Genomic DNA, 72089 nt, shown 5'->3' on the forward strand with positions numbered 1-72089 from the left:
ATTAGAATACTCTTCTTTATACATTTATGGTATTGAAATACTTTCCGAGTATATGAATGTCAACTTTACATTATGTTCATGTTATACTGAATATGCTGCTAGCTTATCTGGGAGATGCTTTGATGCGGGTATAATGTTTGCATATGCAATTACTCTGTCATGACGATGATATTAGAGTAGTATCTGGTAGTTTAGACGTGGTGTCTAGATAACGGGATATCATTATTTGGGGTTATATGCTGCGGATGAGACGTGGGCCGCTTATAGTGACAGCTCAGTACGGGTATTCCTCCGCGTGTGTATATAGTCCTAAGTTAATTCCCTGGGGAGGGTACTCCTCCGTATTTAGCCCCGGTTGTATGGTCATGACAGGCTGTCGTAAGGAACTCGGCAGTCAGGGTTAGCTTCTCGAAGTACCAGGAGGGCATGGGATAGAGGGTATTAGCTAGTATATGAGATAACTAGAATGTATGTATACTACGTATACTAGAAGTATAGGAATAGATTATCTTCCTCTTTTTCTTTCCATTTAGCTTAGATAATTTAGTATGAGAATGAGTAGCGTAATGCTTGTGTGTCACTCTACCCTTGGATGATCTTAACCCCTGCTTAGACTATGATTATCACAAGTAATATATAAATTATTAGTCAAGTTCTCTCTACATGATCTTCGAAAGGGTCAATTAGGCCTAGAGGAGGATGAATAGGATAATTTAAAACTTTATGCGGAAGCTAAAACAGAGTTAGGGTCGGAAAGTCTGATCCACAGTCAGACTATCCGAAAATATTAGATAGTCTGATGTTGGATCAGACTGTCTGATCCACTAAAGAGATACACCAAGCAAATCTAGCACACAAACAAGAGTATAGCGCAAACAGCAACTAGATCTATAGCGGCACAATTAAGCAAAGGTAAAGAGTGGATGAAGAGATATCACCAATGATGAAGTTCACGGAGTTGTTCCCGGAGTTCAAATCCTTGAGGGGATTCTACTCTCCGTTGAGGAGCTCACTAAGAGCCGGGTCTTTGCTAACCCTTTCCTCAAGAGGTTGCACTAAGCACTCCTCTTTCCACTAAGGGGTATCTCTTTCCTTGCGGAGGCGAGATCCGGCCTTCACAAACTTCTCCTGGCCAACCACACGTAGATCGGTGGCTCGGGAGCGACACCTAGCCGTCTAGGAGTCCTCAACCTCCAAGAGTAACAAACACCACACAACTCTTGGTCAAACCCTAGTGCTCAAGATCTAGTGAAACACACACTAGGCCCTCAAACACCAAATCCACAACCACCAAGATCCACCACACAAAGAACAAGGACGGATTTGAGAGAGGGAGAAAGAGCTCAAAGATCCAAAGCACCTTAGCACCAAGCTCAACCCAAAGTGAATAAGAATGAAATGAGTTGGGTAACCCTAGAAAAGGGTTAGGTGGGGGGTATTTATAGATGCCCCCAAAATGTGGCCGTTGGGAGAGAATCTTTTCATCCCACCTCGGACTTTCCAAGGTGACATCGGATAGTCCAATGTTTTTGACCCCCAAGCAAGCCAGAGATAGAGAACGAAATTCTGGAGAATTTCGGACAATCCGATCGATCGGATAGTCCGATGTCATATCGGATATTCCGTTATTTTTCAATCAAGAATTTCATCCTCTCACAGAGGCTCAAGTTCCATTGAATTTCGGAGTCTCTGGGTAATCAGATACTCCGATCACATCGGATAGTCTGATTTGAAACTCACTCAAGAGGAATAAAAAGCAATTCAAAACAGAGAGTGAAGTTCTGAGAAATTTCAGATAGTCCGAAGTATCAGATAGTCCGACCTTATATCGGATAGTCCGATATTTTTAGCCAACACTCAGACCAAAGACAGTGAGCAAAGTTCTGTGAAATTTCGGATAGTCTGAGCATCGGATAGTCTGATCAAGATCGGATAGTCCGATAGGAATAAAACAGGAACACTTCAAATAAATGATTTTGAGCACTAGTGTTATACCAATTATATGCATGTATTATCCCTCTTAATAGTACGGCATCCTAATACTCAAGAACACAACATATACATGGATTAGAAGACAATTACCACAAAAGATGCCGCAATACTTATTGTGTTGACATCCACTCCTTTTTCATCCTTGCATACATCTCAACAAAAAACATTAGTTACCCTCTAATTGTGTTGTCATTAACAGCAAAATAAATGAGGGTTCCTAGATGAACTTTCAATCTCCCCCTTTTTGGTGATTGATGACAACACAATTAGAAGTAATAAAAGATTAGGATTTTGGTGGAGCTCCCCCTAAAGATATGCTAGAAATGAATTAGGAGAGCTCCCCCTCAATCTATGCACTAGATTAGAAATGACAATATAACCTCATGCATATGCCAATGACAAGATATTTCACACATTTAAGCATGGATAAGAGATAATTGCACATAACATCATCCAAGCATAAAGGATTCAACAAGACTTAAACATGCATAATAAAGACTTTAAACATGACACAAAAGCCTAAGGTTCGACTAGCCATCACGAAAGGAGATGGATTAGAGATTTTTGATAGGTGGTTCTCTCCCTTTGGCATCAAGGCACCAAAAGGGAAAAGAGGGAGAGAGGATCACTCATCTTCATCAGAATCCTCATCCTCCTCACTTGACTCCTCAGCATAGTCACCTTCCTCCTCCTCTTCTTCCTCCAAAGGAGCCTTGCCACGATCCGCACGAGAGGAGCTTGCCTCAGCTGCAAAAGGGTCCTCAATCACATCCTCCCCACTGTCCTCAACCTCAGAACCATCGGGAGAACATGGCAAATTGGCGTTGTGAAGGAGGTTCTTGATCCGCCGAGTGTCCTTCTTCCTTGCTCTGCGTTCCTTGGCTTGCCAAACTGAGATGGTCTTGCATAAGTTGAAGATAGACTTGAAGAACCTCAAGGAAGAGTTGGAGTCCGACGTGGTGACAGTAGTGGAGGGACCGGCATGAGAAGAAGCACGAGTGGTTCGTCCAGCCGGCACAGCAGCAGCCTTGATGGGACGGACTTGGTAACCGGTGTGAGCCACTTCCTTGTGAAACTTCCTCTTTGACACAATCTCAATCATCTTCATTATGTAGGGCCCATAGCCAAGTCCTCGTTTCGGCATCATGGAGATAAGCCGGATTTCTTCAAAGATGAAGTCAAAGGCGTCAAAGAGCTGTGGGTGAGCCTTCATCTTGTAAAGCAAATTTCTTGTATAGGCAAGGACGTTGCTAGCATCACCTTCCTTGGGATAGAGAGTTTTGTGCAAAAGCTTGTTGAGATAGGCATAGAAGGGACGAAGACCTTTGATGGTTCCTAACTCATAGTCCACATCTTGGTACAAGAAGTGAAGAGAATTTGTGTCCATGGGCTTCTCATCATGAATCTTGACATGATTGGTGCGAGAGCGAGCCGGAAACCCCAAAATGGCAGCAAACTTGGCATATGTCACTGAGTATATGATGCCATCTGTCATCCAATGAATAGTCTTTTCTTTGATTGGCTCAAAGTAAACGGTGGCATAGAATTGTGCGATGATCTCTTTGCACCATGGGTATTGCAAGCCCATGAGTTCCTTCAAGTTTTGCCAAGCACAAGCTTCAATGACTTCATCAATAATTGGATCATGCAACTCCTCATATACTTCCAATCAACCCACTGCATGAGAATAGCCCCCTTCTTAGGTGCAATCACTGTCTCATAGTAATCCTGCTGAAAAAGGTTCCAAAACCGAGGTTCAGTGGACAACTGTTGAAATTTGTAGGGATCTTTCTTACGCTCTTTCTCCACTTCAGTCCACTTGCGGTTCCACCTTGTGACTCTCCGATGATAATTAGGATCTCTAGAGGGAGCAGTGACAAAGAAAGGCCATTCTTCCTAAGCGGCTTGCTGAGCGGCAATGTCCTCTTCTAACTGAATCTCTTCCTCAAAGGATGGTGCATGAGAACCACTACCTTGACCCTGCTCAGAAGAACCCGTAGGATTGCCTCTCCTCACTTTGCTAGCAGGTGCACTTGATCCTTCTCCATTGACTCGGCTGCGGCGAGGAGTAAGGGGAGCACCTCGCTCCACATTAGCCACTTGAGCTGCTTGTTCAGAGGCTTGAGCTTGCGCGTCAATGGCATCTTTGCGGGATTCGGACATACGCCGTATAGCATGACGAGCCTTGGAAGAGGGAGAGCGACCTCGAGAACTCATTGATCCACGGCGAGAGTAAACTTGATTCTTGAACTGACCCTTGATCATGAGGATACACTGATTTAGAATAGAGGATAATGATTAAGAATAAGTGGAAGAAGAATATTTAAGTCTGAAGCAAAAAGTGCTTTGGACTGGGCCAAAAGGAGGTCGGATAGTCTGACTTGACATCGGACTATCCGATGTACATTGGACTATCCGGCAGCATATCAAACAATCCGACGGCCTTTTGCCCTAGACCAACAAATCTCGATTCACACAAAAATATCCAATGGAATCAAAGGATCTTCTAGGTACTAGATCTAGGCACTAAAACAAGATGAATCACCAAAGGAAATCTTGAAATAATACACCATGAAGGAGATCGAAGAAAAACAAGGAAATACCTCAATAACCACCAAGAGAATCACTGGGAGCCAGTGATTTGGAAGGAGTTGAGGGAGGGAAACCACCCTAAAGCGAAGGAATAGCAATCGGAGACTCCGAAATGAAGATTTTTGGTGGCCTAGAACTAGGGTTTGGAGTGGAGAAGAGGGGTGGAGAGAGAAAATGACTGAGACAAATGGTTGAAGGGGTAAAAGGAAGTTACCCCTGGGGAGGTTAAGTCCCCTTGCCCAAATCAGACTATCCGATGTGGTCGGATTGTCTGACACCATGTCAGACAGTCCGACATCCTTTGTGGCAGAGACAATAAAGGATGGCACAAAGAGAATGAACTTGATGGCTAGACTATTACTTGGGCAAATGCAGCATAAGAGAAATAACTAGGCACCCTCGAGAGAGGGAATGTACGAATCTATAGCAAATTGTGTAAGGACCAAGATTCATTAGAGAATGAGATCCCCGTACACATAGATTCAAGTTATCCACATAGATTATCACTAGTGTTCATTCATGAATTGAATGTTCACTTTGTCATGATGTGGCAAGCAAACCTATTTTAGTAAATGAAAAACAAATGCATGCAAAAGATCAAGCCACATTCCGAGAATCCAAGATATTTAGCTCACTTCTCAACTCACAAAACCTAGCTTCACCTAGAGGCTTGGTGAAGATATCCGCCAATTGTTTGTCGGTTCTCACATGTTGGATGTCTATGTCGCCACTTGTGGAATGGTCTCTCAAGAAATGGTGGCGAATATCTATATGCTTGGTTCGGGAATGTTGGACGAGATTATTGGCTATCTTAATGGCGCTCTCATTGTCACATAGGAGTGGGATTTTGGACACATTGAGGCCATAGTCTCTCAAGGTTTGCTTCATCCAAAGAAGTTGAGCACAACTCCCCGCCGAAACGTATTCCGCTTCGGCGGTGGATAGAGCGACGGAGTTTTGCTTCTTGGAAGACCAAAAAACAAGGGACCTACCCAAGAATTGGCAAGTACCCGATGTGCTTTTCCTATCCACTTTGCACCCGGCATAATCCGCATCGGCATAGCCAATGAGATCAAACCTCGCTCCCTTAGGATACCAAAGACCAAGGTTAGGAGTGTGCACTAAGTATCTAAGAATTCTCTTCACGGCCACAAGGTGACACTCCTTCGGAGCGGCTTGAAATCTTGCACACATGCACACACTAAGCATAATATCGGGCCTAGATGCACAAAGTTAAAGGAGTGAGCCAATGATGGAACGGTATACCTTTTGGTCGACGTCTTTACCTTGCTCGTTGAGGTCGAGGTGGCCATTTGATGGCATGGGAGTGTGGATTGGCTTTGCATTCTCCATTCCAAACTTCTTGAGCATGTCCTTCAAATACTTTGTTTGGCAAATGAAAGTTCTTTCCTTGAGTTGCTTGATTTGAAGGCCGAGGAAGAACTTCAATTCACCCATCATGGACATCTCAAAACGCTTGGTCATCATCCTACTAAACTCTTCACTAAAAGACTTGTTAGTAGAACCAAATACAATGTCATCGACATATATTTGGCACACAAAAATATCATTATTATGCCTCTTAGTAAAAAGAGTTGAATCAGCTTTCCCGATCTTGTCACGTCCCAAAACGACTCTAAAATACATCCTCTAAATTATGCCAAGAATAATTAAAATCCGTGTGAAAGCCTCCAACAATTAAAATGTGCAAAGTTAAAAGTCAAATAAGGCTTGGAGGATTTTTGTATATTTCCTAAAAGCCTAAAATGCGTAAATAAATTTTAGTGGAATTTTCAGAGCACAAATAATAATTATTAAGAAATAAACAAAGTTAAAATGATTTTATAAAAAGAAAAACTCTAAAAAGTCCCCTTTCCCTCCCTCTCACTCTTGGGCCGGCTCGGCCCATCTCCCTCCCCCTCCCTATCCTCTCCCCACGGCCCATCCGGCCTCTCTCGCGCGCGCGCCGCTGACGGGCGGGCCCGCCCGCCACCCTCGCTGACGGGTGGGGCCCACCCGTCATCCCCTTCCTCCCACCGCTCCCACCGCCTCCCCTGCGCCCCAGCGCCGCTGCCGCCACGAATCCCGCCGCCTCCCGCCGTCCCCGCGTACAATAAAGTGGGGGGAATTACTCCCCGTGATCCCCTCTCCCTTTCCCCCCATTTTTCCCTCTCTCTCTCGCATTCAAACGGGCGGATTTGCCCCCGCAAATCTCGCCGGCGCCATTGATGGCGGCCGGACCTCCCGCGCCTATTCCTTCTCCGCCGGCCGCTCTCTCCCCCTTCCAACCCTATTTAAACCCTCCCCGCACCTCCTCTGTCCGTTTCCGCCTCTCGCCGCCCTTCCTCCTCGCCGGAATTGAGCTCGCGCCGTCGCTCTCTCTCCGCCGTCGCTGCCGAGCTCCGGTCCGCCGCCGTCGTCGCCCCAGACCACCTCCCACCTCGGCGCCGCCGCCTTCGGCTTCGCCGCATCCTCGCCGACCTCGTCCACCCCTCCGTTTCGCTCGTCGACCGCCGGAGCGCCGCCGTCCCCGTCGACCCGAGCCGCGCCGCCGCCTTCCTCCGCTCCGGCTGCCTTTTCGTCGTCACCGTCGACCTAGGGTGAGCCGTGGACCGCCGCCTCGTTTCCCCCTTTCCCTCCCCTCTCTCGGCCGCCGCTCCGATGTGCCCATGGCCGCCGCCGGTGACCATAGGGGCGCGGGCGTGCCGCCTCCCGCCGGCCACGCCGACGTGGCCGACGTGACTCGGAATTGGACCGTTCAAGTCTCTAATTTTTCCTTAAGAAGTCAAGAAACCTTTTTTGTGCTTTGTTCCTGCTTGTTATATGGACTTTATTAGAGTAAAAGCCTTTTCTTTTCCATTGGTCGTGTAGACGCTGCAGCTTCGGAAGATCCGCTCTTCGTGGAAGTTGAAGCCGACGTTTGGGAAAGCGAGCAAGGCAAGTCACATCATCCTTGAACATATTGAATCCCAGTTTATAAAATTATGTTGATTTAAATTATTGCATTATCGCTTTATTTAAATTCCCGCGTTATCACTGTTTTATCTAGCCATGCCTATTTACCTTTGTTATGACCTTATTATTGTTATTGTTATTATTTCCTTGTTCACCCTAGAATAAACAAAACCCCAACTAGTGGACACTCTACTCATGGTACCACTAGTATGATTTTAGGTAGATGCTTCGCTGGTTAATTAGGCAACATTAGGTGGTTTTACAACTCTAGACTTTGGGATATTCATATCACCTGGACACTATGGAATGGTTTGATTATTGTGGAAATTGGATTCACACCTCCCCCTCTATTCAAAATCCTCAAAATGGTTTTAGGCTGGGCTCGGGGTGCATGGTTTTGATAGTAGCACCTCGGCCATATAAGGACCGGTCTTCGGGCCTCTGTTGCAAAGCACTACCATACTTCCACATGTCTAGTGGGTAAGGCTTAGTTTGTGGCTCAGTCTGGATATAAACAAAAGTACACGGATGGAGATGGACGAAGTCGGGGGTCGATGGACATCTCTAGGACAAATGAAGGCTACACGAGCTGCGGCCCGGTAGTCGATATGTCATGGCAGAGGGCCGGTGTCCTGCTGCTAGGGGCTCAGTCCTGCCTACCTGTCCCGGGGGTTCCGGCCGTAGGTGGGGTTGGGTCGGTACTCTTGTCTATGGCTAGGATGGGTTGGAAACTATGTCACGTCTTCCGTCCGTATACCGTGGTGGTATGTGGCACGTGGTTACACGTGAGGAAGATGTGTCCTGTGGGTAAAGATGTACACCTCTGATCAGAGTATAATCTATTCGAATAGCCGCGCCCTCGGTTATGTACACGTGAGGAAGGCGCTCTTGACATCCATTTGATATAGCTTAAAATTGAGGTTAGTAGCAAAAGCAAGCAATATGCGAATTGACTCAAGTCTAGCTATCGGCGCAAAAGTTTCACCGAAATCTAATCCTTTGATTTGGGTGAACCCTTGCGCCACTAACCTCGCCTTGTTCCTTATCACGACCCCGGCCTCGTCTTGCTTGTTGCGAAAGATCCACTTTGTGCCAATCACATTTTGACGAGATCGCTCCACCAAAGTCCACACTTCATTCCAGGTGAAATTGTTCAACTCCTCTTGCATCGCCATCACCCAATCCGGATCATTAAGAGCTTCTTTTACCCTTAGAGGTTCAAGAGAAGACACAAACGAGTAATGCTCACAAAAATTTACAATACGAGAACGAGTGGATACTCCCTTGTTGATGTCTCCTAAGATGCTGTTGGTAGGGTGATCTCGTTGGATACTTTGGTGGATTCTTGGGTGAGCTAGATTTATCGGAGCGGGTGGCACTTGCTCGCCTTCTTCACCTTGATCCAAGCTTGAAGTAGAGGGATTGTCGGCTTGGGTCGATATACGTGGCTCCACTTGTGTTGAGGAAGAGGCCCCTTGTTGTGGCTCCCTAGGACGTACGTCTCCAAGAGCCAACCTTTTGATTGCTTCGCTAGGGTCCTCCTCTTCACCGGTAAGAAGCTCATAGGCAGTCTTCTTAAGAAGGCGGTGAAGATAGAGGCAGTTGATGGCGTGACATGCGGTGTTGACGGCTTCGGCCCAAAAGCGGTCCGATGTCTTGTATTCGTCCAACATTGTCCTCGCCATCTCGATGAGAGTCCAATTCTTCCTCTCGGCTACTCCATTTTGTTGAGGTGAGTATGGAGCTGAGAACTCATGCTTGATGCCTTCTTCATCAAGGAAACTCTCGATGCAAGTGTTCTTGAACTCCTTGCCGTTGTCGCTCCGAATATTCTTGATCTTGAGGTCGAACTCGTTTTGGGCTCTTCTTTCAAACTTCTTGAAGATGGCTTGTGTCTCACTCTTGTCATGCAAGAAGAACACCCACGTGAAGCGTGAAAAGTCATCAACAATAACAAGACCATATTTGTTACCTCCAATGCTTAGATAAGCAATTGGCCCGAAGAGGTCCATGTGAAGAAGCTCCAACGGTCTTGTAGTAGTCATTACGTTCTTGACCGGGTGATGTGCTCCAATTTGTTTCCCGGCTTGACATGCACTACACATCCTATCTTTCTCAAATTGAACATTTGTTAGTCCAAGGATGTGATCGTGCTTTAGAAGCTTGTGAAGATTCCTCATACCGACATAGGCTAGCCTCCGATGCCAAAGCCACCCCATGTCGGACTTAGCCACTAAGCATGTCTTATGTTTGGCTTTAGTTGAGGAAAAATCCACAAGATAAAAGCTTGTCCTTGAGAACACCCTTAAAGACTACGGAGGAGTCATCCCTTCTAAATACGGTCACATCAACATCGGTAAAAAGACAATTGTAGCCCATGGAACATAATTGAGAAACAGACAACAGATTGTAGTTTAAAGATTTTACCAAGAGGACGTTGGAGATGGAAAGATCATTGGAGATTGTAATCTTACCCAATCCCATTACTTTTCCCTTTCCATCGTCCCCGAAGACTATGTTCTCTTGCGAAGAGCCATTTGGATCAAGGGAAGAAAACATTGATTCTTCTCCGGTCATGTGATTTGTGCATCCACTATCAATCACCCAACTTCTTCCACCGGAGTGATATTCCTACAAGAGATCAATTTCTAAATTTAGGTACCCACACTTGCTTGGGTCCTCTCATGTTAGTGACAAGTGCCTTAGGTACCCAAAGAACTCTCTTGATGGAAACATTTTTGCCCCTAGGTCCAACATATTTAGCAACCACACGACCACTAGCATTCTTCCTAAGAACATAAGATGCATCAAAAAAACAATGTGATGCATGACCATTGGGAAGGATACTTTTGGCCTTAACAAAGTTGCTAAGACCTTGGGGCTTCTTGATCAACACACTCTTGTCCACCTTTCCTTTTGGTGGAGGAACATACCCAAGGCCTTCATGGTTGAAGTGGTCCCTTTGATAGCCTAGGTACTCCTTTAGGGCCTTACTACCCATATGGCACTTAAGCAAGCCATTGTGAAGGAGTCCCATAAGCTTCTCATTTTGCTTTTGCAAGGCACTCAAGGAAGTAGAGTTAGTAGCACATGCATCAATATCAATATCCTTACACCTAGCACATGGTTCATTGCTTGGAACAATTTTGGAACAAGATGCCTCGCTAGGGAGAGAGACACTATTCTTTAAGGTTTCGAACTTCTCTTCAAGAGAGAGATAAGCTTTATCCAAGCCATCCACTCTCTCTTGAAGTTGAGCATTCGTCACCTCAAGATTAGCGTGAGACTCTTTGGTTTGCTTGTAAAGCCGTACCAAAGCCTCATTTTTCTCTCTCTCCTTAGCAAGCTCACCCTTGAGTTCATGAGACCGCTCTTTCTCACGAATGAGTAATGCCTCTTGCCTCTCAAGGGTTGCATATTGATCCTCAATTCTCCCAAGCAACTCACTCAAGTGTGGTAGAGACTCCTTGGTTATGGACTTGAACAATTCCTCATCCATAACCTCATCCTCAACATCATCCTCCTCATCACTAACAAGATCAACATTGAATGACTTGAGGGAGGAAGGTACCTTAGGCTCCTTTGCCATGAGGCAAATGGGAGCATCCTCATCACTTGAGTAGTTGAAGAGCCTCGGTGGTGATGAAGGCTTGACGGCGAACGTGGCAATTCCTTCTTCATCACTTGAGCTTGACTCGGAGTCGGAGCCGAAAATCTTCCCAAGGTGAGCTTGGCCATAACGTTCCCGCTTGCTATGCTTGTGCTTCTCCTTCTTCTCATCCTTCTTCTCGCCCATCTTATCTTCCTTGATGTGGGAACCATCCTTGAGGTAAGGGCAATCCGCAATGAAGTGTCCGGGCTCTTTGCACACGTAGCACACCCTTGCGGAATGTCTTCCACTTAACTTGTTGGAGTGATGCTTGGAAGAACTTCCCTTGAAGAAGCCGCTTCGCCTCATGAACTTGCCAAACTTCTTGACGAAGAGAGTCATTTCTTCATCATCGATCTCCTCCTTGCTCTTGCTCTTGCGGCTCTCTTCTTCTTCTTCCTTTGCCTTCAATGCCAAGTCTTCCTTCTTGATGCTTGTCGTTGAGCTTTGGTTGATGTATTGAATGACCTCCTTGGACTCTTGCACAAGCATGTCATGGGCAAGGATGCGCCCGAGCAAATCATGAGGTGTGAGAGTCTTGTAGTCCGGACGCTCACGAATGATAGTTACCAAGGTAGAGTTCCTTAGAGTGATTGCTCGAACCATCTTCTTGACCACAACCTCATCGGTCATGTCCTTGGAGCCAAGTCCCTTGATCTCATTGACGATCTTGCTCAAATGGTCATACATGTCGCTTGGGCTCTCTCCATCCAACATCACAAACCTCTCAAATTGCCCTTTGAGGATCTCCACCTTGGACTCGCGAACACTATCCGTGCCTTCATGCAAATTCCGAAGCGTGTCCCAAATCACCTTGGCACTCTCAATGTCGTCCACGCGGTTGAACTCACTTCCACTCAAGGCACTAAGTATTACATTAGCGGCTTGAGCGTTCTTGTGTTCGTTCTCGTCATCCTCCTTGGTGGGATCCTCGGGTTTCTGCAAAACATAGCCTTTTTCGACTATTCTCCAAATAGATGGATTAATAGACTTCAAATGCATCTTCATCTTATGTTTCCAAGCGGCATAGTCCGTGCCATTGAAGTATGGAGCTTTGCCGCTATAGGTACTCACATAAGAGGTAGATGTGGATGGATAGTCATAAGGAAACGTAGCTCCCTTATCACCATCTTTGCCATCCCCCGTTTGGCCCGACATGATATCTCCAAGAGGTTAAGCCTAATTAGGAGATTAGGCTCTGATACCAATTGAAAGGGTCAATTAGGCCTAGAGGGGGGGTGAATAGGCTAATTTAAAACTTTATGCGGAAGCTAAAACAGAGTTAGGGTCGGAAAGTCTGATCCACAGTCAGACTATCCGAAAATATCAGATAGTCTGATGTTGGATCAGACTGTTTGATCCACTAAAGAGATACACCAAGCAAATCTAGCACACAAACAAGAGTATAGCGCAAACAGCAACTAGATCTATAGCGGCACAATTAAGCAAAGGTAAAGAGTGGATGAAGAGATATCACCAATGATGAAGTTCACGGAGTTGTTCCCGGAGTTCAAATCCTTGAGGGGATTCTACTTTCCGTTGAGGAGCTCACTAAGAGCCAGGTCTTTGCTAACCCTTTCCTCAAGAGGTTGCACTAAGCACTCCTCCTTCCACTAAGGGGTATCTCTTTCCTTGCGGAGGCGAGGTCCGGCCTTCACAAACTTCTCCCGGCCAACCACACGTAGATCGGTGGCTCGGAAGCGACACCTAGCCGTCTAGGAGTCCTCAACCTCCAAGAGTAACAAACACCACACAACTCTTGGTCAAACCCTAGTGCTCAAGATCGAGTGAAACACACACTAGGCCCTCAAACACCAAATCCACAACCACCAAGATCCACCACACAAAGAACAAGGAGGGATTTGAGAGAGGGAGAAAGAGATCAAAGATCCAAAGCACCTTAGCACCAAGCTCAACCCAAAGTGAATGAGAATGAAATGAGTTGGGTAACCCCAGAAAAGGGTTAGGTGGGGGGTATTTACAGATGCCCCGAAAATGTAGCCGTTGGGAGAGAATCTTTTCATCCGACATCGGATAGTCCGATGTTTTTGACCCCCAAGCAGGCCAGAGACAGAGAACGAAATTCTGGAGAATTTCGGACAATCCGATCGATCGGATAGTCCGATGTCATATCGGATATTCCGTTATTTTTCAATCAAGAATTTCATCCTCTCACAGAGACTCAAGTTCCATTGAATTTCGGAGTCTCTGGGTAATCGGATACTCCGATCACATCGGATAGTCTGATTTGAAACTCACTCAAGAGGAATAAAAAGCAATTCAAAACAGAGAGTGAAGTTCTGAGAAATTTTAGATAGTCCGAAGTATCGGATAGTCCGACCTTATATCGGATAGTCCGATATTTTTAGCCAACACTCAGACCAAAGACAGTGAGCAAAGTTCTGTGAAATTTCGGATATTCTGAGCATCGGATAGTCTGATCAAGATCGGATAGTCCGACAGGAATAAAACAGGAACACTTCAAATAAATGATTTTGAGCACTAGTGTTCTACCAATTATATGCATGTGGTATCCCTCTTAATAGTACGGCATCCTAATACTCAAGAACACAAGATATACATGGATTAGAAGACAATTACCACAAAAGATGCTGCAATACTTATTGTGTTGACATCCACTCCTTTTTCATCCTTGCATACATCTCAACAAAAAAATTAGTTACCCTCTAATTGTGTTGTCATTAACACCAAAATAAATGAGGGGTCCTAGATGCACTTTCAATCTTCCCACGGGATAAAATAAATAGGATACCCTTGGAATACTCTCGGGTGAAATGCTACAATGGTATATTCGTGCGCTTGCGGATAAACTTTGTAACCATAATATACCAGAAGTATTTCTGCGCCATTGCTGGGAATCATATTTCTAGTAATGTCGTTAAGAAATACCAACAATAATCAAGTGTTGCATATCTCTACATCAACTTAATGAAGGTGATGAAGATCTAGAAGAGCAAGGTACTATTAGTGGTAAAAACTAATTTCTTATGGTTTTTATTTAATGGGTTTCGCTACAATTATTTCTGCTATGCTACTCTGGTGTGCCTATTTCTTGGTAAGTTGGTTCTTACTAAGGAATGAGCCGTAGACCGGTATTCTACCTCAAAAGTGGAATACGTGGGTCGCTACAGGTGGTATCAGAGCATTTTAAGTTCTTAGGACCTAAGTACGTAAAATTTAGAGGACTGTAGGAAACTTAGTTATGAATTACTCTTCTTATTCCATCTCATTCTAATTCTTTGCTAGAAATATTATATCTCTTTTGCCTCAATTCCTTTGTCTGTTCTACTTCTTATCCGTCTACTTTCACTAGAACATCCATTTAATTATAGCATTCTTATACTTTTCTTAGTTGGACACCCAACTAACATACATGTAGACTAATCTACTGACTTTAATAGGAAACAACGTAATAATTAGCCTTAGAACGCGGGTGTAGCTTAGAAGGGTATAAAATTACCTATACATTTGAAAACAATATTTTTAAACTTTATACCTTATAATAATAATAAGAGTAAAATACGTTGCAGGTACCACAACTTGTAAGGTGGGTGCAATTTAGTTACCCATCTTGTAATTTTCTTAAATAAGTCACTCAACTTGTTTGGAGGTGCAAATCTAGCAGAAAAGGTGCCACGCGTATTATTTATGCCAAGGTGGACACCACGTCAGCATGACAGGTTGACCTTGTATGCAAGGAACAAAGATGCAAATTAGCCCTTATATTGTTTCAATTTTTCGTTTGAGTACATATGTTTGTTTGATACTCCAAATCTTCAATACGTGATTTGCTGCATGTACTGAATCTTGCCTGATGTACAAGGATATATATTTGTCTTTATATTGGGAAATAAAGCGGTTTGTTCCTTGTGCTAAAACCAATTTTTATATGCACTCTTCAATGTGGTAATTTGACATCATACTCATGTATTAAATAGGACAACAAAAAATACATGCAGCCCTCCAGGTACGGATGGATTAACACAAATAACAAAAAATTCTAGGTACACATGGATTTATCAAGAATAACTGACAATAAATCAGTTCCAAAATTAAAGTTGTTTCAGTCCTAATCTTGAAAATCTAGCCATGTAGGATTTTCCTACTTATTTTTCTTGTCTACTTTGGACCTTCTTAGGGCTGCGTTTTGCTTTCGAATTGTAGCTCTACCCACTCTTGTTGCTATGTTCAGTGGAGGATGCACTCATTCACTCCTATTGGTGGCAATGAAAGATGACTCAGGCAATGTTCCAGGAAATGTCCTAGCTTGTTGTTGACTGATGCCCTGTTGTAGATAAATAAATAAAGAGTATACACAAGTTAGGTTTGGTAAGAATTGTTTACATCGCAAGTGATAATGACTTACCTCTGTCATAAGTGCATCAATTACAGGAGAGCTCCTTTGAGTGCTTGTGCCAAGGAAGCTGTCACGCCCGGAATTTCTATCCAAAATTCCAAACGCTTACATGTGTGTGAACCCTCGTCCAAGAATCAGCCGAGGCACACAATAACAAATTGATAATAGAGTATAATTATTACTCTAATTAATAAGCGAATAAAATATCATTACAGAGGTAGATAGTTCCTCTCAATCAATAAAGATCTAAGCAGTGGAAAATAAGATAAACGGCGCAGACGACTCCACTCCACAGGCAGCTTGACCAGGGCTACACCTAATCCTCCACACCATCAGCATCACTGTAGAACTCTTCCTCTGATGAATGATTGCAAGGTGAGTATATAACATACTCAGCAAGCCACGCAGCAAATATGCAAGTGCTCAGGATAACAAAGGATGGCATAGTAGGGTTTCATTTGCATAAACAGCATTTAATAAACATTTCAGAATTTAATAAAACAGTTAAGTGATAATTAAACAATATTAATCCAACACTATACAACATACCCTGTTGCATAGGCCCAACCATTCTGAACAACCATCCCGGCTGCACAGTTCTATCTCCAAACCAGGAATATACCATTCCAAACCAGGAGCTAATCAAATTACTATCAGTTATAGCATCTTTTATTATGATGAGAAGCGTGAAACTAATCACGAAAGACATTGTTAGACCCGCCCATAACCGCGGGCACGGCTATTCGAATAGTTTTACTCTGGCCAGAGGTGTACCACTGTACCCACAAGACACAGCCCCACATCATGTCACCATGTGCCTCAATACCACCACGGTACCTCGGAAAGGAGCTGTGACAGTACCCCTCGCACAACACAATCCACCACAGCGCACCATTCCTGGATCATAATCACCCCCTTATAAACAAGGCATGGACTCCCCAGCGACCCCCGTGGGCTTATCTCTGCCACTTCTCAGTCTGGTGCTCCGCAATGAACCATGCTATACAAAAGGTAAAGCCGTTGCCCACGCTGGCTTGTGGTTGGCACGGTTAATGTTTCACAACCGAAACTCGTGAACCGGTCCTTAATTGTCATGAGCACGACTCTCAAAACCATGTGCTCACAACCCACCATTATCAAGTTTTAGTTGGCAAATAATTAATTAACCAATCACGATTGACCATCGTGAACTATCATTAAGCCATCATTAAATAATAGTGAATCATAAGTTATCCCAATAGTGTGCTAATGTTTCTAGGCATGGCTAAGCAATCATATCTAATATCTAGCTGAACCAATATATATAGCCCAACTAGTCAAGTTATAATCACCCAAGGTATCAAGGAGTAAAGTAATCAAGAACAAAAAGGGCTATAACAAACAATAGGTTAATTCCACTCAATGACATTCGAAAATAAATGCAATAGTTGAATAGAAACAGTAGCTTTAAACGGGATCAACATGCTCAAAGGGTTGTTTGGGATCTGTGTGACTTGCCTTGCTGGCCTTGGAACTCTTCAAATTCTTCTCCTGCGAAAACGGACTCTCCGGAAACGTCGGAATCTAAACAAAAAGGAGCAAAATCACCAAAACAGCACATAAACAAGCATGAACAGTACATGTGGATATTTTTAACATGTAGATCTCAATTTTAGAAAAATTTAGAGACTTGAACCAACTAAATCCGAGCTAAGATGAATTAGTTATGAATTTTTAAAGATTAAATCGGATTAAAACACTTATATGGATTTTAAATGAATTATGACACAATAATGAATTATTTTTGAAAAGAAAAAAGGAATTATTGCGTCAGCGGCTAGGGTTTGCGGTGGACCTGGTGCACGGCGGCGGCTCACGGAAACGAACGGCTGAGATCGATCCTATCCAAAACGGACGGCCGAGATCGAACGGTCCACAGCCGGACCACGGAAGACGACGACGATGACGTCAGCGGTGACGCAACGGCGAAGGGGCGGACGAGGACGGCGACGCGACGGTGACCACGACGGCGGTCTTCCCGAGCGACGGCGACAACTGGAGCGACAGCGGCGCACGGCTGGAGCAGCGGCGACGACAGCGGCGCGAGGTTACACTGTGCTAGGGCGCTACGGACGACGAGAGACGAAGGCAAGGGTGGCGACGGGTAGCGGCGGACTTGGGGATCCTTTTATAGGGACAAGGAGGCGGCGGCGAAGGCCCACGGCGACCGGCGACGAGAAGGAAAGATTAGGGTTCGGAGGAGAGAGATCGATCCGAATCGAACTCGAATCCACGGATTTTCAAATGAAATTAGCTGACGATTCCATAAGAGAAAAGATAGAGTGGATCGCGAGGATCATTTCCCCTCTATCGATTCGGCCGGAGATGGAAAGGAGCGACGGAATTTGGAAAGAGACGGCGGCACGGCTCGGCTAGGGTTCGGGCGGCGGCCGGCGCGAGGAAGACGACGGGTCCGACAGGTGGGCCCCACCTGTCAGCGGGCGGACGCGCGCGCGCGAGCGGGCGGCTCGGCTGCGGACTGGGCCGACTTGGGCCGGGGAGAGAGAGAAAAAGAGAGAGGTTTTGGGCCGACTTTCGGCCCAAAGCCAAAAGAGACTTTAAAAAACCTTTTTCAATTTAAATTATTCATGAAATGCAATTCCATTTATTAAAAATACTTCCTTAGCTCAAATAAAACCCAGAAAAATCTAGGAATTATAGAATTAAGCAAAGTATTTAATGAAATTTTATTTGGCCCCATTTTATATTGGAATTTATTAATTAAAATTAGATCTTCTCTTCTAGGCTTTTAAAATAAATTCTAATAATTCCAATTAAACAACAATTTATATATTTTGGATTTTTAGGGTGTGACAAACCTTCCCCCCTTAAACAGAATCTCGTCCTCGAGATTCGGAAGAACTGGCGAACAGATGCGGATGAGCTGACTTCAATTCATCTTCTTGTTCCCAAGTTGATTCTTCTTCCGAGTGATTACTCCATTGGACTTTGCAAAAACGGATAACTCGATTTCTGGCTCTTCTCTCATCTATTTCCAAGATACGGATTGGTTTCTCAACATAGGTCAGATCCTCTTGGACTTCTATCTGTTCAAGATTAGTTTCTTCGGTAGGTACCCTTAAACACTTTTTCAATTGCGACACATGGAACACATTATGGACTCCTGCCAAAGATTGAGGTAACTCCAACTGATAAGCAACCTCTCCTCTTCTACTGACAATCTTATAAGGTCCCACAAAACACGGTGCCAATTTTCCTTTGGTGTGAAAACGATGAACTCCTCGAAGAGGCGTGACACAAAGGTACACATAATCTCCTTCGTCAAAACTTAGATCTCTACGACGATTGTCGGCATAACTCTTATGACGAGACTGGGCCACACGCAATCTTTCTTGAATGATTTTCACCTTTTCTTCTGCTTCCCTTAGGATATCCATCCCGAAAACCTGACGTTCTCCCGTTTGATCCCACAAAAGCGGAGTGCGGCACTTCCGACCATACAGTGCTTCGTAAGGAGCCATCTGAAGACTAGCTTGATAACTGTTGTTGTACGAGAATTCTGCATAAGGTAGATTCTTATCCCAACTTCCACCGAAGTCTAAAGCACAAGCTCTCAACATGTCTTCCAAAATCTGATTTACCCTTTCGGTTTGTCCGTCTGTCTGCGGATGATAAGCAGTACTAAAGTTCAGCTTAGAACCCATCTCTTCCTGAAGCTTCTTCCAAAACTTTGAAGTAAACTGACTGCCTCGATCAGACACTATTTTCTTAGGGACACCATGCAAACACACAATCCTTGCCATATACAATTCTTTACTGGGATGAAATGAGCCACTTTGGTAAGTCTGTCGACTATCACCCAAATAAAGTCATGGCCTGATGACGTTCTGGGTAGACCAGTGATGAAATCCATACCGATTTCCTCCCACTTCCATTCAGGAATCTTCAAAGGCTGCAGCAAACCTGCGGGTTTCTGATGTTCTGCCTTGACTCGCTGACAAACATCACATACTGCTACGTACTCTGCGATTTCATGCTTCATACTTGCCCACCAAAATCTTTCCTTGAGATCCTGGTGCATTTTGGTACTACCAGGGTGAATGGAGTATAAAGTATCATGAGCTTCTTTCAGAATTACATCTTTTAAATCTTTGTTGTCGGGGACGCAGATTCTCTCATCCAACCATACAGTTCCTTGCTCATCCTCCAAGAAACCGATAGCTTTTCCTCTTCTCATATTCTTCTTGATTTCTTGAATATCAGGATCATTAATTTGGGCTTCTCTAACTTGATCAATTAGAGTGGGCTTCGCTTCTAAGGCTGCAACAAAACCTCTACTGACAATTCCCAAATTTAATCTTTCAAATTCCTTGCATAATTCCAATGGCAACTGTCGTCCTTCCGTAGCATTGCAATAGCCTTTCCTGCTAAGAGCATCTGCTACAACATTAGCCTTTCCCGGGTGATAATGAATTCCCATGTCATAATCCTTAATTAATTCCAACCATCTCCGTTGTCTCATGTTCAGATCCGGCTGAGTAAAGATATACTTTAAACTCTTGTGATCGGTGTACACCTCTGTACGAGTACCGAAAAGATAATGACGCCAAATTTTCAACGCATGAACTACTGCAGCTAACTCAAGATCATGAGTAGGGTAGTTCTTCTCATGCGGACGTAACTGACGAGATGCATAGGCAACCACCTTCCCATCTTGCATCAGAACACATCCTAACCCAAGTTTGGATGCATCGCAATACACTTGGAAACCCTTCTTTGGATCAGGTAAAATCAAAATAGGAGCTGATATTAAGCGATTCTTCAACTCTTGAAAACTCTGCTCACATTCTTCTGACCACTTATACTTCACATCTTTTTGAAGTAATCGTGTCATGGACTTAGCAATCTTGGAAAAATTCTCTATAAACCTCCGATAATATCCTGCGAGGCCTAGGAAACTGCGAATCTCTGAAACTGTCTTTGATTGTTTCCAGTTGGTTACGGATTCCACATTACTAGGATCAACGGCATCCGGCTGAGATGACGTGACCAAGGAGCCAAAATTCACACTTGCTAAACTTGGCATACAGTTGATGTTCTCGTAGCTTCTCCAATGCAAGGCGAAGGTGTTCTTCATGCTCTTCTTTGGTGTGGGAGTAGATAAGAATGTCATCAATAAAGACCACCACGAACTTGTCTAGGTATTCCATAAACACCTTATTCATCAAGTTCATGAAGAAAGCGGGGGCATTGGTAAGTCCAAAAGACATAACAGTACATTCGAACAATCCATACCTAGTGGTAAAAGCTGTCTTAGGTATATCTTCCTCTTTGATTCTCAACTGGTGATACCCTGATCGAAGATCTATCTTGGAGAAAACGGTAGCACCTTTAAGTTGATCAAACAAATCATCAATTCTGGGCAACGGATACTTATTCTTGATAGTCACATCATTTAGTGCACGATAGTCCACACACATCCTCTGGGTATGATCTTTCTTTTCCACAAAAATAACCGGAGCTCCCCATGGAGATGAACTCGGTCTGATGTATCCTTTCTGAAGCAAATCGTCTACTTGCCTCTTGACTTCTGCCAACTCATTGGCTGCCATTCTATAAGGTCTCTTATGGATCGGAGTTGTTCCTGGAACCAAATCTATTCTGAACTCTATATCCCTTTTAGGCGGCATACCAGGTAAATCGTCTGGGAACACATCGGGATACTCCCGAACTACAGGAATCTCTTCCAAAGTTATTTGGTTCAGACTTGACCTTAAAGACTCAGAAGACAATGCATGAACAGTTACAACTCGACCATCATTGCTGGTGAGAGTTACTTTTCTGTTGGCACAGTCTATCACACCTTTATATCTGGCTAACTAGTCCATCCCTAGGATGACATCAAGGTCTTTGGATTCTAACAGGATAAGATTGGCCAGAAATGGTACTCCTTGAATTTCTATTCTGACAGAGGGGCTACATTGCAAAGAGAGTGCTTGATTACTTGGGGTACTAACCATCAAAAGGACGTCTAAGATCTTCTACTTCCATCCCATGATTTCCCGCAAAACTCATAGATAAGAATGAATGTGTAGCACCAGAATCGAAAAGCACTGTTGCAGGAACTAAGTTAACAAGGAACGTACCCAAAATCACATCTGGAGCACCTTGAGCTTCTGCAGCAGCAACATGATTGACACGGGCCTTTGATGCTGGTGCGGTAGAGTTGCTCTGGGCAGGGACAACCTTCACGCGTCGGGGCTTCGGACACTTGTCAGCGTAATGTCCTGGGTCTCCACAGTTGAAGCACACCCCGGGCTTGATGCCTTGCTCCTTCTTGGCAGGCTGTTGCTGTGTCGAAGCTGCAACAGGGCGTGGAGCTTGATTGCGGATGTTGTTGCCCGCGTTGTTGTTGAAGAACTGACGCTGCGGACGAACAACAGACGAAGAACCTCCCTGTGGCATGGACTGGGGTCCTAAAGTAAGACGCGGCCTCTGACTATTCCCCTGTTGTGCCTTGAAGTGAGCAATCCGGCGTTTCTTCTGCTCCATGCGGTTGTACTTGTCCTCCTGACGAATAGCCTTATCCACTAACTTCTGGAAATCATGATAATCCCCAGTCATGAGTGGATAAGAAAGCTCATCATTAAGTCCTTCCAAGAACCTCTCCTGGCGCTGTTCATCAGTGCGCACATCTTCCGGAGCATAACGAGCCAAACGATTGAACTCGTGCAGATACTCGGTGACAGAGCGAGATCCCTGGGTGAGCGACCTGAATTCCTTCTTCTTGAGAGACACCACTCCCGATGGTATATGCGTCTTCCGGAAAGCAGCGGTGAATTCAAGCCAAGTGATAGGTTCAGCAGTAGTCCTGTTAAGACGGAAGTGATCCCACCATTCAGAGGCAGGGCCATGCAGCTGGTGTGATGCAAATGAGACCTTCTCCTGATCGGTGCACTGAAGCAAATCCAACTTCTTCTCTATGGCATGCAACCAATCACCAGCTTCAACAGGATTAGTGGTGCTAGAGAAAGTGGGCGGCCTCACACGAAGAAATTCTACTAACTTGTTCTGGGGAGGTGCATGGTTATTTCCCTGGTTCTGCTGGTTCTGGAGTTGCTGCATCATCATGTTCATAAGCTGTGCCTGTTGAGCCAGGACTTGGGCAAGTGTGGGATTCTCTCCATTGTTGTTGTTATTGTTGTTGTTGGGGCCATTCCCGTTGCTGCGAGTGAGCACCATCTGGCATGGGCAGGAGCACAAGAAGAGAAACCGGGGAAAACTACTTAGGACAGAGAATTAATTTAACTTTTATTGATCTTAAGTGAGTTTCATTATTACAAAACTGAAGACTCTCACACCACTAAACTCACCAACTACCTAACACTCGAAAGCAAACAAACGCATGCACTTACATCCCACCACTGATGTAAATCACATGCGAGACACACACAACCAAACTTAAAACAAGCAAACTAACACAACGATCTAAGACAACGGTTTGACAAGACATTCTAGGTCTTCCGGGCATCGGAGTTGATTGAAGGCTCGTTCGGCTCGTCTTCATCATCTTGAGTGGCTCCCCACTCGATCTTGGAATGGGTGCGCTTGGATTCTTCTCCTTCATCATCACTTACGTTGACGACCGAAGGATCCGCTAGGGCTGGGGTAACTTCTTCTCCACCACACGGACCTTTGGCGCCAATTGGTAGCGAGGGACAAATAGAGCTCTCTTCCTTGCGGTAAGACGAATCCTGGCCTTCTGCGGTGGTGCTTCTCCCTTCAATGCGGCTAGTTCCTTCTCCAAACGATCCACTTTGTCCTCTAGCTTGCAAATCTTACCACGATTCTGGTCTTCACGATCTTGAGCTGCTAACACAGTCTCCGCACGGGTTTCATCCATAGCCCACAGCATCTCAACCAAATGCCTTGTGGTAGCATCATTCTCAATTCCCTCAGTCTCAAGGTAGCTGCCACGGTCACTTCCCTGTGGTTGACGAGGATGGTAGCGATACTTAGTGTCGGCCAACTGATCACTGTAGCGATCGCGGAGCTCTCCTATGGCGATCCTTGCCACTTCCTGACACGCATGGATGTAGTTTCCTCCTCCAGCTTCGAACATCACTGAGGGGATATCTTCACTATTACTGTTCAAGGTGACTTTGACTCGGCACTTCTCTTCGTGACGATCATGAGGAATCTGGGCATAAAAAGGGGTAGTCCTAAATCCTATGACAAAGGACATCGTACGCAACTCCTGGACAAATCCCTCAACACCAAACAAGTACTCAGGCTTGTAGCGCGGCATCTAAAGACAAGTGAAAGGAGGGAGTTAAGACATTTATCCAATTAATAGCACAAGTTTTTGGATTAATTTGAATAAAGTTAGAAAATCAAAGTAAAAGGTAAGTAAATAAAGTAAACCAAGCTTGAAAGATAAGTTGAAACAGTTGGAAACAAGGTCACAAATTGTGTACTTTTGAACGACAGGTTCCAAAGGAAATAAAAGAAAGTTATAAAATCAACATGCTAAATTTATTTTATTGCAGCAAGATTAAATAAAACAATATTATAAAACTTTTGCTGGTAAACGAGCCATTAGTACAGTAATAGATGTATAGTACTAATAACACTGGAATAAATTTTGAATGAGAACCACTAAAAGAGATTATGAAGTGCATGTGCTATTAGTTTGGTTTAATTAAAAGAGAAGGGGAGGAGAACAGTTCTACTTTTCCAATATTTTTAGAGGGCTTCTATGGGTAACCATTTGCAATAACCTAGGGTCAAGGGGGCTCTGATACCAACTTGTCACGCCCGGAATTTCTATCCAAAATTCCAAACACTTACATGTGTGTGAACCCTCGTCCAAGAATCAGCCGAGGCACACAATAACAAATTGATAATAGAGTATAATTATTACTCTAATTAATAAGCGAATAAAATGTCATTACAGAGGTAGATAGTTCCTCTCAATCAATAAAGATCTAAGCAGCGGAAAATAAGATAAACGGCGCAGACGACTCCACTCCACAGGCAGCTTGACCAGGGCTACACCTAATCCTCCACACCATCAGCATCACTGTAGAACTCTTCCTCTGATGAATGATTGCAAGGTGAGTATATAACATACTCAGCAAGCCACGCAGCAAATATGCAAGTGCTCAGGATAACAAAGGATGGCATAGTAGGGTTTCATTTGCATAAACAGCATTTAATAAACATTTCAGAATTTAATAAAACAGTTAAGTGATAATTAAACAATATTAATCCAACGCTATACAACATACCCTGTTGCATAGACCCAACCATTCTGAACAACCATCCCGGCTGCACAGTTCTATCTCCAAACCAGGAATATACCATTCCAAACCAGGAGCTAATCAAATTACTATCAGTTATAGCATCTTTTATTATGATGAGAAGCGTGAAACTAATCACGAAAGACATTGTTAGACCCGCCCATAACCGCGGGCACGGCTATTCGAATAGTTTTACTCTGGCCAGAGATGTACCGCTGTACCCACAAGACACAGCCCCACATCATGTCACCATGTGCCTCAATACCACCACGGTACCTCGGAAAGGAGCTGTGACAGTACCCCTCGCACAACACAATCCACCACAGCGCACCATTCCTGGATCATAATCACCCCCTTATAAACAAGGCATGGACTCCCCAGCGACCCCCGTGGGCTTATCTCCGCCACTTCTCAGTCTGGTGCTCCGCAATGAACCATGCTATACAAAAGGTAAAGCCGTTGCCCACGCTGGCTTGTGGTTGGCACGGTTAATGTTTCACAACCGAAACTCGTGAACCGGTCCTTAATTGTCATGAGCACGACTCTCAAAACCATGTGCTCACAACCCACCATTATCAAGTTTTAGTTGGCAAATAATTAATTAACCAATCACGATTGACCATCGTGAACTATCATTAAGCCATCATTAAATAATAGTGAATCATAAGTTATCCCAATAGTGTGCTAATGTTTCTAGGCATGGCTAAGCAATCATATCTAATATCTAGCTGAACCAATATATATAGCCCAACTAGTCAAGTTATAATCACCCAAGGTATCAAGGAGTAAAGTAATCAAGAACAAAAAGGGCTATAACAAACAATAGGTTAATTCCACTCAATGACATTCGAAAATAAATGCAATAGTTGAATAGAAACAGTAGCTTTAAACGGGATCAACATACTCAAAGGGTTGTTTGGGATCTGTGTGACTTGCCTTGCTGGCCTTGGAACTCTTCAAATTCTTCTCCTGCGAAAACGGACTCTCCGGAAACGTCGGAATCTAAACAGAAAGGAGCAAAATCACCAAAACAGCACATAAACAAGCATGAACAGTACATGTGGATATTTTTAACATGTAGATCTCAATTTTAAAAAAATTTAGAGACTTGAACCAACTAAATCCGAGCTAAGATGAATTAGTTATGAATTTTTAAAGATTAAATCGGATTAAATCACTTATATGGATTTTAAATGAATTATGACGCAATAATGAATTATTTTTGAAAAGGAAAAAGGAATTATTGCGTCAGCGGCTAGGGTTTGCGGTGGACCGGGTGCACGGCGGCGGCTCACGGAAACGAACGGCTGAGATCGATCCTATCCAAAACGGACGGCCGAGATCGAACGGTCCACAGCCGGACCACGGAAGACGACGACGATGACGTCTTCCCGAGCGACGGCGACAACTGAAGCGACGGCGGCGCACGGCTGGAGCAGCGGCGACAACAGCGGCGCGAGGTTACACGGTGCTAGGGCGCTACGGACGACGAGAGACGAAGGCAAGGGTGGCGACGGGTAGCGGCGGACTTGGGGATCCTTTTATAGGGACAAGGAGGCGGCGGCGAAGGCCCACGGCGACCGGCGACGAGAAGGAAAGATTAGGGTTCGGAGGAGAGAGATCGATCCGAATCGAACTCGAATCCACGGATTTCCAAACGAAATTAGCCGACGATTCCATAAGAGAAAAGATAGAGTGGATCGCGAGGATCATTTCCCCTCTATCGATTCGGCCGGAGATGGAAAGGAGCGACGGAATTTGGAAAGAGACGGCGGCACGGCTCGGCTAGGGTTCGGGCGGCGGCCGGCGCGAGGAAGACGACGGGTCCGACAGGTGGGCCTCACCTGTCAGCGGGCGGACGCGCGCGCGCGAGCGGGCGGCTCGGCTGCGGACTGGGCCGACTTGGGCCGGGGAGAGAGAGAAAAAGAGAGAGGTTTTGGGCCGACTTTCGGCCCAAAGCAAAAAGAGACTTTTAAAAACCTTTTTCAATTTAAATTATTCATGAAATGCAATTCCATTTATTAAAAATACTTCCTTAGCTCAAATAAATCCCAGAAAAATCTAGGAATTATAGAATTAAGCAAAGTATTTAATGAAATTTTATCTGGCCCCATTTTATATTGGAATTTATTAATTAAAATTAGATCTTCTCTTCTAGGCTTTTAAAATAAATTCTAATAAATCCAATTAAACAACAATTTATATATTTTGGATTTTTAGGGTGTGACAGAAGCATATAGGATCAGTCAAAACCTGCAGTATCATTTGCACAAGTTAATTGTTTTGTTACATGTTTAATGTAAAATGATAATCTCTAGTACCTGAGTGATGATAGGTTCATCAACCTCTTCAACTTCTGGTGTGGGTTCTTTGCTAATAATATTTTCTATTTCATTTTTACCATTTTGGGCAGCCTTTCTCTTCTTACAACCTTTCTTATTGTGTCCAACATTCTTGCAATAGCTACAATGGATTTGTACACCATGCTTGGAAATCTTTGTGCCTGCATCAAGTTCTTGTGGTTGTTTTCTCCTTGTTGTCTTAGGCCTACCAACTTTCTTCTCATAAACTGGAGGATTAACTGGGACACCATTCATCTTTTCCCAATGTGTCTTATCTCGCACTGGCATTATATTGAACATATATGCTTGCTTGAAGGACTGAATTGTGTAGCAGAATGATACCTCATCCTCTGGCTTGATTCTCTCATGCCTCAAACAAGAAATTGCATGGTTGCATGGAATCCCAATTAATTGCCAACGCCTGCAGTCACATTGTTTGTTTTTTATGTCCACAACAAATTGCTTATCTCTATCAGTGACTTGAAAGACCCCCATCCTAGAAGGCAATGCATAGCATGTGTTGGACATCTCAATGTTTTTCTCTACCTTTTGCTTTATCTTTGGGCAAATGTCAAAGACCCACTTCTTACATTCCTCCTGCTTTGTGTATATTCGATTCATGAGTTTGCTCCTGATCTTCTCCAACATAGACAAAATGGTCAACTCCCTAGCCTCAAGTATGTACCTAACATGGCACTGAATAATTTTAGATAAATGATGATAATATCTTATATGAAAACTAAAGGGCATAAATAACAAGCACTTGTTAAAAACCTCCAAATTATTATTCAACAGAATATCACATTTTGAGAAGTCCCTGAAAAAAGCTCTACACCATTGGTTGGGAGGGATCTCCTCCAAGTAGCCATATGCATCTTTGTTTACTGCCTTCATTTTCTCCGTGTTAACGTTCCACTCAGGTACAGTGGTTGACCTCGCTATGGCCCATAATTGATTCTTTAGTGCCTCACCTTTGTATAGCACTGCAAAATTTTGGTAAAGATGTCTAACACAAAACCTATGCTCACTATCAGGGAACTCATCCTTGATTGCTGGAATAAGCCCCTACATTTACATGCAAACACCATCATTAAAATATGTGAAATGCAAATTAATACATACAGAATGTAAAACAGGCAACTACCTTTTGCCTATCAGTCATTACTGTCTATGGAGATGTATTCATAATACCAAGGTCTTCTTTGAGAGTACTTAGAAACCACCCCCAACTTTTTCTGTTTTCTACCTCAACAACTGCAATAGCTATAGGGTAGATACAATCATTAGGGTCCATGCCCACTGCTGTGAGAATATGTCCACCAAACTTTGTTTTGATATGGCATCCATCAAAACATATGAGAGGTCTGCATCCACTAAGAAATCCCCTCTTAGAAGCATCCATTGAGACATATAGTGTGTGAAAGCAGCCATTATGAAGGTTCGAAAAAAATTTGCTACCAGGATTTGACCTTCTCAACTCTTGAGCATAGTCCCAAAGTTGGTCGTATTGAGCAATCTCATCTCCGTAAATAGCTTCCCTTGCTATTTGTCTAGCTCTTCCTAATTTATGCCTTGATGGTGTAATGTTCAAGCTTTTCTGTACCTTCTTAGCAAAACTAGCTAGTGTCATCTTGTCATCACCCCTGAATTCCTCAATAAACCTTCCTGCGAGATATCTTGCAGTCACAGCCTTCAACTCCCACTCCTTCCTACAAGTGTGACTTCCCACATATTGCTTAACCATGAAACAATTTGCTCTACTATCAACGCTTGCTACTAACTTCCATGGACAGTTCTCAGCACAATGAGCTTCATATCTCTTCTTGTTATTCCTATCAGGCTTCACGGCAACCCTGTTTGTAATGCTATACTGGGATACCGCTTTCCTAAGTTCCTCAATAGTGCCAAACACCATACCTGGATAGAATTCTGGTGATTGCATATCGACATCAGGTCTAAATGTCTTGAAGTTAAGCTTGATTTCACCTTCATCTTCAGAAGACTCGGGAAGAAATAGTCTTTCATCACTATAGAAAATATCATCGGACGCATCCTGAATATTACCCACGCCTTCCTTAACCACAGCCTTGCCCTTGACAAGAGCTAACTCATCATGAACAGTACCATCTATATATTTATCATACAAGTCATCATCATCCCTGTCAACTTCGTAATCACTGTCTACAAAATCTGGGTCCTCCATAGTATTGTCCTCTTCATCAATGTTGCATTCAGGGTTGGCAGCAACTGAAGGAGGGGCTTGGCTAGTCATTGCAATATCATTTAGATCAATTGCCTCTAAGATGTCCTAGTGATCAATATACAACACCAAGGATCTAACCTTTGGCACCAATGCAATCATGCTATCTGTATCTGCATCACACTTCAAACTCCTCAGACCATCACTAAATGTTTTTCCTGGGAGTAGCCACAACACCTTGGTCTTCTCTGACTTCTCATACCCAAGTTGCTCAATAAAGTCCTCAATCCAAAGGAGAGACCATGAATCAGAATCACAATGGTCAAACCAGCAAATATTATCATCAACGTATCACCGACTAACACCAACTCCACAAAAGAATCCTCCATGGTGCATCTCAGTTGTGAATTCATCACTACCAGTATCTGCAATATGATTGTGTTGAAAAGAGTCAGAAAAAGTCTTCAGTAGAATATATTTTTATGTAGTGAGAAATCGTATGATCGACTAATTCTTATATATAGTTGTTTAGTTTTACGAGTATAACTTAATACTATGTGCTTGGCAATATTTCAGTTCAGTGAGGTATGTCAAGCAACTAGCATCGCTGCAAGCTGCGGCAGCCGGCGGAAACAGAATCATTTTGCAACATAATGAAAGCAAACAACGAACAAATTCTTAATCTAAATGACAACTAATTTAATTGATGTGACTTATGCTTATTGCAAATAAATTAATAATATCTTTAAAAGAAATCTAGATATCTACAGTCACATATACACGCAAGGATGAAAACTATTTCTAACTTGTTTGTTTACGCGTACATATTACTCAGTGCTAACAGATGGGCTAGTTATTTGGCTGCACATGCATATAGCTTCATGGATTTATGTGCTAAGATTTTGCAATACGAGAGAATCCATGTGATGGCAGTAGAACAACTAACCATATGTGGGCTGATGAACACCGGTAAGACGCATCATTGGAGCCATCAAATGGAGCGCTCGTGGCCAGCGTTGATGATTTCGCCGGCGATGGATTCATACGCAGCCACGCAGGCTATCGCCGCAATTCGCTAGATCTGGCACCGTCCTGTCCCGTGCGCACGCTAACAAAAACCTACAATCATGGCTTAGCACACGGGGCATAACATATCTAAATCAGCCAGTTAGATTAGCAAAGAGTAGTATAGTAGAAGGGTTTTTCTATAAAATTGTATTACTTTCGCCAACTCATCATCACGTCTGCCATCGTATCGTCCACCTTGGCAAAAATAATACACGTGGCATGTTTTTTATTATATTTGCACCTCTAAACAAATTGAATGACTTATTTGAGCAAATTACAAGATGGGTGACTAAATTGCACCCACCTTGCAAGTTGTGGTACCTACAACGCATTTTACTCTAATAATAATATATCTCCCGAGTGTATCTCACTTAAGTGACTCAATATACTATGAATCGGGCATAGTATCATTAAGTTCTTGAAATGTAGCATTGGAGTAGAATATTCATGAGGAGTTGGGTATATATGGAGGGGCGTACTCTCAGGAGAAGAGGCAGAGTATGTTAGAAGAATAGTTGATCATAGAGCCTATGCCATTAAGGGTAGAATTCATTTAAGTATTTTTTTTATCAAATAAAGACATGATCATCCTAGTCTGCATTATAAATTGTCATTCATATTTAAAAACACATTCATCATATCCATTACTTTCATCCTCAAGTTAATCTTGGTTTCCTTAAAATCTAGTAGTCATGAACCGTTTCTTTTAATTTAGCAATTTTAGTATTAAAAATCATATGCAAACATAGGGATGCATTACACTTTATATCCAATATACAATTTTCTTTAATTAATCTAGATGTACACCATCCAATTTTACCTGTTCTACCGTCAAGCGATGCATAGATAGGTCTAAACTTACAATTAGTAAAAATAAATAAAAATTAGCATCATCACGGATAGATATTTAATTTATGACTAGTACAGTAGAAAAAAAATGAAGAACTTGATTTATAAAGAAATGTACATCCATTGGAGCATAGTAATAGTTAAAAAAAATCTGAATTTCCAATATAGTACATATTAATTTCTATTCAATTCCCTGGAAATTAGAATTTAGAAATCTTATTTTTCTACTGTATATGTTTAGATATGACAAAAATTAAAGATTAGTTATAGGTTAAAAAAATGGGTCATTGGTAAATAAAGCACCAAGTTATTATATGCTTGCAGAAGTTAAAGTTAGCAAAGAATGTAAGTACACCTTTTAGATCAGTTTATTTACTGTAAAAAAACATATCATTTCAGTATAATTTCATAATTATTAAACTATAAGTGTCATATAAAAGAAATTTAGAGATGAGAAACTCATTTACTCTCTAGATGACAGGTTACAGATTATTTAAACTAGAAGTTAGTTAAACAAATATGAACATGGTAGGAATAGTCTAATAATAACTTTACTGTGTTCACCAGTGTTGTATTGCATTTTCATTTTTGTTTAACCGTACATGTTAAGAAGTAATTTAAAGTTAGGTTAAAAAAATCTCTCATGTATTAGGTTCAAATCAGTTTTATTCTTTCACCATTAAGTAGCATTCCAACATCAGGAAAAAAAACTTGAAATTTAATCTTATGCATTGCATTACATTAATACTTTAAGGTGTCCATCGTCCATTTAATTTCTGGACCATTAATCTCTTTCCTCGATCTAATTAACAGTACCTAGCTATATCCTTCCTAATTTAGCCATAAAACTAGAGATCAACTATATACTTGGGGTACATTTGTTTGGGTAGATAGAAAGGTAAAAAAAATCAATTCCAGTAAAAAAATGGTAGACAACAATTATTTTAGTACCCATTAGTTCTACAGAGACATCTTATCTGCTAACTTGTAGATTTCTAAACTATAGTGATCTTACCTTAAAATTCTTAGAAATTACTCTTGTAGTAGACTCTTATAGGATTTCTTAGTAAGTCATAGATGCTTAGCAAACTACATAGGACTAAGGAGTACATACTGCTGTAAAAAAAAATTACTTTAACAATTGAACATAAAAGTGCTCACTTAAACATCATTTTAATTTCGAGGACGAAATTATTTTTTAGGGGGGGGTGGAGGTAGGATGTAACATCCCAGGTTTTAGCTATAGTCTTAGTCACGCTAATGACCTAGTCACACTGACTAAGAGCGGTGTCGATTGAGCCACGATGCTTGCTAGGATCTATAAATATATCGATTATTGTTCTATTATGGATCTTAAATGATTTTTCGATCGTTTCCTTGTCATTTATTTATCAAGCCATATCCATATGCATCATTGATTTATTGTTAGTTAGACTAAACCTGGTGAGGAGTGGGATAATTTAGTTTTGGTTAAACTATAGTGTAGATTAGTCGTCATGAAGCGAGGTACACGTGTGCACAGTAGAAACCACAGTTCTTTATTTACAATTTACCACTATAGGCCTGCATACATACATGCATATTATTGTACTCTAGAAATCTTATACAGTATGCATCGCATATATTGTGAATATACATGGTGTCAGGGTTATGAATACCACATACCTAATAGTTGTATGCATCACATATATTGTGCATATACATGGTGTTAGGGTTATGGATACCACATACCTAATAGTAGTTGACTAAATCTCGGCAGGACCCACCACATACCATGTCTTATACGGAAACAAACTTCGGATATAGGAGGAGTTCCGCATAAGGATGAATAGAGTTCTACATGGAAACGACAATGACTACTCGGATTGTATCCATATTGGTTTTACTAGTTCTACTTAGACAAGGGGACACCTATGGGTATAAATACAAGGCCCCCTAGGAGGAGAGGAAACAGAGAACAATAGATCAAGACACAAGATCAACATACAAGCCAATATACGCCAAGACATGCCGCCAAGTCAACAACAGTTAGATAGGCTACCTCAAATATAAATATTGTACTGGTGTGATTATGATGAATAAGAGCAACGACCGGCTTAGGCCAACAGGAGTAGGGTTATTACTTGACAATTCAAGGGTCTAAACCTATATAAAAATCCTCGTACCCATCTGTTTTACCACAGTCTCACGTATACCCTGTTACCAACGATCCTCATACTATGCAAATACCGGAATCACGACATCAAACGTCAACACATGGTGCTTATAGATATCACACCATAAACTGAACCATCTCAGTCAAAGATTCAATAATTATTTATTTTCAGAAAAACTCTTGAGTTTTAGGGCAATTGCATCCCAGTCTCTGAACTCGTAGTAATCTCCAATTTACCAAGCTTGTGGGACTCAAGTGCAAAAGCACCAAACATGTTAGACTTTACAAAACTTCTATTGATTGGGAAATTAGTAAATATAGCTTTAGATTATCCCACCGAACCAGCTTTGTTGAGGTGGCAGCAAGCCCTTATCCAACCGGCATGCGAGCTGGTGAGTCACTTAGCTTTCATTAAAAATTCACACATATATTAGCCTCGGTTTGGTCGTGCAGATCAACACAGGCAGCAAGCAGTTGCAGTAGTAGTAGCAACAGCAAGAGCACAGCCATGGCGCAGAAGCCTCAGCCGCAACAGCAGTAGCAGCAAGCAGTTCGTCCGGAAAACCACCTCAAAAGAGAGAAATGGCAGAGCAGTAGCTAGTAGTCCGGCACCACAGTCACACCATATCTCAATAGTAGCAGCCATAGAAAAACAACCAGGCTGAGAGAGTAGAAGGAAAAAGAAAGGAGTGCACTTAGTTTCAAGAAAATCAAGAGGTTTCTAGCAAAGGAGAAGAAGTAAGTAGCAAATCCAAATACCAATCAAGATCATCACATACCTTACCATATAAACCATAGCAGCAAGAAGATGCTGAAGTGAGACGGCAGAGAGACCAACCTGAAGAAGGAGCAAGTGGTGTTCCAGCAGTCCAGCTCAAGAAGAAGAAGAAAATGCCCAATTACTATAGTTTCTGGAGGAGCAGCTGGTGCCTGAGCAAGGAGGAGAAATATTCAAGTGTTCCAGTTCCAATAAAGGAGTGAAGTTACAGTCCCAGCAGGAGAAGCGGTAGAACCAGAGAGGGAGAAACCACACAATCTTCACAGCCACACTAGAGTCATTGACAAGGTAATCCTGAAATAAGAATGAGAGGGAAATCACATCATGGCATGATTCTTGGTTGATGCATATATTAGTATGTTTAGGAGTTATGTGCATGCACATAGTTATATCCATTAAACCTGAAAAATGAACCTCAGTAGATGGCAGCCATGTTGATATGTGCATATACTAGTACTATGTGTTGGGGTTATATTACTGAATATGCATCCTTAGTTCAATAAGCAAGACATAATTTTTATGAGTAATTGGACAAGATAGTATCGTCTAAAATTTAATGGACTCTTAGTAGGATAATTGAAGTATAGATCAGCCATCTCAGTGCATAGTTGACAGCAAGAATTATCTTGGATGATCTATAAGCGCATTTGAGTTAAGGATTTATATCTGTATACAGTGATATAAATCAAGGTTCAGTAAAGCCGTCATAGGATGAATTTTTAATGCATGCGTAGGAGCAGAGCATAATTAGAGAAAAGAATGGCATCTATTAGTGTGCGCAAATATATCTTCAGTTTAAGTATATGAAATCGCAGTTTATAAAATTGTCAGGAAACAGGAGAGTATAGTATCTGAATAAAAACCATAGCATACAGTTAGGTCATCAAATAGTCTAATTTCTCCTTGCATGAATATTTCAAATCAAGTAAATTACATAGAGGCAAGAGGTAGTACATATAGTCAGTAGCAGTAAATTATTTAAGGAAATTAGTCAACATTTACATAATTCCATTATCTATAGCATACATCTTGCCATGATCATCAAGTGTAGAACCATGCAAGTTACATCACCATTCAATAAGATTTATTATTGAATCTAATCCGCTTGATGTGTTACTAATTTCAGAAATTCGGTTATTTCAACATGCAAAGCATATACATAAGGATCTGATCATGTTAGTGTTTTAACAATTTCAGTATTTCAGTTAATTCTACATGTAAGCATATATATATAAGGACAAAATCATGTTAGTGTGTTTTTAGTTTCAGTACTGCATTTTCATATGATATATTATGCAAGCATTCATTCATCCATCCATAGCATATGGTTATCATCTAATTATAGCAAATCAATTAATCTAGAACCTACAGATAGCAGGATAATTCTGAGTATAGCATCATCAAGTTGGTCATTAGGACTAGTTCACAAGCATAGAAATTCACAGTAGGTAACTATATAATAGAACACCAATCAGATCACATCACAGAAGTAGGGAATGAAGGGATCAGAGAGAAGGAGCTCGGGGAGACACGGCTGGTCTGAGTCATGCTTGGATCAGGGGCGCCGGGGCTGGGAAAATTCCAATCCCAGTCGTTGAGAGCAGTAGCCAGCAGCAGCATCGATTGGAGAGGGGTTGATGGCTAGGGTTAGTTTGGGGATAGACTCATGAGGAGCCACGAAACCGATTCAGGCCGGCAGCGGCTGCGGGGCGGCTGCCGGAGGCAGGGAGCATCGGCCGGCGTGGGGTGGAGCGGCGGCGAGACCTGAGGATGCGGCGGCGCAGGGGAGAGCGAGAGAAAAAGAAAGAGAACGAGAGAAAGAGAGGAGAGAAAGAAGGTGGGTTTGGTGGGTTGTGTTGCTGTGGGCTTTAGTAGATGGGCTTATAAAATTTAGAGGTAGAGTTAGAAAATAAAGAAAAATAATAATATATGACATTTAAACTTTTTAAACTATTCAAACTTAATTCATGCATATTCTAATGCTACTTATTTTAATTCACTTCAGATGATTTTTAAATTAAATTAAAGTGTGTCTTTTTGAAGTAAATATATATACAACCAAATCTTTCATATTATAAATCTAAATAAAAGTATTTCTTGAAATATATCTTATAAACTATTTTTCTAAGGAAACAAATATATTTAGTTCTATGAAAGTAATATATCTTAGGGCTGTTGAATAAAATCTCTATAGTGAATCAAATTTCTTTTAAGTAAAATAATTACTCTTTCTTAAAATAAAAGTAAGTCCATAACCTATATATATACAGCCTGTGCATTAGGGTTAGACATATCATGTGCATCGCATTCATATAAACATTCTCGTATTTAGTTGTGTTTTATTGTTTCTTTCAGTTGGGCGTTTATCTTGGATTTCTGGAATTCTTCGTTCATTTATTTGTTCTCCGATTTCGGGTATCTCAGGCAAGTCCAACACCTTTGACCAACTCTTGTTATATTTTCGTAATTGCAATCTATATGTATCACCTTGCATTAAATTATACTTTCTATAATTGAAATAAATATGTTGATGGATTGGATTGACCGGTGGAGAAGTCGGTCATACTACAGATGTATTCTGAACCTGCTATGGTGGTGGTGGTTCAGTTGCATATATTTATCATCATAAGGTTAAATAACAACTGTTATATGGCATTCAAGCGCCGTAGCGATCATGTCGACCATATGACCTGGAATGGGACATGCTAGCTTAGTAGTTCTTTCTTAATGGCTTTATCCTGCGGGCTTAAGGACTTCCGCGAATCCCGTGAGCGTGGGCTAGCGATGAGGGTTGCCGTTGTTGCGGAATCCAATTAGATGATGTGGATCGCCGTTGTTGCGGGATCTGATGATTTGCCGTTGTTGCGGGAATCACCCGCGGAGATAAATGTCAGATGGGATTGATGAAAAGCTTGTGACCTTAGCCTTGCCGGCATACACCATGAAGTGTGCTTAGGCGCTGGCGTGGTGGCGGTGTAGCGCGGGCGTTAAAAGGTTTAAGGCATCTATGGGTACAGCGACATGCCTCTGCAGAGTGTATGAATTGTGATATGTCACTCCCTGTTTCGGGTAGAAACTACGAACGCGGCAGGAAAGGAACCTAACAGAGGTTCTAATACCTGTAGTGCCTTATATGCAGTAGATTTTATAATTACTTAATATGAGATTTTATTATACTGTTTTATGAACATGCATAAAATTCCTTGTTGGATTATGGGATTTGGAGATATACGTATTATGCAGGTAGATTATGGGCATATATTTGTTGGATTGCTATAGTTGGACTTGTTGAGTACCATTCGTACTCATCCCATATATATATTCTTCCTTGTAGTGTTGAGCTAACAATTAGGTGAAGAGAAGATTCTACAAAAATAAACAAGTGTTGCATATCTCTACATCAACTTAATGGTGAAGGTGATGAAGATCTAGAAGAGCAAGGTACTATTAGTGTTATTATTTTGGTAAAAACTAATTTTTTATGGTTTTTATTTAATGGGTTTCGCTACAATTGTTTCTGCTACGCTACTCTGGTGTGTCTATTTCTTGGTAGGTTGGTTCTTACTAAGGAATGAGCCGTAGACCGGTATTCTACCTCAGAAGTGGAATACGTGGGTCGATACACGAAGAATAGAATCGATGAGATTTTCAGAGATACCAGGAATGATACTAATATTGAGATGCCTTCGACTAAGTCTGAATTATTATAAAACGAACGTATTGTTGTGCCTACTGCTTTGGATACTAATATTTTGCAGGCATATGAGAACAACCAAGGTAATGAGGAAGAGAGGAAAGACGAAGAGGAAAAAGACCTATCTATAGCTCCATTCTTGCTTGAAGAATGTTCAATTGACCAAGCGCCTATAATTTCTGAAGATGAGAAAAAAATGTAATGATAATGGTGCTACAGCAACTCAAGGTATGGATATTTATGATATGTCAACTATGTCTACTACTTATACTACATTAGAGCAACCCATAGTGGAAACAATTGCTGAAATATATTTCTCACAAAACAATTTGTTTGATGTTTCTTGTGATAAAGAACAGTTCTGCGATGCTTCATTTATATCCATGCCACAACTAGTGAATGGACATGTTAGTTCTATAGTAGAGCCACTATGTATTCAGTTTAAACATGTTATTCGCATTGCTAGGGAGAATGAAGAGTTTAAATTGTTATCTTCTTTAAATACTTGGGCTTATATTCAATTTGATGATTTTTGCCTACTCAACAATTTAGACAAGAAATTATTTGCTAGATTTGAATTGCCATGCCCTTCTGATGTGATTTTTCATGTCATTGGTTATTATGATAGTAAAGGAGAATATAATGTGCATCGGGTATATATTTGTTTGAATTTGACTATACCTTCTTTTCATGATGAGATGTATTGTCTAGAGGACCGCATGCATATAAGTAATTCTCTATCTAGTTCCTCTAGTTGTTAAATGAGTTATAGGTTGGTTTGCAAGAAGGGGAGTGTTGCGGTTTTTCGACTACAAAGATTTCAGGATCCAACCAAATGGCCATCAAGAAATATCCTCACCTAATGGTGTGATAGATAAAGATAAATTCCATAGGCTCCATGACAAGGTGAAACCGAGGACGGTTTCTAATCAAGAAGAGAAGGATGATGAGGACACAACTAGCTCGAATATAACTATGACTACCATATGTTCTATATTAGATTTACTTGTTATATATTTGAAAAAAAGTTGCTACACAATGAGTTTCTATGTTTTCGTTTGCAAAGGTACTTGCTTGGACGAAGGAAAAGAGGCCGAGCATAACAAATGCATGTAATATCAAAGAAGTTGATTAGGAACTAAACCAATATCTTCTCCAAGTTGACTTCAAGGGCAATTTGGAGTCCAGGACCAGTCTACACTAAAACGGGCACCCAGGTCGCTTACGTGCTTGGATTGGGGCGTTCTTTATATGGATGGAAAGCTAAGAAGATAACCGTTCCAATGGTTTTGGTCCCACATCCAAATTCTTTCCAAGTCAACGGGAATCGACCGAATAAGTTGACATCTAGAATCTGTCCCGGCGCTGCGTTGAAGCCCATTAGGGTTATGTCAAGGGTTGGTTGCACGACCCTAAATTCTATATATATCAGTACCCGCCGTCATATTTAGGGTTTGGGGTTTCACTTAGATTATTCTGTCAAGAACAGTTTCGCTGCTAAATTGGTTTGTAAGACCCCAACTTGTGAGCTTAATCATTCATCTGCAATTTTGGTTGTATTCTACCTTGTTCTTATTTGTGTTCTTCGATTGGCAATCATGGATTAGCCTTCTCGGCAAGGTCATCCGTGTTTCGGCACGGGTGATAACCAGAGGACACGTGGTGCGGCTATTGCGGGGCTCAAGAGCGTGCGCGTTCAAGAAGTCCGATCGATTTGTGTCGCGACTCCGCCCAAATCGTTGTTTATCAGAACCTTTTGGAAAATCAGGAACCCTAGTCCACATCAATAAAGCTTATGTGGAGTTCAGGGTATGGAAAAGAGTACAGCATTACCTGCATCACATATATTGCTTAGTTAAATAATCGATCCAAGGAAATACAAGACATACTTTTTGTCAAGAATGTGCATGTGTATGTGTATGGTGAATTTGTGGGTGGAAAATGGAAAATAAAAATAACTCCTTTTGTATACCTCCTCCTCTATTTTTTTTCTCTTTTGGGATTTAGGAGAGTGCATGGCTATCTCTTTTTTTTAATCATCATGCTCCATACTTGTATGAACACTTTTTTTTCTTTCTTTTTGCATAGCCATGCCTCTCCCTTTCTCTTTTTCTTTTAAAGAACTTTAGAGGAAGAGGCATAAATGACATGGAGTATTTATTTTGTGGATAATGGATGGAAAGAATGGTAAATGAGAAATGCTAACTTCCAGTATAAAAGTCAAGCATAGATGGGTGTATGTGAAGTGTCTGTGATATTGACCATGAAAATATGAAAAGCATTTCACTAGGGTCACAAAACTTGACAACGCTCAATGTACTGACAAGCAGCGTATGGAGCAAGCTAATCATGACCGATCAACCTGTGGCTCTAGTGGGAATAAAAATATCAATTTGGAGTTTAGCATCGTTATATATATATATATATATATATATATATATATATATATATATATATATATATATATATATATATATTCTTTTTATAAAATTCTCAAATGTGCAACATGAAGAACAAGATTTCTACCATCAGACTATAATATCTCATTCATCAATTATCTAGATAGCATGGGTCCCTATTGGATATATCACCACAAGCAACAAGTAATGAGCAAAGAATAATAGGCATGCATGTTATTTTCAGGGAGACCATGAACTCTAATTGTACCATCCCTAGCTTGGGTTCAATTATCTTCGATATTTTAGAATTGATAATCAAATTAAACTCAAGATAGAATCGATGTCCAATGAAAAAATTGTGCAAACCTGCGCTCTGTATAAAACATAGGACGATTCATGGTAGAGGTGGTTCAGCCAAACTGGAGGTTTGGCTAACCCCTCATTGGGTCTGACTACATCAATTTCCCTTGTGCGGTTTGTCATGACTCATCACTTCTGGGGTGATCTTGCTTTAATTATGTCGTTGATATGCAAGATCACCCCCACACTTGTCTTTGTACCTGGGACTCTTTATTGGACACAAAAAAGAAAAACAAAGACACGAGTGAAGAAAAATGACTCACTTGGTTGGAAGACCAAGGAGCCACATTTATTTTGTTTTATTTTGTCTTTTTTTATGGGAACGATGGATACGGTGGGTATCCTAGCAGGATGAAAACATGGGATGAGGATGCATAAGGTGTTGAAGATTCTTAACAGATAGATATTTACCAAGCTTAAACCTCAATTGAATGCAAAATGTTTTGCATTTGTTCTGCTTGGCTGTTGTGCATCTCTTTCCCATGGACCAAGGAGCGTAATATAAGTGTTTGAAGTTATTGTATACTGCTCCTTGATTGTCATTTTATTATCTGCAAAAGGTTAGTTGACAAGAAATACCCGAGGGACTATAAAGAATTGCAAAGATCTTATCGTAGCCTCGAGATTAATTGTTCACATCCATGCTAAAAACAAAATTGGATTAAAAATTTAAGAAGCGTGGATCCCACAAGTTTGTCAACCTTTTATTTTATTTTTCGAGAGACAGTTCTTTTATTCTAAAAACATTTTAATTTTTTATTATTCACCAAATTTTCGTTTAAGCAAAACTCATACAAGGCTTTAGTTAAAATTACACGAACATAACAAAGGAACATTCGACAGTATACTTACCCTGCACTTTAAATGGTGATGTGTTCATCCTTTGCATGTTAGCAATTTACTGATTTGTTTCTCGAGCCCTAACTTACCTCCAGTGTGAATTGAACTTGAGGACTCACCCGTCAGTTTGAAAACTGTCCTGCAGGGGTTAGTCTATAGAAGATATGCATCCAATGTCCATGAAAGTGCATGCTCTAATGGTTCATTAATCAAATTCGACACCATGTCTAATTTGATTAAAGCAGACTATTTTAACCTAAGCACATGTTGACGTAAAACACGAAGCCTGGGAGATCTGCTTAACTCTAGTGCAGGTCCAAAACTCGCCTTTGGGTATGCTAGTGTGCCAGTTGATTTGATCCTGCAATCAACAAGAAATAAAGACAAAGAAACTGCGGTTAAACCTATAAACGATAGCCGATCGACTAAGTGCCGATGACATATCATTTATCTTTGAGCCGATGTCATATATAAATCGATCGGCAGTTATAAGTAGATAATAAAGAACTAGATCTACTCGATCGGCTGTAGATATTAACAATATATAGTTCTTATATCGATATATACTTAAATCAAGTGATTGGGATAGATCGGTGTGGAGATTATGGGTACCCCATATCCACACGGCATGGTTATCCGACTAGTCATATGGGATAGCTTATATCTATGGAATATGTAACAGATCATGACTTGGGTATTATGTTTCCTTTTATATCATTGAGCGGTCTAAAGTCCTGATTTGATAATATTGTAAATTAGATTTAGGAAACCGATACCGTATTGGTTAAGGTTTCTATCTTGTAATCCTGCCCCCCCCCATCCTATATAAGGTGGGCAGGAGGCCCTCTAGGGGGCATGAGACATAACCTGATCGTCAGATCAATACACACCCGGCGGATTCAAATCCCAAAACAGGAGTAGGGTATTACCTCTCATTGAGAGGGCCTGAACCTGTCTAAATCCTTGTCTCTGCATCCATCCACTTTTAGGTCTCGTGCGCTACCCCCTTTTATTATTGCCGAATTCATGTTCCGATAGTTGGCGCGCCAGGTAGGGGTTGTGTCGAGTTATCTATCAAGAAGCGCGATGGAATCAACTTTACGAGTCGCCGGCTTCGTCTTCACTTCGGGAGCTGCAACTTCCTCGCCGCCGACGAATTCCCTAAGCTTTTCTTCTCCAACTCAGATCCAATCTAGCCGGGAAGATTAATCTCGGCGATGGATCCAATCACCGTCGCCGCCGAGTCTTTTCTTTGATCGGCAAGACCGGACGTCAGTCACTGAGTTTTGTTCTTGATCAGCAAAAGATTTGAAGCCAACAGCTATTATGAGCCTGCATAAGTAGTTGTTCCTGTCAATTCTATTTTATGCAATGAGATCAAATCTGTCGCCATGTGCTGTCAAGCAACAGATCAAGCATGATCAAATCTGTCGCCATGTGCTGTCAAGCAACAGATCAAGCATCAGCAGAAAACATGCATGCAAGGCTCTGAAGCATCGGCGTCTTTTCTCGTCGACATCAAAATTTGTTGGCGAGATTCAATTTCGGAATCGACATGGACTCCAAGCCAGCTGATTGGAGCAATTGTCGCACAAGGGCATCGATCAAGCCACTTCTGTCCAAGCTATACATGCAGGTGCATAATCTACCTAGACAGATACATGCACGCAGCGACCTTTTTGCTGGAATCCACGCAACAAACATACCAGGATATAAAGCAGATTTGCTGAGATCATCCGGAGATATCGTCTCTGATTCAATCAAGCAAGCCATACACCGCTGATGACATACATGCATTAAAAATCTTGGATTACAAACCAGGTTTATCGTTTTAAATTCTTTCGTAAATTAGATTAATTCACAGATTACTAATTATTGTTTGATCTGTTATTGTTTATGCATGTATGTCGGCTGCTGTCGTCGCCGCCGGCTGGCTTCTTTGCGTCCATGGTTGGTGTACTCCGCCACCATTGCTGATGGCGACATTGTCTTCACCAACCGGCTGCCTCCATCGCCGCCGACTGGTGTCCTCGCCTATACGGTTGGTTGGTCATACCACCGCTGATAGGCATCTTCATCATCACCACCGGCCTGTCTCCGTCGCCGCCGACTGGTGTCCTCGCCTATACGGTTGGTCGGTCACACCACCGTTCATGGGCGTCCACGTCTTCACCGACCGCCTTGCCTTTGCCGCCCCCAACTAGTGTCTCCGCCTACACGGCTGGCCTATTATGCCGTCGTTGTTGGGCGTCTAAGACTTCACCACCAGCCCGCCTTCGTTGCCGCCGACGGGTGTCCTCGCCTATACGGTTGGCGGATTCCGCCGCCGTTGACGGGCCTCGTCATCTACACCACCGGCTTGCTTCCGCCTCTGCCGACTGGTGTTTTCATTGCCATTGATGGACGACTTTGTTCCCACATCAGCCACCTCTGCCGTCATCAAGAGGAATATTACAAAGCTAAGTCATTAATTTCTTTCTTTATATGATATTTTACTTTTCCTCTGCCTCACTATGTCAACTGGTTCGCCGTTGACTAGTGAGTCGGGGGCTACAGATGTTATATCATATTTTTTTAAATAATTTTCATAATATTTATCTTGATGGCTTGCGATATAATCTGAGTGCAAAAGTGCCTATCGAGTTATGGAGTTATTTCTTCCTATGCTTTCCGTTTGGTTTGTCGATGGATAGTTGCCTTTAGGCCGATTCCTAGCACCCGGGGGCTCATTGGATAGACCGAGTAACGCAAGGTGCTAAGTATTACTTGGAAAAAGTCAAAAGCATAGAGATAAGATAATTTATTTTTTGCTATTAAGAATTGCAAAAGTACCCGAGTAGTAAACTCTGATCCGTGAAACTTTGTTCCATTAATGACGAACTCATGTCACTCGTATGCATGTTTGGGAAGTGCCTAGGTCGACTCCCGGTGCGCGGGGGCTATGACTAGTCGGGCAGAGTGTTTAAACGTGAGGAGTCATCCGCTCGGGGAAATCAAAATTAACAATAGGAGAAATACATATTTATAAACATTTTTAAATACTTGAATTTTCCTTGAGTATTATATTTACATCAGATACTACTCATCTTATATGTTTGTTCTGCAGGATCCAAATCCAGATATGCATAAAAGGGATTTATGGCTTTAAGCTTATCTCTTATGCTCCAGGAATGGATCAGTCAGAACATCACCACCGGCTTGCCGTCGTCACCGCCGACTGGTGTCTTCGCCTATACGGTTGGTTGGTCACACCACCGTTATTAGGTGTCTACATCTTCACCGCCGGCTTGCCTTCGCCGCCGTCGACTGGTGTCACCGCCTGCACGGCTAGCCTATTATGCCACCGTTGTTGGGCATCTACGTCTTCAACGACCGGCTTGCCTTCATCGCCGCCGACTAATGTCTTCGCTTGCACGGCTGGCCTATTATACCGCCGTTGTTGGGCGTCTACGTCTTCACCGACCGGCTTGCCTTCGTCGCCGCCGACTGGTGTTTTCGCCTATACGGTTGGTTGGTCACACCACCGTTGTTGGGCGTCTACGTCTTCACCGCCGGTTTAACTTCGCCGCCACCGACTGATGTCTCCACCTGCACCGCTGGCCTATTGTACCGCCGTTGTTGGGCATCTACGTCTTCACTGACCGGCTTGCCTTCGCCGCTGCCGACTGATGTTTTTGCCTATACGATTGGTTGGTCACATCACCGTTGTTGGGCGTCTACGTCTTCATCGCCGGCTTGCCTTTGCCGCCGCCGACTGATGTCTCTTCCTGCACGGCTGGTCTATTATGCCGCCGTTGTTGGGCGTCTACGTCTTCACCGACCGGCCGCCTCGTCCGCCGCCGACTAGCGTTTCCGCCTGCACGGCCGGCTTGTTATGCCGCCGTTGTAGGACGTCTACATCATCACCAACCGGCCGCCTCATATGACGCCAACTGATGCTATCTTCTTCACGGCTAGCTATGTCGCCGTCACCGCTAATAGGCGTCATCGTCTTCAATGCAAGCTGTCTACGTCTGCCGCCGACTGGTTTCTTCACTTCCATGGCTGCATGATTCTTCCAGTGTTGATTGGCCTTATCGTCTTCACCGCCGGTCGTCTCGTCTCCTGCCAACTAGTGCCCTCGCCTCCACGGCTACGCGTCTTTCTCATTATTGACTCAGACAAGTGGTTCTCCAATTTTCAAGAATTCTACTGGGACATCTTGAACACGTATCTTCACTCAAGCAATGGCTACTCGACGACGAGCTACAGTTCTCGACTCTATGTTTAGTTGCTTTCCAACTAACCAAAGAGTCTGGGGCTACACAAATATAAGACTCAAAATTCGACAAGTTTTATGTCAAGATGAAGCAATCAATCAATCAACGAGTCAACTCTAGGAGTTATTATCTTCGTCTTCGTCTTCGCTTCAGAGCCGCATTTTACTTCAACGACTCTAATTAATACTTCAGCCGCCTCTACTTTCCTCCAAGTGAAGCATCTGCAACAACTATAACACCAAGTTCTACTGACATCTTTATAAATCAAGTTTGATGGATTATTGTCACTGTCATCATCATCAACACCTCTACTTCATCGGTCCTGACGTCTCCGCCGTTGCTAATGGGTGACTACGTCTTTGCCTCCGGTTGCTTCCGACATTCCCGACTTGTTATTTCGCCTTCACGGCTGACCTACTATGCAAACGCTGATGAGCGTCTTCGTCAGTATCATCGGCTACTACACCGCTATTGACTAGATCACCGTCATCGTCATCTTCATCAACATCCTGTCAAGCCACTTCATCATAGCTTACTCTACTACTATTGATAGGCAACTTCGTCATCATATTCGATCATCTCTGTTGCTGCTAATCGTCATTACCGTCGGTTGCGTTTTCTATCGCTGACTATTTTCTTCATCTTCATGATTGATGGATTTCGCCATTGCCATTGATGAGCGTCTACGTCTTCACCACCGGCTTGCCTCCGCCGCCGCCCATGATGTCTTCGCTTTCACGGCTGGCTTATTATGCCTCTACTGATGGGCGTCTTTGTCTTCTTCACCAGGTGCCTCGTCTGTTATTGACTGATTATTTTTTTGTCGTGGCTGCACAACTCTATCGCCGACTGAGAGTCTTCGTCTTGACTACTGACTGACTTGTCTGCTATCGATTGGTTTCTTCGCCTCCATGTCTATGCGACTTCATCACCTTCGATGGGTGTCATTGTTTTTACCACCACCAACATTTTCGTCACCTCTGACGGGCGATATCATCCCCATGTTCGTCATCTTGCCTTCATGTCGACTGCATCAGCTATTGCCAATGGATAATTTTAACTATGACAGAAGGACAAGCTATATATATGCTCAGGGGCTTATCAACTCAAACATCAGGATCATACCTTCAAGTTGAATTTTGTTCTAGATACATGCAACATGCACTCGTAGTCCTGAGATTATTTTCTATGCTCGAAGACTGGACCAATCATTATTCCCCATAAGGGCTATCAACTGAATACTTGCGCCAGTCGGGATTCAATTTTTATATCTATTTTGGAGTATCCCATAAGGGATAATCACTCAGATCAGAAGCTATTCATATGAGCTACACTTGGTCTATATCACCCGGAAGATTTATTACTCGGGAGCATGTTACATGCGTCATCCTTTAAAGGGTGTTGAAGGCATATTTTTTGGCCTAGGCCTAATATGTCTGCAGCCCATATTTTCAGGTGTGGCCTGTCACGTTCTTTTAGGGACTTAGGCACTTTTTGCTTAGGCCAAAGTGCGCGTGATCAAGTGCCCAATACCTTAAAATCCTTTTATACTGCAGTTACTCGACTTTTTAGGAGTTGGTACAATGCATTTTAAAAGGTGCCCAACAGTGAAGTTTTTCATAGCTGCCCCGTTGACTTTTTTATATAAGTCAAGGCGTTGTTTGGGTTTATACAGCAATTGAATGGATACAATATCATTGCTTTTTACCACATAAGTGTGCATTTTTATTGACCAATATTATGGCTTAGGCTGATTATATATCTTGGTCATTTTCCAGGCGGTTGGTAAATCCTTTATGAGTTTATTTTCTCGGATGTTACACCACATATGCCATATATTTCCAGGTGTGGTGAAACCATGTGTCTTTTAGGGACTTAAGCACATTTGTTAAAGCAGTGTGCACATGGCGTATGCCCAATACTTTGGAAAATTCTTTATTCACAGCATACAAGGTTCTTTATAGCTATTTTTGCCTTGTGAATTTTCAATGATGTAGTCAACTTTAGGTTGTACGCATCATGTTTTACAAAGCAGTCGGTATATCACTTGGATTATGTTATTCGGGGATTCACACCGCATATGCTACATATTAATATCAAGTTGCTTGGTTGACTACAATTATCGAAACCACTCAGTTGGTTGGATTATTTATTCCTTGACTATATGCTTGGTTTGTTCAATTAACCACATAGTCGGGGGCTACACCTATTAGATGCATCGACTAGATGCACCTGACTTTTTTTTTAGCCCTTCACAGTCTTCAGATGATTGAAGCACTCGGCTTTGGAGTAATCTAGTTCGAGAGAAGATTATCTTTTCGACTGTGAAGGTCTCAGGGGCTACTGTGGAGATTATGGCTACCCCATACCCACACGGCATGGTTATCCGACTAGTCATAGGGGATAGCTTATATCTATGAAATATGTAACAGATCATGACTTGGGTATTACGTTTCCTTTTATATTATGGAGTGGCATAAAGTCCTGATTTGATAATATTGTAAACTAGATTTAGGAAACCGATACCGTATTGGTTAAGATTTCTATCTTGTAATCCTGCCCCCCATCCTATATAAGGTGGGCAGGAGGCCCTCTAGGGGGCATGAGACACAACCTGATCGTCGGATCAATACACACCCGGCGGATTCAAATCCCCAAATAGGAGTAGGGTATTACCTCTCATTGAGAGGGCCTGAACTTGTCTAAATCCTTGTCTCCGCATCCATCCACTTTTAGGTCTCGTGCGCTACCCCCTTTTATTATTGCCGAATTCATGTTTCGACAATAGGTCGCCATGCCGAGACAGCATAAATTATTTAGATCGAAATATATATTAATAACGGGACTATATTTGTTTATAGCATAGCCGATCAGATAGATCTAGCATGTATCGGCTAATACTCCGATACGACTATGTTAAGATGTTAAAGCAAGAAGAATATACCAAACAAAAGCTTAATATACTAATATACAATAAAATCTTGACATAAAGGGTATATTTAATGTGTCAATGAAGCATATAGAGCAAATATAGTTAAATTAGATAAGATCGGCTGAAACTCCGATACTTCCCTAATCGGCAACCAGAAGGCAGGCTATAGATTGATATTCTAAGCACGACTTAATAGATCAAACTCAACTGATGTAGCATTAAGTATGAAAAGAAGAACAATATCTAGACAATCAAGCCGCTGGAAGTTTAATAAAGTGGTAGATATCTTATATAATCTAAACCAATGTCGTTATCTAACCTAATCGGCTGCCCTCTGTTAACAGATGTTAGCCGATTGTGGGTTAGATGGCGATATTTCTAGAGATTATGTAAGATATATGGTAACTCGACGAATTACATAAACAAGATTAGAGTATCATAAAGATGGAAGCACTAATCCCGAGAACGCAAGCCGTCATAACAAGTTTTATCTCTTGTTGAAGATCGAAACCGATACAGCTCAACCCGAAAGCAAGAACTCGTCGAAATAAAACAAAAGCAAAAGGGTGGTGATGCGCCGAAATTGTATTGAACGTGTGTGTTCTTTGATTACATGGGGTTCGGGGTCTATTTATACCCGAAAATTACAAACTATGTCCATGTCGGACACGACTCTTATCTCTAACAAACTCTAAGAGACCATAAGTCTTTACGGCAGACTATTGCCCCAAACATATCTCTAAGGAAATTACATAAAATATTCTAATTAATAGATACAATTGCCTTCTCAGGACTCTATCCATGTGCGGCAATCATCTTGAAACATATCAACTCAACCCGATGTTGTACATCAAGTCGTATTGTCGGAATCGGCTGCATCGGCTTACCTAGTCCGATTCGGACCCAACCGATCCTAATTGTAGCCGATCTAGACTCCAGCCGATTCTTGCTCTGTTCTTCAATCGATCTCCGCCTTTGACTCCACTTCAATCTAATCTTCTTTTCCGATGCTGATATTACCAAATTTGGTCGTTAACACATGCCCCCCAAGTCCGGAATATTTGGTAATGTTTCGGATTTGCTGTATATCGACTCTGAGCAAATTTCCCACTATGTCGTTTTCTGACCGTTACTCCCGTGCTTTAAATACTAACCGTCACCCTCGAGAAATCTCACACCGTCCTCTTCCGTTTTCACCGCTGAAGCAAACCTTGCCCTCTTTCTCTCCAGCGACTCCACCAACACAAAAGGCGATTCCAAGGCGATTCCATCTCCGGCCGGATCTCCGCCTGCGGCGATGTCGTCTTCCGCCAGCCCGTCTACCACGCCATCGCCCGAGTATGCTAAAGTCAGTTCTCATCGGTTAGATCCCCTTTTCCTCGCATGAAATCGATTTCCCCTTTTCTCATCGTGTTTTCTTCCTCCCGATTCCTTTGGATTTGCAGCACCTCTCCAACCTAGTCGCGATTCCCAGCCTGTCGCACGAAAACAACTATTTTCTTGGCCCAATCGGCAATCTTGACCCCACTGATTTTATCATCGGCGAAACCAATAGAATCCCCTTTAGATTAGACAACCCTAATTTGAGTCACTAGAAGAATACTTTCAAGTCTTGGCCATTGTCACGTCCTGATAAATTCATCCCGAAATAAAAATCATTCTCTAAAAGGAATAATAGAATTAATTAAAATTCGAAAAGAAATTGGCAAACACTAAAATACGTACAAGAAAAATTCAAATGTGGCCCGGAGAATTTTTGTTAAATTCTCCTTGGTCTAAAAGGAGCCCTCAAATTTTAGTGGAATTTTCAGAGCACAAATAATAATTATTAAGAAATAAACAAAGTTAAAATGGTTTTATAAAAAGAAAAGCTCTAAAAAGTCTTTTCCCCCCCCTTCCCCCTCTTGGGCCGGCTCGGCACATCTCCCTCCCTCTCTCTCCTCCTCCCCGCGGCCCACTCGGCCTCTCCCCGCGCGCGCGCCGCTGACGGGCGGGCCCGCCCGCCACCCTCGCTGACGGGTGGGGCCCACCTGTCATCCCTATCCTCCCGCCGCTCCCACCGCCTCGCCCGTGCCCTAGCGCCGCCGCCGCCGCGAATCCCGCCGCCTCCCGCCGTCCCCGCGCGCAATAAAGAGGGGGAAATCACTCCCCGTGATTCCCTCTCTCTTTCCCCCCATTTTTCCCTCCCTCTCTCCCTCGGATTCGGTTGGAAACCGCTCCCCTAATCTCGCCGGCGCCATTGATGGTGGCCGACCTCCCGCGCCGGTTTCCTCCCTTCCCCGGCCACCCTCTCTCGCACCGGCTCTATTTAAACCCTCCCCGCACCTCCTCCGTCCGGTTCCGCCTCTCGCCGCCCTTCCTCCTCGCCGGATTTGAGCTCGCGACGTCGCTCTCTCTCTCCGCCGTCGCCGCCGAGCTCCGGTCCGCCGCCGTCGTCACCCCGGACCGCCTCCCGCCTCGGCGTCGCCTCCTTCGGCTTCGCCGCGTCCTCGCCGACCTCGTCCACCCTTCCGTTTCGCCCGCCGACCGCCGGAACGCCGCCGTCCTCGTCGACCCGAGCCGCGCCGCCGCCTTCCTCCGCTCCGGTCGCCGTTCCCGTCGTCGCCGTCGACCCGGGGTGAGCCGTGGACCGCCCATTTCGTTTCCCCCTTCCCTCCCCTCTCTCGGGCGCCGCTCCGCCGCGCCGGTGGTCGCCGGCGGCGACCATCGGGGCGCGGGCGCGCCGCCTCCCGTCGGCTGTGCCGGCGAGGCCGCCTTCGGGCGCGCCCCGCGGCTGCCATGTGGGGCCCGGCCGTCAGCCGCCCGCGCCCTCGGGTGCGGCTGACGCGTGGGACCCACGGCGCCGGCCGGCGTAAGCCGCGTGCACCCGGTCCATCGTGGACCGAGAGGCTGCCGCGTGGGCCCCACTCCCGTGGACCCGGTCCGCGCGCCCCTCCCCTCGGCTGACGCAATAAATCCGATTTTAAATTAAAATTTAAATGAAGAAATTCGTAAATATCCATTTAAAGAGCATATAAACTTCAAATGGCCATAACTTGGCCATTTGAACTCGGAATTGGACCGTTCAAGTCTCTAATTTTTCCTTAAGAAGCCAAGAACTCATTTTTGTGCTTTGTTTCTGCTTGTTATATGGAGTTTAGTAGAGTAAAAGCCTTTTCTTTTCCGTTGGTCGTGTAGACGCTGCAGCTTCGGAAGATCCGCTCTTCGTGGAAGTTGAAGCCGACGTTTGGGAAAGCGAGCAAGGCAAGTCACATCATCCTTGAGCATATTGAATCCCAGTTTATAAAATTATTTTGATTTAAATTAATGCATTATCGCTTTATTTAAATTCCTGCGTTATCACTGTTTTATTTAGCCATGCCTATTTACCTTTGTTATGACCTTATTATTATTGCTATTGTTATTATTACCTTGTTCACCCTAGAATAAACAAAACCCCAACTAGTGGACACTCTATTCATGGTTCCACTAGTATGAATTTAGGTAGATGCTTCGCTGTTTAATTAGGCAACATTAGGTGGTTTTATAACTTTAGACTTGGGGAATTCTCATATCACTTGGATACTATGGAATGGTTGGCTTATTGTGGAATTGGACATACCCCTCTCTTCCTCTTTCAAAGCCCCTAAAACCTGTTTTTCGGTGGGGTTTGGGTGCATGCTAGTTGTGGGAAGTAGCACCCCGGCCACTATAAGGATTAAGCTCGGGCCTCTGTTGCAAAGCACTACCGTACTTCCACATGTCTAGTGGGTAAGGCTTAGTTTGTGGCTCAGTCTGGTTATAAACAAAAGTACACGGATGGAGATGGACGAAGTCGGGGGTCGATGGACATCTCTAGGACAAATGAAGGCTACACGAGCTGCGGCCCGGTAGTCGAGATGTCATGGCACAGGGCCGGTGTCCTGCTGCTAGGGGGCTCAATCCTGCCTGCCTGTCCTGGGGGTTCCGGCCGTAGGTGGGGTTGGGTCGGTACTCTTGTTTATGGCTAGGATGGGTTGGGAACTATGTCACGTCTTCCGTCCGTATACCGTGGTGGTATGTGGCACGTGGTTACACGTGAGGAAGATGTGTCTTGTGGGTAAAGATGTACACCTCTGATCAGAGTATAATCTATTCGAATAGCCGCGCCCTCGGTTATGGGCAAGCCGAGCAATGTACCCAAGTTAGTGTTTTAATTCTTAAAATTTGCTCAACAACTAAAATGTGGAATGGTTGGCCTGGGTTGGCTTGGGACGAGCTGGGACCCAGGGTCGGGTTGCCAGTTCGGTCTGAATCATCGTAGGCCTTGGGTTAAGGCAGGCTCGTGCGGGTTCACGACCCTGATTAATAATACTGTGTAGCTCTAGGATCGTCTTTTTAAAATGGCTTTGGGCAACTAAGTGACTTTTAAATGCTGTTTTCTGCAAAACTTAACCCCTATATATTATTACCCCTTGTACCCCCTTGCATTAATCATGCATCTGCCGGTGTGGCTCGCTGAGTACTGTGGTTGTACTCATTCTTGCTCAATCTTTTCCCCCTTCAGTAAGAGAAGCTTTGGAGAAGAAGTCTTAGGTAGAGTCCTGGCTTATACCCCAGTTGAGCGCCTGTGAAGATGGAGCCGTAGGCCCGCTAGTCCGCTGCTGTTTATTTTTGATTGTCAGGCCTTAAGTGCCTTTGTAATAATGTAAATATTATCAATATAATAAAGATGTGTCTTTTATATCATGTTTGTATGGTGTACCCCGGCTTTTCCTGGGACGGGGATTAATACACTAGCGTTCGGGAAAATGCAATTTTCTCGGTCGCGACAGCCATCTCTTGAGAAAACCACCCCTGAGAAGAGCTGGACCACGTGGTACAAGTGCGTATCGGCTAGCAAGAAAGTTCACTGGGATGAGATTGGTATCGGCCAAGCACTTGCCCTCACCATAGCCAATTCTGCTAAGGATGAACCTTTGATGGCCGCCGCCACCTATTTTTGGTCCAACACCATCAATGCCTTTTTGTTCAACCAAGGGCCGATGACTCCAACTTTGATCGACATTACCATGATCACCGGTTTAGATGTAACTTTCAATGGCTAATCCTATGAGCATGAACACCAAGAATCAATTCGACTTCAGGACAAAAAGCATAGGTGGTTGGTCTGGCTATGTGGCAGCATATATGGGCCAAGGATCTTTTACTCCTCGAGAGCATGTAGCTTTCTTGCTAATGTGGCTCAAAAAATTCCTCTTTTGTGGATCGAGCTGTGGCCCTACAACCAATTGGCAATTTGTAGCCAAAGCCCTAGAATCAAAGAAACAATTTCCCTTGGGCAAAATCCTCCTCGGCTATCTATACCAAATGTTGAACAATGCATCAGCCAAAATAGCCGTCGGCTTAGTGGTTGGAGCAGGTGGACCATGGTGGCTGCTACAATCCTGGCTCAACTTGATGGTCATGAAGGTTGTCAATCGGCCGTCAGTAACAGAAGCCGAATTCCCAAGGCTGGAGCCGATTGTAGAAGATGATGGAGAAGAACGCACCCATCGTAGGTGCATGTCTTATGGAGAATATGCATCCACACCAACCAATGCCGGAGCAAAACTATCGGCTGAGCTGCTCAAGGATTGGTTTTGCAGTTTTTATGAAGGCTTTCAGAAAGATGCCCGAGTTTGGTTTCCTTATGAGGACTCAGCAAACCTCGATCTCCCATCAGACTTTAGGTTTGAAGACATTAATCATGAAAGATACCAAAAGGCCAAGGAAGTTCTCTCAACTGCAATCAGCCCATGCATCTTACCTGTCGGCATTCACCAAGGAAGAAACATAAAAGTCTCCTATGAGTTCTATCACCCAATGAGTTCAGCAAGACAACTTGGATTGGGCCAACTCCCAATCGGCTTATTCTTTGCCGACAAGATCCAGTGCCGAGGAGAAATCACATCAACTCTGATGATGGATCGGCTGCATAACCTCCTAGGACCCCCTCTGGGCAACATTGACAATATTGAGTTGGCAGGATTCAAGAGCAGAAACTTTGATAGATGGTGGGGTGAATGGAAGCTACACCTATTTCATCAATCGGCCTCGATGTATATGACAGATCTATTCCCTGATGTCATACCCCAGGTAAACCCTGTCATTATTAACTTGAATGATTGTCAGCCGATTCATTACTTGACTAATCTTTTGTTTTTGTTTTGCAGACAATCCATTCTTCCCCTCCACGTCAAAGCAACAGTGGAAGGGACATTGAATATGCTCCAGGCCTGATTCCTAATGGAGGTGGACCATCTCCCCCTGATTCATTACTTGACTAATCTTTTGTTCTTGTTTTGCAGACAATCGATTCTTCCCCTCCACGTCAAAGCAACAGTGGCAGGGACATTGAATATGCTCCAGGCCTGATTCCTAATGGAGGTGGACCATCTCCCCCTGTCATCGGCTATCATGCCCCCAAGACTTCAACTCTCCTCCAAGGCCTAATCAGGGAACCAACCGATGCAGGCAAGAAAAGAAGAACTAGGTCATCGGCTATGGACGCATTAGCTCTTGCTCCAAAGAAAAGGGCCAAGTCCAAGAAAACCAAGCCGACCGATGACCTGCCTGCCTTGTATCCATCCATTGAACAAGCTCTGGATGAAGAACAAATTGGCGAGGACGTTGACCAGGCTGCAGCTAATGTAAGTGACATCGAAGAAACACCATTAGCTTCACCCAAGCAGACACCTCCAACTCCTTCTGCCCCCACTCATTTCTCAAGAGTAAGCATCTTTCTTCAGCTTCTTTTGTAATTACTTCACTTTTCGGCCAATCACTCATAGGCTCTATGGTTGCAGAAGAAGAAAACTGCTATGAAGAAAAAGCCAGCATCAACAATTCTCAAGTTGGCTCCATCAGTAAGATATTTTTAAATCTTTTACTAGTCAATCTCAGCCAATTTTATATAACACTTGTCTATTTTACAGCCTCCTCCTCCTCCATCTCCTTCCGTACAACAATCATCAAGTGACCAAACTCCATCGGCTGTGGGGAGCCATCATATTGAGGAGGAAGAACAATCAGTTGCTCCTACTATCCCAGTAAGTTTTCCCCTGATGCAAGAAATTAGATCGGCTATATTTACTTAGCTCTCAATCTTCCTGAAATCGTCTCTGCAGGTTTTAGCCGATCTCTTCTCTTTTGACATCAGAGATTATCTTGATGAGGCAGAAGAAGATACTTCGAGCAAAGCTCTAGCTCCCTTATCCAATGATGTGAAGAAAACACTTGAAGATATCTCTCGTCGGCTAGAGGCCTCCTCTTTAGATAGTTAGTGGTCGACTGTGGATCGATTAGGACACGGCTGCATGAAGTTCAAGCTCTAATTCCTGAAGAACTAGCTGACGTCCTTACTCCAGCCGCTTATCTTGAGCAACATCAATTCAACCTGGAAAAGGCCAAGCTAAGACTAGCCGAACGCTGGGAGCGCAAGGAGATTGAAGCCACAATCCAGGTCAATCGGCAACTTCTGCATAAAGAAAAGGTCAAACTTGATCAGCTATCTGAGGGTCCGATTAAGTCCAATATTGATTGGCTCGAAGCTCGCAAGATCGATCTCTTGGCACAGCTTGAAGAATGCAATGCTAAACTAGACATGAAACACAAAAAGCTAGCCGATCTCCCAAAGTCTATCGAAGAGTAGAAAGCAAGACTCAAATCGGCTACCAAGAATGTTGCTGATCTGACCAAGTCCCGAAAGGTTATTTCTGGGACTGATGCTCAAGACGCCCAAGCCATTGAAGAAGTAGAACAAATTAGGCAAAGGGCTTATTTCGGCTATCCAGCAATACTTGTCTCAATGACTTTCTGTGTAATAGGCTTTAGAAATTTTTGTAATCGGCTAAGATACTCTTAGTACTTTATGTCTTGACAATCCTTTTTGCCAATTAACACAACTTCTAACTTCGCTCAAAATTTTCATTTTTTGTACATATGTGCCCCCCTAATTTTACAATGTCAAAAGCATTGATAAAATTATAAGGCAAAATTGGTTATATAGCATCGAAAGTTCACGTTTTTGGTTTTATAGCACCGAAAGTTACCGGTTCACTTTAATAACACCCAAAGTTCACCATGTTTCCATTTTTAACACTTCCGTCAATTCTCGATCGTTTTCTGTCCGTCTTGATCGTTATTGATCCAGCCACACACACGATATGACGTTTCTACCCCTCACAAGTACAAGCATAATGCATGTCAATGAGGGGTAGAAATGTCATATCGTGTGTGTGGCTGGATCAATAACGAGCAAGACTGACGGAAAAATTGACGGAAATGCTAAAAATGGGAACAGGGTGAACTTTGGGTGCTATTAAAGTGAACCGGTAACTTTCGGTGCTATAAAACCAAAAACGTGAACTTTTGATGCTATATAACCAATTTTGCCAAATTATAAAAACAACTAAGGGCGATATAACAATATCGGCCATTGTATATCGGCAAACCACAACCGATTACCATATAGAAAAACAACTAAGGGCGATATAACAATATCGGCCATCTCTAGACGATGAAAACACATCGGCTATCATGTATCGGCAACATCAGCCGATCATGCATTAACCCAGACACTTGGGTAATATATCTTCAAATATTTGTCATTTAGTGCTCTGCCAAAAACATCTCCATCGAGTCCTTGCAACATGTAAGCTCCTTTAGAGACAACCTTATAAATTTGAAACGGTCCTTCCCAATTCGGCGACCACTTGCCGAATTTGCTATCACGAGTTCCAATCGGCAAAATCAACTTCCATACAAGTTCCCCCTCTGATAAATCTTTGGGTACTACTTTCTTATTGTAATGCCGAGCAACACGCTCCTTATCCTTGGTAACTTTTGCAAGGGCTCGCAATCGTGACTGAACCAGATCTTCCCTCTCATCGGCCATAAGGTTGTAATACTCATCGGCCATTAAATCATTTTGTAACTCCGTTCTTCTGGAGCCGATTCTAATTTCCCATGGCAAAACAGCCTCATGTCCATAAACAAGTTTATAAGGAGGGACTTGGATCGATCCATGACAAGCCATTCGATAAGACCACAATGCTTCGGCCAACCGAGTATGCCATTGCCGAGGATAATCAGAAATTTTCCGCTTAATCAACTTGATCAAACTTTTGTTTGATGCTTCGGCCTGCCCATTAGCTTGTGCATAATACGGTGAAGAATTCAATAATTTGATACCCATGCTATCGGCAAACTGAACAAACTCATCGGACACGAAGACTGAACATTGATCAGTTGTAATAGTTTGAGGAATACCAAATCGGTAGATTATATGCTCTTGAACAAACTGTATCGCATCCCCAGAATCAACCTTCTTTAAAGGAATCGCCTCTACCCACTTGGTGAAATAATCGGTCGCCACCAATATAAACTTATGTCCTTTACTCGATGGTGGATTTATCATGCCGATCATATCAATTCCCCAACATCTGAATGGCCATGGCTTAATGATAGGATTTATAGCCTACGCTGGCGCTCGCTGAATTGCTCTAAATTTCTGACAATCTTGACACCCTTTGTAATATCTGAAACAATCTTCCAGCATTGTCGGCCAAAAATAACCTGCACGCCGAAGTAACCACTTCATCTCATAAGCCGATTGATGAGTACCACAAATTCCTTCATGGACTTCGCCGATTGCAACTTTAGCCTGATCGGCACTCAAAGACTTAAGCAACACCCCATCAATCGTCCGATAATAAAGCTCATCATCCAATAAAGTGTACTTCAACGCCTTATATCTTAATTTCCTAGAAGCCGATTGAGATGGATTCTGTAAATACTGATGCACATCATACCTCCAATCATCGGCTGTCATTGCTGCAATTTCAACCTTCACATCTTTGATCATCGGCTTATACCCCGACGCCCCTTGGGCCAAATCATTAGCTTCGATATTTTGTTCTCGAGATACATGCTTCAAAGTAACCAACCGAAATTCCTTCATCAATTCTTGGCACTTCTCATTATAAACCATTAATGCATCATTCTTACACTCATATTCTCCTACCAATTGACTGATTACCAGCAAAGAATCCTCCATGATTTCAATAGCATCGGCTTCAACTTCCTTGAGTAATTGCAACCCTTTGAGTACTGCCTCATACTCATCTTGATTATTAGTTGCATTAGGTTTAATAGTATAAGCAAACTCAAAACATGCCCCCCTAGGGGAAATTATAACTAAGCCGATACCACAACCATGAGTACACACCGATCCATCAAAGAATAAAGTCCATGGCACAACCTCGACCGAGTCGATTGAATCATCACGATGTTTCACAATAAAATCGGCTATAGCTTGTCCTTTAATTGCCTTCGGCGAATCATACCGAAGATCAAACTCAGTTAAGGAAAATATCCACTTTCCAACCCTTCGTTTCAAAATCGGAGCCGATAACATGTATTTGACAACATCGACCTTGCATATAACAGTGCACTCATTGGATAGTAGATAATGCATCAACCTTGTACATGAAAAATATAAGCACAAGCATAACTTCTCCACAGGGGAATATCTAGTTTCAGCATCCAAGAGCCGACGACTGAGATAGAATACAACCCTTTCTTTTCCTTCAAGCTCCTGAATCAAGACTGACCCGATTGACTTCTCACCGGCCCATTAGATATAATCTAAAAGGTATTTCTTTCTGTGGAGGAATTAAAACAGGAGGAGAGCTAAGATATTCCTTAATATTATCCAAAGCCTTCTATTGCTCTGCCCCCCAAGTAAACTGCTGATCGGCTTTCAATCTCAACAATGGTGTAAAAGGTTCTAACCTTCCAGATAAATTAGAAATAAACCTTCTAACAAAATTTATCTTGCCGATCATCTCTTGTAGTTCTGTCTTGTTCTCTGGAGGCTGAATTTTCTTGATCGCATTAACACTCCTTTGAGTCACCTCGATCCCCCTCTCATGAACAAGAAATCCCAAAAACTGGCCGGCCGATACACCAAAAGCACATTTTGTCGGGTTCATCTTCAAGCATTATTTTCTGGTTCTCTCAAAAACTTTCCTCAAATCGTCTATATGGTCTTCTATCTCTTTAGACTTAACAATCACATCATCAATATAGACTTCAACCAACCAGCCGATTAGATCATGGAATATATAATTCATGGCTCTTTGATATGTAGCTCCAAGCACTCTTCAAGCCGAAAGTCATCACAACCCATTCAAATAAGCCGATTGCACCAGGACACCTAAAAGTTGTCTTATGAATGTCTTCTTCGGCCATAAAAATATGATTATATCCTGTGTTTCCATCCATAAAACTCAAAATCTTGTGCCCTGACGCAGCATCAACCAGCTGATCGGCTACCGGCATTGGATATTCGTCCTTCGGGGTAGCTTTATTCAAGTTTCGGAAATCAATGCACACCCTGACCTTACCGTTTTTCTTGATAACAGGAACTATACTAGAAACCCACTCAGCATATCGGCAAGGACGAATAAAACCAACATTATATAATCGTTTAATCTCAGCCTTGACAGGTTCAAGTATATCGGCTTTGCATCTCCTTGGAGGTTGTTGGTGTGGCCTAACCCCTAGTTTGATAGGTAGCCGATGTTCAACAATCGATCGGCTGAGTCCAGGCATTTCATAATACTCCCAAGCAAAGCAATCTCTGAATTCTTTCAACAGCTCTATCAACTTGGTTCTAAATTCTGTAGATAAATTCTTACTAATAAATGTCGGCCTTGGTCGATCACCTGGACCTATATCAATTTCTTTCAAATCATCAGCCGACATAAAACCCTGTCCTTGTTTGTCATCGAGATCATCCACTGTGTCCTAGTTGTAGACATCTGAACCCTCCACGACGCCCTCAAAATAATAGCTTGGGTTCTCCATCTTCAATTGGTTGTATATCAGAATCGGACACTTTTAGAAAATCTCCATCCCAAACTTTTCCAGATAAACAATCAAGACCATCCATCTCCCAAAGAGCTAAATCGGCACAGGCAACATTGACTGACCTGTCGGCTGGCACAATTTCAATCTTGTCGCCTTGCCACTGAATCAAGCATTGATGCATAGTTGAAGGAATGCAACAATTAGCATGAATCCAATCCCTTCCACGCAACAAGCTATAAGAACCCTTCCCATCGATGACAAAGAACATTGTAGGGATGGTTTTGTTGCCGACTGTCAGCTCCACATTCAAAACTCCTTTGGTTTCTGATGGATTGCTGCCAAAATCTTTGAGCACCATGTTTGTCTTGATGAGATCTTCAGCGTTTCTGCCCAACTTCCTGAATGTAGTGTAAGGCATCAAGTTTACTGCAGCTCTACCATCGACCATCATCTTGGACATCGGCTTCTCATTGACATAACCATTTATGTACAATGGCTTAAGATGTCGATTCTCCGTTCCCTCTGGCATCTCGAAAACTGCCTGCTCTGGTGACAAAATTAGCTTAGCCGATTCTTCTTCAACTTCGTCAATATCGGCTTGCTTGATCCCAAACTCGGCAGGCAACGTGAAAACCATGTTGACCGAAGCAGTTACAACACGTTTTCCTTTAGCCAGCCTTTTTGCTTCATCAGCTGTAGCTTCATCGGCTATAAGAACTTGATTCTTAACACGCCACTCCTGCCTCGGCTTTGTTTTCTTCAGCCGATGGTTGATTTCCTACTCGACTTCCGGAAAGCGCTCCCTGTTCCTCAATCTTTGAACCCTTCTCTTTTGATTCTTCGTAAAGATACCAGAAGGACACCATTGAGTTTTCCTGTTTTCATTGTCCTCCTAGCCACGATCTTGATTCACTGGACCCAATCTTTGATGAACAGGAAGTCTTGTCTGCCTTAGCCGATTGCCCCTACTATATGATCGGCTTGAGCTCTCCGCAACATCATTGTACCCAGGACAGTCCTCAATAGATGGCAGCCTCATACCTTCATTCCAACAAAATCTAAAGAACTCACAACCCCAATGAGGATCAAAGCCATCATCATCTTCTTCATAATACTTCTCCTGCTGCTTGTCATACTTCCTTTGATACTTGTTGATAATCATAGCCGAATTTACCTGAAAACCTCTTGCACGGCCCCCATCGGCTGTTCGGCCAGCTGTATGCACCATATTAACAGGAAAAGGATTGCCATCAACCTTCTCGGCCTCTTAGAGTCATCAAATTTGATTTTGCATCCTTCAATAGCCGCTTGGATCTGCTGCCTGAATACCTTGCAATCATTAGTCGTTTGAGACCCAGAATTATGCCACTTGCAATACCTTTTCTTACCCAATTCTTCAGCCGTTGGAAATGCGTGACCAGCAGGAAGTTGAATCTGCTTCTCCCGGAGTAGCAAGTCAAAAATCTTGTCAGCCTTGGTTATATCAAAGTCATACCTTTCCTCTTTCCCTGAGTTCTTCACCCATTGGCATGGTATAACCTTTTTACTCCTTACCCATTCGGCTGCAGCTATCTCAGAATCATCATCCGACCCATACATATAAGGACAGACATGGTTAACTTTCCTAGAATTCTTCCTCGCCTCTGCAAACCTTTGTTCATGCAAGGTTACCTTTTGTGTAAGATGGGACAAGCTTTCAAAATCCTCAGATGAGAATTTCTCCCTAATTGGAGCAATCATACCCTGAAAAGCCAAATCGGCTAACTGGGCATCAGTCAAGCTTAAGCTGTAGCACTTATTCCTCATCTCTCTAAATCTCTGAATATACTCATGCACAGGCTCATCATGTCTTTGCTTGATGGATGTCAGATCGGACAATTTCATCTCATGAACCCCACTATAAAAATAGCTGTGAAACTGCTTTTCTAAATCGGCCCAACTGTTAATTGATCCATATGGTAAAGAAGAAAACCAAGTAAAGGCTGATCCATACAAAGATAACCGGAACAACCTAACCTTCAAGGCATCCACAGCCGATGCTTCACCACATTGGGCTAAAAATCGGCTAATGTGCTTATAAGTCGATATACTATCTTGCCCTAAAAATTTTGAAAAGTCTGGTACCTTAAACCGATTGGGTAGAGGAACCCTCTCAAACCACTCAGGATAGGGTTGTCGGTACAAATTTCCAGCATCTTTCAGCCTAAGCCCAAACTGCTCCTTCATGACATCTGCAATCAAATCGGCCCATGGTCGTTGTTGAGGTGTTCCTTGAGATTGCTGTGGCATAGGCTCGAATTGGTTGTATTGAGGAATAAATTGGGGTTGAGCCGATCCTGCCTGCTGGTATTGAACTTAAGGTGATGGTGGCTGATACTGATAGTTCAAATTGCCCCCCTGATAATTTTGAAGATCTGGCTGAATATTGCGCACCAAATGTTCAGGAATAACTTGAGGAATCACTGTGCCATCTGGTTGTACGTGATGAACCAAGTACTCTGGAACAACTTGATTCGCAGCATGCTGCACAGGCTGACCACCAGGTGTTGCAAACCCTGCCGATGCATTCATTGAACCTTGCTACTGAATCGGCTGGACAACGTGCTACCTTAATGGCGCTTGCTGAATCGGCTGCAAGACCTGCCGTCTAGGTGGCGTCTGCTGAGCTGGTTGCACAACCTGTTGGATTGGGGGTGTCTGCTGAATTGGTTGCACAACTTGCTGCCTTGGCGGTGTTTGCTGAATCGGCTGCTGCTAGGTTGGATCAATGGTGTGTTGAGGAGGTAAGAACATAGATGCAACCTGGTCTTGCGTTAGCCGATTCACATTCTATCTAGCGTGCTGTGGCTGTTCTCTCACCAACAATCGGGGATTAATTACTTGGCCTGGAGCCGAAAGTGTTGGAGCAGGTGCATGAGCCGATACTGGTGCCGTCGGCTGAGCCGATGGTGCATTAAGAGGGATTAACTGGACGACTGGTTGATTATCAGTGATTATTGGTCGATAATTAGGGAATACTCCTCCTGGTAGGTACACCGGTCCTGTAGCTTGATACTCGGCCATTGAACCATCAACCATTGACTTCACCATGTTTGCCAAAGTGTTGGTTAATATTCCAGATTGGTTGATCAAAGCATGGTGTACAGCATAGTCAACCTGATCTTGAAAGTTGTTGAACTGCAACTGTGCTGCATTGTCGTCTTGATTAACACCTCCACCTTGAACTCCCTGAGAACCATCACCTTGAACCCCTGAGAACCATCACCTTGAACCCCGTGACTCCTTGAGAGTTGTCACCTTGATTTGCTGGAAAACCATATGTGGCACCTTTGTCACTTGGTTGAGCCAAGCCATCTGGAGCTTGTTTCCCTTCTTCATCCTTAGAAGAACTAGTCCCGGGATCATCAGCAACTACCTTTATTTTATACTTCTGAACAAGTGTTCCCTTGCGGGTCTGCATGAATGAGTTCAAGAACTGATCCCGTGCTTGCTGCATCATCTCTTCAAAATCTTTCTTTTGATCAGGTGTGAACTTTTCTGGATCGATGGTCATGATGTTCCCTTCATTAACGTCTAACAAACCTAACTTCTGAATCTTTTCTTTAACAGAACCTGGGCTAGCCGAGGACGGTGATGGCGGTGGTTTCTCGGCCATGAAGAAAACTGCTTGTCTGACTCCTAATCAGTCCCACCAGGCGTCCCAAAAGCGTGTTGACGTAAAACACGAGGCCTGGGAAATCTGCTTAACTCCAATGCAGGTCCAAAACTCGCCTTCGGGTATGCTAGCGTGCCAGTTAATTTGATCCTGCAATCAACAAGAAATAAAGACAAAGAAACCGTGGTTAAACCTATAAACGATAGCCGATCGGCTAAATGCCGATGACATATCATTTATCTTTGAGCCGATGTCATATATAAATCAATCGGCAGTTATAACTAGATAATAAAGAACTAGATCTTGTCGATCGGCTGTAGATATTAACAATATATAGTTCTTATATCGATATATACTTAAATCAAGTGATTGGGATAGATCGGTCGCCATGCCGAGATAGTATAAATCACTTAGATCGAAATATATATTAATAACGGGACTATATATGTTTATAGCATAGCCGATCAGATAGATCTAGCAAGTATTGGCTAATACTCCGATACGACTCTATGTTAAGATGTTAAAGCAAGTAGAATATACCAAACAGAAGCTTAATATACTTATATCCAATAAAATCTTGACATAAAGGGCAGATTTAACGTGTCAATGAAGCATATAGAGCAAATATAGATACATCAGGTAAGATCGGCTGAAACTCCGATACTACCCTAATCGGCAACCAGAAGGCAGGCTATAGATTGATATTCTAAGCACGACTTAATAAATCAAACTCAACTGATGCAGCCTTAAGTATGAAAAGAAGAACAATTTCTAGACAATCAAGTCGCTGGAAGTTTCATAGAGTGGTAGATATCTTATATAATCTAAACCAACGTCGATATCTAACTTAATCGGCTGCCCTCTGTTAACAGATGTTAGCCGATTGTGGGTTAGATGGCGATATTTCTAGAGATTATGTAAGATATATGGTAACTCGACGAATTACATAAATAAGATTAGAGTATCATAAAGATGGAAGCACTAATCCCGAGAACGCAAGCCGTCATAACAAGTTTTACCTCTTGTTGAAGATCGAAACCGATACAGCTCAACATGAAAGCAAGAACTCGTCGAAATAAAACAAAAGCAAAAGGATGGCGATGCGCCGAAATTGTATTGAACGTGTGTGTTCTTTGATTACATGGGGTTCGGGGTCTATTTATACCCGAAAATTACAAACTATGTCCATGTCGGACACGACTCTTATCTCTAACAAACTCTAAGATACCATAAGTCTTTACGGTAGACTTTTGCCCTAAACATATCTCTAAGGAAATTACATAAAACATCCTAATTAATAGATACAATTGCCTTCTCAGGACTCTATCCACGTGCGGTAATCATCTTGAAGCATATCAACTCAACCCGATGTTGTACACCAAGTCGTATTGTCGGAATCGGCTGCATCGGCTTACCTAGTCCGATTCGGACCCAGCCAATCCTAATCGTAGCCGATCTGGACTCCAGCCGATTCTTGCTCTGTTCTCGAATCGATCTCCGCCTTCGACTCCACTTCGATATAATCTTCTTTTCCGATGCTTATATTACCAAATTTGGTCGTTAACAGCACCATGCTTAATTTAAAAAGCCTATGGATGTACATCGATAATACACCCAAATCAAGTCATACAAAAATGGACATAAGGAGCATAACATATATGATCAAGCCATATTCACATAGTGATAAGTTTGAGTAAAAAGAATGGTGAACCTTGTTTTATCTTTCGCATACCTTAGTGTACTTAGCGCCAGCATGACGTATATATTGGAATATCTGGGGCAGTGGCATGGTCACCTATGATTGTCGATTTCTCCTCCATCTCAATGTAGATTGTAGCGGAGGAAGGCACTTTGACCATATGTCGGGTCCCAAAACTAATGATTTGGAAACCGACATGTTTAACTGTATCAAGCCCTGGATTGGTAGATTGATGCAGGTTCAACAATCTGGATCTTCATCGCATGCACTTGGTCAAGGCTCCAAAGGAGACGTTATTACATAAAATAATAGGGGAATTTACAAGCTTGTGGCTAACTAATCCAGCAGAGGCTATAGAAGGACTCGACGTTGATGTTTTACTATAGACTTAAACCATCTAACTAATCTAGACTTGAGAACTAGGTTGACATGAGACTAACTTATATGATTGAACTCCCAGCTTCGGCAAAAACATCAAATGGACTCTGAAAAAGGGGTTGAAGCAAGGGTGAGTACAACGTACTCAGCAAGCTATTATATTCAATAATGAATGTATGAAATGGTAATATTTGAGTAGAGCTAGGTTTAATTGCAGAAAGCTGAGAATAAAGAGCGAGAAAGCCTGCAATGTTTTTGATGCAACAATATTTAATAAAATATGGAATTAAGTTTCTAAACATATGAGCCTTGATACTCAAATCCGTTAGCACGGCTATTTGAATACTTTCATAAATACTCTACTGTAATAGATGTATGCTTTACCCGCAGTCCATAACTTGCCAATAATCATTAGCTTAGTCATGGCCCAGTATTAGGTTACTAACAATAATGGCACCTGTTCCATGAACTTGAGTCCTCATGCGCTCTGAACGTGACGTTATCAGCAGTGAGAGGAGTTCTAGCGTTCCCGAGGTCTTTAGAGAGAACTGATTGTATGACACCATGTCATCGCAATCAGGGTTCACAAACGTGATCACAATTTATCTCAAATATATATTTACCTGCGCCTCGGTAAATATCACAGTATTGCCCTGCTCGGCATAAGTTTGCCTACTGCGCGAGGACTTAAAAATAGAACCACTATACAGAGGTACCACATTGTTAATTAACATAATAACTAGGTCTGTCCCCATTCTAGAAGCTGCGGTCGTACTCGTTCATTTGACATAAGTATTTGGTAACAATTATATCGACTGAGACAGTACTAGCCACCCGGAGATCAACCAACTCCTACGTACTGTCCCAATATAAGTTCATTATATTTTTATGCAGTCTAACTAGGCAGGGCTAAGCAAAAGCTAGCACATCTGGTTTGCTATGTTCAGGTTATGCATTCGAAATCATGTATGACTAATGCATGAGATATCGGAGATATAGAATATAGGGCATCTATGCTCAAAGGAGAGGAATAACAACTTGCCTTACTCCAACGCAAATAAATCTAAGATAGGCAACCTGATTATCTGATCCTCGAAATACCACGAGTTGCCATCCAAAAGATAATAGACTCTACTAAGAAAGAGGAATAACCAAATTGAATAAAAATCATGAAATGGCAAGAAAGCGATGAAGAGCGAGAAAGGCTGGGTTTGAGGTATAAATATCTCATTTTTATTGGGTATAGGGATTATTGGGCTAATATTTTATGTGGAGGTTCTAGAGGGTTGGAGGCTAGATGGGATTAAGCAACCAGGGTCGCTTATATTTCATGTGCAGGTTTTGGTTGATGGATAGTAGGGGGTATAGCGGATAGTCTAACTGATTAAACGGAAATGTGGCTAGTATTGGCTAGGGTTTGGTTGTTTGCTAGTCGTTGCTAGAGTTGGGTAGCATAACGACTATATTTGGTATCTTCTCTAGCCGGTGTCAACAGAGAGAGCATAACAGCTAGATGGATAGGAGGTTTGTGCTGATTTAGCGGGGCGGAAGTGTTACTCCGACAACCGTGAGTGGCGGCAGAGCGGTTAGGATCACATAGAGCCCGAGAGCTAACTGTGCGGCGTGCCGTGGAGGTCGAGGGATTAGTGAAGCTCCGTTATACGCATCGAGGCGTGAGGTGCTAGGAGCAACACTTCGACCTTAGGTTTGGTTTTGCCGGGCTTTACAACCAACGGTTCGACATCGGGGCCTAGTGGACCACAAATGTCCCCATGCATGGAAGGTGTAAAGTTCCAATCGGCGGCTTTTTACTGGCTAAAGGGGTATTTTTTGGGTAAAAAGGAAATATTTGAAAATCAAATATACATTCAAATGGCATTAAGGAATTTCAAATAAAATAGTAAAATAGCAAATTTGGTATCAAAATATAGGGTTTGGATTCAAATGAATTTAGGTCCAAATAGTAAAATAGCAAATTTGGTATCAAAATATAGGGTTTGGATTCAAATGAATTTAGGTCCAAATAGTAAAATAGCAAATTTGGTATCAAAATATAGGGTTTGGATTCAAATGAATTTAGGTCCAAATAGTAAAATAGCAAAATTGGTATCAAAATATAGGGTTTGGATTCAAATGAATTTAGGTCCAAGTTTCACTGGAATCGGGTCTACGGTTTAGGAGATATGGGTTTCTAAAGATTGGGTTTTGAATTAAATAGGGAAAATGAGTTAAGTCACTGTGCAGGGACCCACCTGTCAGGGAATCTTCTTTTCTTTTCCTTTTTATTTCTCTTCTTCTTCTTCTTCTTCTTCTTCTTCTTCTTCTTCTTCTTCTTCCCGTTGCCTCTTCTCTTCCTTTTCTTTGGCAGCCGAGAGAGAGAGAGAGGAGAGGGCGAGCGGGGCGCTGGCTCTCTGGTGGCCGAAATGCGGCGATGCCGGCAACATAACGTGTTCCCCGTCGGCGCACATCCAGGGAAGGTAGTGGTCGGCAGTGGAAGTGAGAGAGGAGGCTGGAACGGCGCAGCTAAGAGCTCAGCTCCGGCCAGTTTGGGTGGTGATGGTGGTGGCTTAAAGTGAAGGGGAAAAAAAGGGGAGATCGGTAAAATGGGTTCGCCGGAGGGAGACCAACATAGTGGCACAAGGAAAAGGATAGAAACACTATGGTGGAGGAGATCGACCGTCGGCGGCGACGGCCGGACATGGGAGGAGAGAGAGAGCTCAAGTAGCTCGGCTCTGTTTTGAATAGAGAAAAGGGGAGGGTTCACCGGCTATTTATAGGCGGCGGACGTTGGTTCACAAGGGTCAATTTGCCGGAGGAAGACGAGGAAGGCACGGCAACGGCTACGTAGGGGAAAAGAAAACGGCGCCGGCCTCGTCTCCTGATTGGGTATCCATGGTGGCGCGCACACGCGGCGACACCGGGAGTGTTGGGCGGTAGAGGAGGACGGACACGGCACAACGTTGACGTCGGCGCCAGCTGTGGGCAGTCAACGATCAGTGGCGGCCAGCGTAGACTCTACAGCATTGTACAAATGGATCACGCCTTGAAGGTACAAGGTTGTTGCACCCGAGATGTGTGCATAACCAAACAACTCGCCTGAGTTGGCATGGTGTAACATCATGAAAATTAACTATTTTCTAATCATGCATCATGTCGTTTCTTATGTTCTTAATAACTTGCTAAACCTAGGAAAATATAATTAGCGGGACCTCCTAAAACTAACTTGCATAACATCCCTCTCTAGTATTTAACTTTTTTGTGTTTTTCATTTAAAGATATATTTGGTTAAGCAAAAACGTGCAATCTGGTGATCAACGGCCACGAAACAGGTTTGGCCGAACTGGTGGTTCGACTGAACCTAAAAACCCTCTTCCTGACCTCTCCTTTGGCTGGTAGGTAGCTTATTGGGCCCCCAACATCATGTACTTTGATTTGTCTCCATTCTAAGTGGTTTTGGTTGACATATGGGCCCTCCAATCCGTGTAAACGCGTCCTGAATGTGCAAAGGTGCATTTTGTCGCATGACGGATGTGTTTTCTCCTCAAAATACCTGCATACACATATTTCACCAACACTAGTGAAAATGATTAGTAATAAACCCTACCACTAAGTTGGATGCCATATTTTATTTCATTATATGCAAGTATTGATGGTCAAAAACTATGATTTAAAGACCGTAAACATTAATTTCCAGTGATTGCTGTGTATCCCACAAATAGTTAGAGGTATGTGTAGAGGTGGTGACAGCCCTCAAGAACACTTAAGTCCTCATTGTCGGGGTACGGAATAGAGCATGTTCTGGTAGTAGCGAGCAAGCATGTGCATGAAGTACCGCTATAGGATTAAATTAAGCTTTCCGTAGATACTATTTCTCACTAGGAAATCCTCTCTACTCGTTGTCTATGTTTGCTTCGTGTCCTTGGATGAACATGGAGAAGAGCTGAGCACACTCTTTCCCTATGGAAAATCGATACCTTGGAATACTCCCAGGTGAAGTGCTACATCTTTCTCTGTTCTTCTTCTTCCTCTCTTTCTCTGTTCATCTTCTTCATGTTCTCTCTTTCTCATGCGTGTGCTGCAACAGCTAGATAGCACGTACAGTGGCTAGCTGGAAGGACGGCCGGACGGGCGAGTCGAACTGAGGGGCGTGGTGCGGAGAGCGATCGTCGGGCAAGACCAAGAGAAGCGTGGGAGGCGTGCGGGCCCATGGCGGCAAGTCGCGCATGCTGGAATGGTCTCCAACGTGCACCGACGACAGCGGCGGGTGTGCTACTACTACGACCCAGGCCCACCTGCGTCGCCATGGCGCATAGCCTCGTCGGCTTCTATGGCATGCTCGGTGACATGCGCCGCCTCCGCGACCTCATCCCGGAGAGCTACGTCAACGATGCCGCGCTTCGGCAGAAGGGGGAGGATGACCACGGCATCGGTTTACTCAGTGGCGATGATGATTGCCCCGCCTTCGACCGCCTCTGGAAGTACTGCCGCGCCTACGCCGGTGGGTAGCTCGCTGCAGCTTGCGTGCTCGTCGACGGCGCCTCCGACATCGCCATCAACTGGTCCGGCAACATGCACCATGCATCCGCGTGCAAGGCCAATGGCTTCTGCTAAGTCAATGACATCGTGCTCCCTATAAACGAGTTCCTCGGCAGCTTCAGGTGCGTCATCTATGTCGACATTGACTGGCACCGCGACAACAGCTTCAGGCGCGCAGAATGCCTTCGTGGACTCCTAGCAGCCAAGAAGTCGGTGGCCCCATTGATTTGAGGCACGCGCCGCTGTATCCGTGCCGGCCCAGTCGCCATTGCGCCACCGCCGAGCTCCCCAAGAGATCGGTGCCACCGTGCATTGCCGCGCCGTGCGCCAGGATGCCGCTGTGCGTCGTCGCCGTTGGCAGTGAACCCCGGCGATGTGCCACCGCCGCTGCCCCGCCATGGCTGAGCCGTCCCGGCTCGGGCCGGCCGCGTTGGCTGCGCGCATCGCGCCTCTGCTCGGCTCAGTAGCAAGCGAGAGGAAGAAGACGGGAAAAGAAAAGAAGAGAGAGCAAGGTCATTTTGGTACTTACATAACTCTTTCTCTCTCCATTTTGATTGGGAATAATAAAATAATGGGAGGAGTGTCCAGCATCTAATTACCACTTTTTTACGATATTCCAAGAAAAGATTCATGATCTTCAGGTGTCTCACAGCAAAGGCCGCAATTTTTTGGTGTCCTGTTGCAAATTTTGCCAAATGACAAACAAGGCACACAATAAATACAAGCTAAAAAGCTACTGAAACAGCAAAAAAAAAACCAATTTTAGTGGATTCTTGACATTTTAATGAATTTACTACAATTTGAATGGGTTAAAATGGAGCTTCGACTATTTAGTTATGAATTTGACAAGATGCTCTGTGTTATTACTAATAACGGAAAAACCTTAATCAATTGATAGAGATTAAAGCCCAAAAGTGTAACATCCGGAAGTTTTAATTAATCAACTTAGGTGGAAATCGGGGTATGTCCTTAGTAAAAGTTGGATGTTTTAAAGCTATTTGGGTTCAAAAACCTCATCTGGTTAATTTGTGTATAAAAAAGATGGATAGAAATTGAAACCATTTTCCCAAACTATTGGTTTGAGTTAATATGAAACTTTAGTGATCATTATAGTAGACTAATGACCCTACAACCTTTTTGGTAGATAAACGAAAACTATTTTTTTAAATGACTCGTCCAGCGTTCAGAGAGTGTTTTGGTGCT

The 72089-nt window shown here is 43.1% G+C and overlaps 1 protein-coding gene and 3 long non-coding RNA genes across 4 annotated transcripts; 1 reads left to right on the forward strand and 3 right to left on the reverse strand.

Annotated features, from left to right (window-relative positions):
- Positions 1–24449: 24449 nt before the first annotated feature.
- LOC136355561 (uncharacterized) lies at positions 24450–25955 on the reverse strand. Its single transcript, XR_010739829.1, has 2 exons — positions 25805–25955; positions 24450–24664 (listed from the first exon to the last, which is right to left on the reverse strand). It is a non-coding gene; the product is annotated as an uncharacterized lncRNA (long non-coding RNA).
- A 1207-nt stretch (positions 25956–27162) lies between these two features.
- LOC107280309 (uncharacterized) lies at positions 27163–31072 on the reverse strand. Its single transcript, XM_015774072.3, has 3 exons — positions 30357–31072; positions 28355–29835; positions 27163–28275 (listed from the first exon to the last, which is right to left on the reverse strand). Exons 2-3 carry the CDS (start codon positions 28370–28372, stop codon positions 27163–27165), a joined length of 1131 nt encoding a protein of 376 aa, XP_015629558.2. The 5' UTR covers positions 28373–29835; positions 30357–31072.
- A 2549-nt stretch (positions 31073–33621) lies between these two features.
- On the reverse strand, positions 33622–36118 carry LOC136351268 (uncharacterized). The gene is made up of 2 exons (XR_010740145.1): positions 34262–36118; positions 33622–34143 (listed from the first exon to the last, which is right to left on the reverse strand). It is a non-coding gene; the product is annotated as an uncharacterized lncRNA (long non-coding RNA).
- A 490-nt stretch (positions 36119–36608) lies between these two features.
- LOC112938288 (uncharacterized) lies at positions 36609–39513 on the forward strand. The gene is made up of 4 exons (XR_010740146.1): positions 36609–36684; positions 37595–37701; positions 37814–38182; positions 39021–39513. It is a non-coding gene; the product is annotated as an uncharacterized lncRNA (long non-coding RNA).
- The last annotated feature ends 32576 nt before the right edge of the window (positions 39514–72089 follow it).

The sequence above is a fragment of the Oryza sativa genome, chromosome 3, assembly GCF_034140825.1.
Source record: "Oryza sativa Japonica Group chromosome 3, ASM3414082v1".
Taxonomy (NCBI): domain Eukaryota; kingdom Viridiplantae; phylum Streptophyta; class Magnoliopsida; order Poales; family Poaceae; genus Oryza; species Oryza sativa.